The sequence below is a fragment of the Ruditapes philippinarum genome, unplaced genomic scaffold (genome assembly GCF_026571515.1).
Source record: "Ruditapes philippinarum isolate M1 unplaced genomic scaffold, ASM2657151v2 ctg1694_1_1_1_1, whole genome shotgun sequence".
Taxonomy (NCBI): domain Eukaryota; kingdom Metazoa; phylum Mollusca; class Bivalvia; order Venerida; family Veneridae; genus Ruditapes; species Ruditapes philippinarum.
Genome location: NW_026852494.1, coordinates 128973 through 201061, shown reverse-complemented (window position 1 = coordinate 201061; position 72089 = coordinate 128973). Strand labels below are relative to the sequence as shown.

Sequence of the window (72089 nt, the reverse complement as noted above, 5' to 3'; positions counted from 1 at the left end):
CTGTGGCATTCATAAACAAGATGAAATCTCCAAAATTGTAAAAATACCAACGAGATCCTCTGTGGTGGGATTCAATAAGCAGCTGACCTAAATATCTGAAATTTGAAATTGTTCAACAGTTAAATCAGACTGGTCCATCATTATGTAAAAGAATGCCAAAACAGTCCCCCCAATCGTAGTATGCCCCCACAGAGAGGGAGCATATAACGTTGCACTTGTCCGTCCGTCCGTCACGCTGCCCGTCCGTCCGTCTGTCTGTCCGTAAGTCCCGAAATCTTGTTAACGCAACTCCTCCTAAACCGGATGGCAGATTTTGCTTAAACTTTCAGGGATGAACAACCTGAATATGTAGATGGTAGTTAAGGAAGGAATTTTTGCTGCGACCAAATTTAACAGAATTATGGCCCTTTGTTGATTTTTTCACTATATACTATGTAGAAATTTTTTGAACGCAACTCCTCTTTAACCGGATGGCAGATTTTGGTTAAACTTCCAAGGATTAACAACCTTAATGTGTAGATGGCAGTTAAGGAAGGAATTTTTGCTGCGACAAATTTAACAGAATTATTGCCCTTTGTTGATTTTTTCACTATATACCATATAGAAATTTTGTGAACGCAACTCCTCTTAAACTGAATGGCAGATTCTGCCTAAACTTTTAAGGATGAACAACCTTAATGTGTAGATGGCAGTAAAGGAAGGAATTTTTGCTGCAACCAAATTTAACAGAAGTATGGCCCTTTGTTGATTTTTTTCACTATATACCATATATATGTTGTTAGTGGGGGCATCCGTGTCCTTTGGACACAGTTTAGTTTTTACATTAATTTTATTGAGTGTATTAACATATCATTATGATAAATAAATGTAGAATTTGAAAGAGAATTAAAGTGTCAATTACCTTCTAAACTGATTGTTTTGAAATATATACTGCTCAGACTACCTTAATTAGTTGCCGGAAGAAACCAGCGATTATATTGGTAACAGTTTAATATTATACCTATGGTAGGAGAAGCCCTTAAAATCTGAAAATAAAAGCATATCAATTATTGAACAATTGTTTTTCAGTAATCTCAAAAATTCAAACATATGATAACTTTGCTCAGTGAAATGAAATATTCACATATTGACATCTTAAAAAGCAACATAACTATTTTCATAAAATGAATCAATAACGTATCCCTGAGGATCAGTCATTGAATATTAGTGTTACTTTTACTTTTTTCTATGTGTCAAGCGTTGCTATTTTATGATATATAGATAATGAATGATACTTGAAATGGCACTTTTTAATTATTTGGTTGTTTATATTTTATGAGACCTATTATATTTAATTAATTCATCTAATTATAAACAAATGCTCCCTGTTCATGTAAAAACCACGTGACTAACTACATGTTGTACTTATTGTTCCTATTTTTTATTCTTGAACCGTTTAACTAATATTTATGAAAATATTACCATTTTTCTATCCGGCAACTTGATGCTTTAGCATCAAAGTTTCTACTTATAATCACATGGAACAGTCTATCTGCCAGATACCAGAATGCCCCATCAGGAGATTAGTCATGCATAGATAGAGGGAAACACAAGTGTTTATCATTAGTCTTGTCTGATCTTAACCTCTAATAGTGTCTGCAGTATTTATGTATCCTGACTTATAAGAAACTATCAAGCACACAGTGGTTATAATATTTAACACATTAATTCTGTATGTACATTATGGACAATATTGATTATATATGTGTGTATTATACACAATCATAAACTTAATGGAAATAATTAATATATATGTGTTTATTGTACACATAAACTAAGTGGCAGAGTAAAGTGTAAATAATCTATCTACAAATTTCCAAACAAACTTGCTAGTAGATTATGTACTATCTTATATGGCATTTAAACATAAATTAAAGTTTAAAATAGCATTCTTAACTTATTTAACTATTGCTTGCATGCTGCCAAGAAATAAAAAGTCTATAGATACACGCTGCAGGGAAGAATTATTACTCATGCATTTAGATATGTAATCATTTAATTAAATAGCATGCAATTTACATTTTACGTCAGTATCTTTAGTAATGTATATAATCCTCAAATCAAGTTATGTGATATAGAAAATTAAATAATATTTAGCATAAGATTTTAGCTCTTTTGAAAATTAATAATGTCTGGCAAAATCTGTTTAAATAACAGATATAAATAACACTTCGATTATTTCACCAATTATCTTTTATTTGTTGAATTTCCATTCTTGTGTACTGATTTAATGAAGTATTGAGTGAAAACATCCAAACAAAATACTCTAAGTGTAAAATAATTCCACCTCAAATGACTAAGATCGAAATTACGCCCGACAGAAAAATCAAAGTTCTGAATTCCGCCCCAAAAAAGTTATGTTTGAAATTTAATCAAAGATAAAATGTACAAGTACAAAATTCCGCCCGTAATAAAATTCCGCCCGGAATGGTTCTTGTTTTACGCCCAGAAATGTGACAGAAATGTTTTCCGTGTGGGGCGGACTGACACGGAATTTGATTTTCCGTGCTTAGTCCGCCCAGAAAGCAATGATTCCATCAAAATTCCGTGCCATTTACGCCCAGAATCCATGCCAAAATTTTGTACAGGAGGACACTTGCATTATTTGATTGATTAGAGTTACATTACAATTCTAGTTAAAATAAGAACACTTGCATTATTTGATTGGTCAGATAAAGATATCAGTCTTAGTAAGAATAAGGACATTTGCATTATTTGATTGGTAAATTTTTGTGAAATATTAATTCTCGTTAGAATTATTTGATTGGTCAGTTTAGTTAGAATAAGCACACCAGTATAATTTGATGGGTCAGAGTGAGATATCAATTCTAGTTAGAATAAGGAGACCTTTTTTATTTGATTTGTTAGAGTGAGATATCAATTCTACTTAGAATAGGCTCACTTGCATTTTTTGATTGGTGATGTGAAATATTAATTCTAGTAAGAATAAGGACAATTTTATTATTTGATTGGTCAGAGTGAGATATCAATTTTAGTTAGAATAAGGAGACCTTTCTTATTTGATAAGTCATAGTGAGATATCAATTCTAGTTATAATAAGGACACTTGAATTATTTGATTGGAGGGAGTGGGATATCAATTCTAGTTAGAATTAGGAATCTTGCATTATTTGATTGGTCAAAGTGAGATATCAATTCTAGTTTAAATAAGGACACTTGCATTATTTGATTGGTCAGAGTAAGATATCAGTTCTAGTAAGAAGAAGGATACTTGCATTATTTGATTGGTCAGAGTGAGATATCAATTCTAGTTAGATTAAAAAAAAAACACATGAATTATTTGATTGGTCAGAGTGAGATATTGATTCTAGTTAGAATAAGGCCACTTGCATAATTTGATTGGTCTAAGAGTGAGATATCAATTTTAGTTAGAATAAGATCATTTGCATTATTTGATTTGTGAAATTGAGATATCAATTCTAGTTAGAATAAGGACATTTACATTATCTGATTGGTTAAAATGAGATATCAATTTTAGTTAGAATAATGGCAATTGCATTATTTGATTGGTCAAAGTGAGATATCAATTTTAGTTAGAATAAGGACACTTGCATTATTTGATTGGTCTGAGAGGGAGACATCAATTCTAGTAAGAATAAGGTCATTTGCATTATTTGATTGGTCAAAGTGAGATATCAATTCTAGTGAGAATAAGGACACTTGCATTATTTGATTGGTCAGAGTGAAATATCAATTCTAGTTAGAATAATGACACTTGCATTATTTGATTGGTCAGACTGAGATATCAATTCTAGTTAGAATAATGACACTTGCATTATTTGATTTGTCAGAGTGAGATATTAATTCTGTTTAAGATAAGGACACATTTATTATTTGATTGGTCAGAGTGAGATACCAATTCTATTAGGAATAAGGACACTTGCATTATTTGATTGGTGAAAGTGAGATATCAATTCTAGTTAAAGTGAAATATTAATTCTAATTAGAATAAGGACATCTTTATTATTCGATTGGTCAGAGTTAGAGATCAATTCTAGTTAGAATAAGGACACTTGCATCATTTGATTGGTAAGAGTGAGATATCAATTCTAGTTAGAATAATGACACTTGGGTGACCAGGTGGGCTCCAGCCCATATACGTAAATAAAAGTAATGGCCAACCACACTGGCCCCAACCAGCAGTCAGTATAAGGGTCCAATACAACAAAAGGCTGTGATCGAGTATACTATATATATATTTCAAACCCTGTAAATTAACAAATACAACATATAAGTAAATAACAAAATTATAATACATTTATTGATGTATACATGATATAGGAGTTTAATATATTAATTATGGTTATATTATGTTATAAATTCACACTGTGGTCAAGTCAGCCAGCCTGGTCCTTACTTAAAATAATTTATGAACATATTTAAACCTTAAATGAAATTAAACAAAGAATACATATATTTACATACCATTTGTGGATCAGGTTTCATATACTGTATAGGTAATACACCTCTGTTTCTCTCACTGACTCTTACTGTGCTCTATTAACTGTAAATGGTTAAATGACAAGTGATAATACAAGATAGTAAATAGTGATGTACCAATTACCAAATTATTAGAAATATAAGCTGCCATCTTGATTATAATGTACATGTCCAATATACATGTTTACACAAATACTAAATTAATACAAAAAAAAGCATTGCTCATTTGTGACACAAAAAAAGATGAATCAATAGTAATAAATAAGACCAACCAACCTCAACCTTCAATTTCCAAGAAACACCAAAATAGTTATAATAAAATTAATATAAAGTTCAGCATAGCTAGTTCACATTTGACTTCTCAGTACCAAGACTTGTGCAAGAGTGAACACTATATCACATGACCACAATAATTGGTTCAAAAACAGCGGGAATTCAAATGCTTGACTAATCACTCAAATTTACAATGAAAGGGAGATTATAGACAACTCTGTAAAACTAAAATGTGAAAAGTTTAAAATAAACGAAAAGATCAAAAACACGAACTGGTTACACACTTCCCCTCTTTCTAGAATGACGTCCCGTCATTGTCCTATCATAATGTCTGTCGTCAAGTACTATGATGTCACCAATGATGTCATGAAATGTCGTGGTTCAACGTCACTACAATGACGCTGCTACATCTAATGCTATCAACTTTTCTAACTCTACAATACTATCAACTGATAAGCATTTATACCTTTAGTATATTAATCATTTATTGTTTTGTATAATAATTGATATTATATTTATATCTTGTGTAAATAAATCGTTCATTGTGTGATACAACAAGCGATATTCTCTTAAAGTTTTATTTTCAAACGACGCGATTGCAAATCACGCGCGATAAACCTTTACGATAAACTCAATGATAAACAATTATTAGTCCCCTACCGGTTTACCGGAGGGGACTTTAGGTTTACCCTCCGTCCGTCTGTCCGTCTGTCTGTCCGTCAGTCCGTCCGTCTGTCAGTCCGTCCGTCCACAAAACTGGATCTCGCGATAACGCAAAAAGTACTGAAAATATTTCAATGAAACTTGATATATGGATAGATGGCAGTATGGAGATTATGCACGTCTTTTTCTTTTCTTCCTATGTTGAAAATTCTGGTTGCTATGGCAACAAATAGACTGAAAATATAGCAAATTTTACACATAACCTGGATCCCGCAATAAGGCAAAAAGTACTGAAAATATTTTATGAAACTTGATATATGGATAGATGGCAATATGGAGATTATGCACGTCTTTTTTTTTCTTCCTATGTTGGAAATTTCTGGTTGCTATGGCAACAAATAGACTGAAAATATGGCAAATTTTACACATAACCTGGATCCAGTGATAACACAAAAAGTACTGAAAATATGTTTATGAAACTTGACATATGGGTAGATGGCAGTATGGAAATTATGCACATCCTTTTCTTATCTTCCTATGTTGAAAATTCTGGTTGCTATGGCAACAAATAGACTGAATTTCAAGATTTCTGATTCTAGTTTTTAAGTTTTTTCACTATGTTTTCACTAAGTTCTTTATTTCTTAAGGTATTTTCTTCAAACTTTAAATATAAGTTGTTTGTCATCAACCACATCATATGTGACTAGGTTTACAACTCTAGCACAAAATTTATCAGAATTACCTCCCTTAAACTTAAAATTTTCATGAAAAAAACATTGTTTTTTTTAATAACTTCTTTTTCTGAATGTATCTACTTCAAACTTCATATAAATGTTTTTTATTATCACTCAACATTTGTGAGTGTTCAATACTCTAGCAAGACTATTTCCAGAATTATGCCCCTTTTGAACTTAGACTTTTTTTTGTGAAATTGGTAATTTTTACTCCAACTTCTTCAATCATGATAGGATTTTAAAAATGTTATATTTTTATGACAGGGATGTTTAAAAAATAACTTTAGAGTGTCCTTCAGTCCGTCTGTCTGTACATAAAAACTGTTTCCTGTGATCACTTTTAAAGAACTTTTTCAACAAATTTACTTAAAATAGGAACATAAGTGAATGGCCAATGGCCCTTCAGAATGTTGCTTGGGCTCTTACCGGTAGGGGACTTATGGATTGCTTGCAATACTATGATAATTGCTTGTTTGACAATAGTACTTTTATTTATTATGATAAACATAATACATATTAAGCATGTAACATAATACACTCACATATGTGAATACAGACGAACCTGTAATAAAAGACATATGATAATATAGACAAACCTGTAATAAGGGACATATGTAAATACAGATAAACCTGTAAAAATACATATCTATATACAGACACACCTGTAAAGAAAAACACAAAATGAACATTTCATTACTTTTCCTCCCCTCTGTCAAAATAATGCGTCCTCGCTGATGAACCTATATAGTTTAAAATGTATAGCAAAAATCAGGTAAAAAAAATAATAAAATACAATTTAATATCTCAACACTTGACAATACAAAATAACATAAAATGAAGCTACTACTTCAAAATTACATCTATTACTTTCTTTGCAACATCCTCATCAACATTATCAAGGACACCTGAAAATGTAATGGCACGAAGAGCATGAAGTTTCTTATCGAAAGCTCGCCTTTGAATTCCAAACATGACATACTCATTATATTTCTCCGGTGCCTTGCGATGTCTTTCTGAGCGTCTTGTTGGCTCTGTGGGTAATGTTCGTCTTCTCTTTCTTTTCGGTATGACATCTTCTACTGTGTTGTCAATATTCTCTTGTTCTTCTGTAGTGTCTTGTGTAGTTGTTACTGTGTCTTCTTGTGTATCTGTTTCATCTATATGTAGAGGTTCTTGACATACCATACCTGTATTATTAAGATCATCTTCTTCATGATGAACTTCATCACCTTCAGCTCTATCAATATTGGTTTGTGTTATACCAATGTCTGGCTGTTCTTCGATGCTCGATTCTTCTATCTCTACCTGACTTTGAGTCTCTGGCTCTTCTATCTCTACCTGACTCTGAGTCTCTGGATCTTCTATCACTACCTGACTCTGAGTCTCTGGCTCACGGGCGTCCCCGTGTAAAACTGTCTGTGGGACAAGCAAAACACCATCCTCATTGTCAGAACTCTCACTGGTGACGTCACCTTCTCTCACTTCTTTGGATGCATCCATTTCATTTCTGTCTTCTGTAACTTCTATTTCTTCGTTGTCATCTTTCACTTCACCACCTTCTTTTTTCTTCACCTGGTAGTCCACCAGATATAAATGATTGCGGTGCAGCTTTCTGACCTTTCCTGTTTCATTTCCTTCCAATTCAAATACTGGTATGTCTTCTATAGGTTGCCTTATTACTGTAAACAGTTCCTCTTCATATTTGTCTGCTAATTTATGTTTTCCTTCTCCTCTAGATAATATCTTGACTAAAACTTGATCTCCTTTCTCTAGTTTAACTCCTCTAATCTTCTTGTCATAGTAGTATTTCTGTTTCTCTTTAGCTTTTCCTACACAAGACTGTACTATCTCTCTGGTTTTCTTCATCCTTTCTCTAAGTTCTTCAATGTATTCCTGAGTGTTTCTTGTTTCTGGTTCTTCTCCTGCCAATTCAAACATAGCATCTATTGGTAGTTTTGGTTTCCTTAAGAACATCAATTCAAAGGGCGAAATTCCTGTAGATTCATGTGGGGTACAATTATAAGCGAAGACTAATGGATCTATGTATTTTTTCCAGTCAGGTTTCTGTGAGTTCTCCAGTGTTCCCAGCATGCTTAGCAATGTCCGGTTAAACCGCTCTGGACCCGAATTTCCTTGTGGGTGGTAAACTGTTGTGTGTGATTTCTTAATGTTCATGAGTTGACATAATTCTTTTATTAATTCACTTTCAAAATTAGCTCCCTGATCTGAGTGAAGACGAGTTGGAATACCATATTTAACAATAAAGTTGGTAAAGAATGCGTCTGCTGTAGTCTTGGCCGTCTGATTTCTTGTTGGTACTGCTACTGCGAATTTGCTGAAATGATCAGTGATGACAAGAATGTTTGAGTAGCCTCCCTTTGATGTTTCTAATGATAAGAAATCAAAGCATACTAATTCCAAGGGGTATGTTGTATTGATGTTGACTAAAGGTGCACGGATGTTAGTGGCTGACTTTCTTCGTAAGCATCTGTCACATTGTTTAACCCAGTTCTCTATACATGAAGTCATTCCTGGCCAAAAGAAACGCTGACGAATTAGTCTTGTAGTTCGTTCTATACCAGGATGGCCAATGTCTGTGTGCATGCCCTTTAAGATGTCTTGTCTATAACAATCAGGAACTACCAATTGTTCAATCTTTTCCTCATTATCTTCTATTTCCCTAAACAAAATACCTCTTTTCATCCTAAAACTCTTGAAATTCCTCTTCATTATCTGGTCTTCTTTGGTAAATGTCTTTTCAATGACTTGTCCATCTATCACTGCAATTCTCCATTTACTAATAATTGGATCTTCCATCTGTTTACGCCTGATCTCCCTCATCTCAATTTGGGCCATTGGTGTTCCGGGATCTTCTGTTATTTCAACCAAGTTCAGATTCATTGCTGGTAAAGTGTCAATTAATGGCTGCGATGTCATCAGTGCACTACAAATTGTCCTAACCACCTCTGTATCCATCTTGATTCTCTCTTCTTCATCATCATTAACCTTTTGATAGGGATATCGACTTAGAGCATCTGCATCTACATTGCTTGTACCAGGACGGTAAAGAATTTCGAAGTCGAACTCCCCTAAGGCTGCAGCCCATCGCTGTCCTGTAGCGTCTAATTTTGGGGATGTCAGAATGTGTGTCAAAGGGTTGTTATCAGTATAGCATTTGAAATGTTTTCCTGCTAGGTAACATCTGAACTTGTCGGTTATTGCCCATTTTAAAGCTAAGAATTCGACCTTGAATGCAGAATTCTTCCTTTCTATACCATCCTTGTCTCTATACAATCCTTGCTGACAACATGTCCAAGAAAGTTAACTCTTTCCTTGAAAAAGAAACACTTCTCTGGTGCAAGTTTCAGATCACATTCCTTCAATCTAGTCAATATTTGGTCCAATCTTTCAAGGTGTTCCTCAAATGTGTTACTATATATTATCAAATCATCCAGGTAAATTATACAAGTCTTCAAATTCATATCTCCTAAACAATCCTCCATGAGACGTTGATATGTTGCTGGGCTATTAGTAAGACCGAAAGGCATTTTGTTATATTCGTAGAATCCCAATGGTCCAACTGTAAAACTTGCCCGCTCTTTATGTGACTCTTCAACCTCAACTTGATGGTATCCGCTCTTCATGTCAATGGTAGTAAAGTAGCGGGCTCCATGCAGAGAGTCAAGTACTTCCTCAATTCTCGGTAAGGCATAAGAATCCTTGACAGTTCTTTCATTGAGCTTGCGATAATCTACGCAGAGTCTAATCTTTCCATTTTTCTTTCTAACTAAGACTATTGGTGATGCGAAAGGGGATTTGGATGGTCGTATCACTCCGGAAGACAAAAGTTGTTCAAGATGGGCTCTAACCTCATCAACCATAGATGGCGGGATTCTTCTATGCCTCTGTTTAAAGGGAGTTGGGTCTATCAGGTCGATCCTATGTTTAATCCTATTACATTGTCCAATATCTGTGTCACTTGTACTGAAGATGTCTTTATGTCTCATCAATAATTCTCTAAGTTTCTCTTGTTGTAGTTTATCAAGGATGTTGTCCTGATCAATGTTCAATTCTGTGACTATCTTCCTTCTCTTCTTTTCTAATTCTTCTTCTTCAACTCTTTCAATAACATCATCTGCAATTGTAACGGGCTGTAACTCACAAAGTGTTGATTTTGGTGGAATGGTTACTGTATTTGTTGTTAAGTTAGACAGACTTATTGTGACTTCTCTTGAATTTAAATAATTGTAGTTGATGATACTTGGTTCTACATCAATGAAGTCTGGTAAAGCTGTATCACTTGCTTCTTGCATTATAGCTACAGTTGGTTTATAATCAATCTTCTTGTCAATGTATCCCGTAATATTAATTATCTCATTGGGTTTGATGGTAATCTTGTGAGGCATTGCACTCTTCACTATTCCTAATCGGTTCTTGTTCTGTCTAAGTGTCCTATCTCTTATTGTCATTGTCCTGAAACATGCGTACCAAGGATATGTAAGTTTTGCTACTTGTAAATATCTCTGACCGTATTTCTTTTCACAATCTTCTTGTAGTTCGGTGAGAATGTTGGTTCCAATAATGACAGGTGCTGTAGCTGTGAAGTTGGTGTCTGGTGAGATTAAAAAGAGAGCTGGTTGTTTCCTATTATCTGGGATTCCTTCTGTTTCTATTTCTGTTTCAATGTATCCTTCATATGGTAAGATGTTTCCACTGGCACATTCTATGTATAAAATTTCTGAAACTGGTCTAATTTCAATGTCCTTCAAAGTGTCTTCGTAAAATGATTTAGATATAACGCTGACTGTGCTGCCTGTGTCCAAGAGTGCATTGACTGTATTACCATTGATGTTGATTTTGGCAGTGTTAGTCTCTCCAACTAATTTAGAACCTTGATATTTGCCTGTGCTCATGTCTGGTCCTTCGACGAGAGCACTTATTCTTTTAAAATTCTTCTTTTTCTATATTTCCTTAAAGTTGTCGCGAATGATCGCGATTATCTCCTTTTGTTATTATTTGAATAGGGATTAGGATTATAAATGTATTGGATTTTCATTTTATAGTGGTAAATTGTTAAAGGATTTGTATTTATGATCAATGATGTATAACGTTTATAATTATCTAGAAACTGCTAGAAATGATTGATGTATTTGTTCTGTTGAATTCTATAGTAGTTTAGAATATACTAGTAATTTCATCTAGTATAATCTTTGATGGTATATATTGTTAGTATTTTGTCAATGTTCATTCAATCATTGATTCGTTCTAAAAGGTAAAAGTATTCTGAAAAGTATTATAAAAAAGTATTCTTAAAAGTGTGTTAAAAATTGATTATTATAAAGTGTAAAGTTGTTAAAGGTAAAAGAGGATTAAAATTAAAAGTGAAACAAGACAAATGGATTGTTGTGCTTATTAAAAGGATTATAAAAGATAGTGTAAAAAGGGTTATATTCCAGTGTGATGATTTTGAACCAGGATTTATAAAATACACAATTATTGCTCTCCCATAACAGAAACTAAAAGAAACCTATAAAAGATCATCATAAAAGTCTGTCTGGCACTCTCTAGCATAGTGCTCTTTCTCACCACATCTGTAACATAACAATGATGGAGTATTGTATCCCATTGTACAATCTCTGGCAAAATGTCCTCTTCCTCCACATTGATGACAAGCTCCTCTAAAGGTATTGGTGGCTAATGGTCTTGACTGTTCATAAATGCCTCTTCCTCTACCTCTATATCCTCTTGTGCCATATCCTCTACCTCTTCCATATGGTCTGGTAAATTGTTGATGTTGATATGTGTATGAAGGATTCTTCTTATTCAGTTCTAGTTGCTCTATTTTCTGCTGAAGTTGTTTAACAGTGTCTTCAAGTCGGTTAAAATCACTCTTCTCATCTACCTTCTGAGCTACATGGCAAGTCTTTGGTTTGGTATCTGGCAACTTCAATTCAGCTTCTAATTTTCTCAGTTCCATTTTAAATCTGTCGTAGTCGGGGATTGTGTCGAATTTATACTGCGCAATATGTTTCAAGTCCATTCTCAATCCTTGGTACAGCATTTGTTTCAAAATATTTTCATTCTTGACAATAGCTTTTAATTCCACTGCCTGAGCGTAAAGATCTTCTAATTTCACAGCAAATGTACTGACTGAATCATTTCCTTGTGTACATGAATAAAACTTCCTCATCACTGATTCTGAACTTTCAATACTTCCATATGTACTGTTAAGTTTGGTGATGACATCTTCAACTGTAACACCTGTTCCAAGTCTCCTTACAATATCACTGGCAGTACCTTTAAGGGCTCTTCTAATCCCAAGTAAAACTTGTTCATCGATAAAAGTGTGTTCCTCCAACAAAGATTCAACCTCAAACTTGAATGCTTCCCACGATGCTTCACCTTTAATTCCATCTCCTGAAAATATGGAAAGTTTGGGATAATTGTGTAGGCTCCCTGTAGGTATAGGTATTGGTGCTGCTACAGGTGGGGATACACTAGGTACATATGTTGTAGGTTTCTTCGTTGTTATTGTATGTCCGACTGCTGTAGCTCCTTTCCCAAAATCGGATCCTAAGTCCAATAAAGATGGCTTCTTCTCAGCTTCTTTTTCTTCTTGTCTCTTATTAAATGTCTTCAAAAATTTACTTAATTCCTCTGGTCCTCCTGGTCCTGGAGATAATTTGAATTCTCGAAGTGCTTTTATCCAAACAATTTCCTCCTCACATAATTCCTCATATTCCTCATCTCCTTCAACCATTGGTTCCTTTCCCTTCTTCTTATCCATGTTTATCTCCACAAAAGTTAAGTTGAGTTCACACAAAAAGTCTTTAAGTCACAAAATAGTATCCGCAGAATGAAGTGTCACTGTAGTATTCAAGTGTCAAAATATAAGTAAAATTTCTTAAAATATTTCACAAGTGTCCAATAATCACTTTCAAATATTCACAAATGTCTCGAATCTCATGTAGAAATAATCAATCAAATGATAATGGCACAATGTTAATGTTCACTGACTATTAAAATATGTTAAAGTGTCTACACAGGTTTCACTGTATCACAAATCCAGTAAAATATGTCAATTAAATCACGTTATAATTTATATATGTGTATAAGTTCACATATAATCACACGCAACCTGCAAAATATATCTGTAATCCTATAGATTCACTATGTTTCCTGTGAATTTAATCAATGTCAAGGTCGCCTTACTATTTGTCAATACACAAAGGCACGAAAGCAATATATCATACTAAGTCCACAACAGACCTCTATAATGACCAAAGTTTAAATCAACAATAGCAATTAAAACAACAAACAAGTGTCAAAATTTTATTTCAATTCAAGTACCAAAATCGAAGTGTCATTTCAACATATACTTACAAACTGTATGCTTCAAGCGGAAAAAATCAAAGTCGAAATCCCAAAATTTCCCGAACAAAATATACAAAAAAATATACTAAGTCGAAATCATTAAATATTTATCAAAATCAAAAGTTAAATTCTAATAAGCACTATAAATAAAATCTTTTAATTCTTTAATTATAGTAAAATAGTAATTAATTGCTGATAAGCCACTGGCTGGGCAGAACTATGTCACAGCATCACAAGTATTAAATGAAAATATAAATACTCAAACCAATAAAAATTATTTAAAAAAATTTAAATATCCTAAACCAAAAAAATAATTCACTGAATTATTAAATATTTTATCAAGAATACAACTATAATCTTAATAAATGATCATCAAGTTTATTTAACTAATTTATTTATTAATTATGTAGTGTATATCTACTATTAAATTAATTTAAATTTAATATCTATTTTATTTATTTAATTATAAGTAATAATTAAAAATTTTATAAACACGATGCAAAAGTTTTATGTTCAGTTATGGTAAACTTGAAGAAATACTAATACACAATACTAATATGTTACTAATATCACCGTGAAATACCGAGTATCAATTATCTAAGAGAACAGAAAATGTCAATCAAGTCATTTTCATTTCTTTTAGATTCTAAATTTATAATTTAAAATTTTTAAATTAAATTATTTTATATATTTATATTAAATATATTAAGTTTGCTAATGTTTATTATCTGCCAGAACAGAAAATGTCATTTAAGTCATTTTCATTTCTATCAGACACTAATATTTGTGCTTCAAAACATTAAGTTTCAAATAATTTTATAATTGATACAAAATCTTAAATTAAATGCACTTATGCTTTACAATATGTTTATTTAGGTATAAATGTGCTTATCTTCTATCACTAAATACCTACAAATACTCCTAAAGTCTTAATTAATACCAAACTTCACTTAAATTGCAATTCTCAATACCTGTCAACAAACAGGAACCATGTGCTTTTACAGTCAAGGTCAACTGTACATGTCTATGTCATTTCAATGTGTTATCCAATCAAAAGAGTCAACACAGACACACCTTCAAAATCGACCAATGAAAATTCAACAGGTGCTCTTAATTTGCATATGCCGGACAAGGGGATTTCCCAATATAGAAAGGAATGTGTAGTAAACAATATCAGGTCACCGAGTACACAAAAAGGAAAACAAGGATTGTTTACATACACAATGGATGCCAACTGCTAGAAATGATATGTATCACCTGATAATTGAGTAAACTTAAATAATCAAGGAGAAATTAACATAAATACAATTAAACAGATGGAAAATTCTCAAAATGAAAGTGCGCTTCTTAGACTTGCTGCGATCCTTGGACTTGCTGCGCTTCTAAGACTTGCTGCGCTCCTTGGACTTGCTGCGTTCCTTGGCCTTGCTGCGCTTCTTAGACTTGCTGCGCTCCTTGGACTTGCTTCTTTTCTGGGAAGCGGACCGTTCTTAGACTTGCTTCTTTACTGGGAAGCGGACCGTTCTTAGACTTGCTTCTTTACTGGGGAGCGGACCGTTCTTAGACTTGCTTCTTTACTGGGAAGCGGACCGTTGCTAAGGCTCAACTCTTCACTAGAAAGCCGACCGTTTTCTTAACTTGCTGCTTTATTTGGTTCCCTCACTGGACCTGCTCACCAACAAGGAGACTTGCTGAAAATTAAGCTTTCCGACAATATGTATAAAGCTTCTTTCGAAATCAAATTTTTTTTCTTCTTTTTTTTATTTCCAATTTCATTTCATATAAATACACAACGCGCGAACCGGATAGAACGCCACAATTGTGACGTCACGTCAAAACAATAAATAATACAAAATGGCGGACATTTGTGTTTCTTTTCATAAATAAAATGGCTATTTTGACATACTGATCAAATGTTTTTGGGTCACACCTGAGCAATGAGGTAAACATCAAGAATTTTACACCAGACTAAAATTTGACATGTAATCAAGATAGTGGCTTATGTATAATTAGTATGAGATATAGTTGCTCAAGTTAAGGTAAAGACATTTAGTGAAGTATATGACCTAAACCAGGATTTGCAGGGATCTAGTATTAATTATTGCATGCATAGTGATTTACTCTCAGTCAATTTACAATAGCTCACTCAAAAGTTCAAATCTGCATCTATGTAAACAAAATTTACATAACTAAACAATTACATAAAAAGATAGATAGCCAAAAGGAAAAATACAAAAAAAATAAATTTGTTATTTGAGTAGATTTAGTCAAAAATAAATATAGGTGCAGAAATGAAACTTTTCACAAAATATACAATACTCACAAATTTTACATATGTACAAAATAGGCTACTTGACCACTCACTGTCTCTGTACAATACATAATCTCAAAACACAATGTCCATGATCGTTCCTCTAGTCTGAAGTTCCGTCGGTTCCATATGTAACATATCTCGTCCCCCGTTGGGCGCCATCTGTGACCAGGTGAGCTCCAGCCCATATACGTACTTAAAAGTAATGGCCAACCACACTGGCCCCAGCCAGCAGTCAGTATAAGGGTCCAATACAACAAAAGGCTGTGACCGAGTATACTATATATATATTTCAAACCCTGTAAATTAACAAATACAACATATTAGTAAATAACAAAAGCATAATACATTTATTGATGTATACATGATATAGGAGTTTAATATATTAATTATGGTTATATCATGTTATAAATTCACACTGTGGTCAAGTCAGCCAGCCTAGTCCTTACTTAAAATAATTAATGAACATATTTAAACCTTAAATGAAATTAAACAAAGAATACATATATTTACATACCAATTGTGGATCAGGTTTCATATACTGTATAGGATATACACCTCTGTTTCTCTCACTGACTCTTACTGTGCTCTATTAACTGTAAATGGTTAAATGACAAGTGATAATACAAGATAGTAAATAGTGATGTACCAATTACCAAATTATTAGAAATATAAGCTGCCATCTTGATTACAATGTACATGTCCAATATACATGTTTACACAAATACTAAATTAATACAAATAAAGAATTGCTCATTTGTGACTCAAAAAAAGATGAATCAATAGTAATAAATAAGATCAACCAACCTCAACCTTCAATTTTTAAGAAACACCAAAATAGTTATAATTAAATTAATATAAAGTTCAGCAAAGCTAGTTCACATTTGACTTCTCAGTACCAAGACTTGTGCAAGAGTGAACACTATATCACATTACCACAATAATTGGTTCAAAAACAGCGGGAATTCAAATGCTTGACTAATCACTCAAATTTACAATGAAAGGGAGATTATAGACAACTCTGTAAAACTGAAATGTGAAAAGTTTAAAATAAACGAAAAGATCAAAAACACGAACTGGTTACACTTGCATTATTTGATTTGTCAGAGTGAGATATTAATTCTATTTAAGATAAGGACACATTTATTATTTGATTGGTCAGAGTGAGATATCAATTCTAGTAAGAATAAGGACACTTTCATTATTTGATTGGTGAAAGTGAGATATAAATTCTAGTTATAATAAGGACACTTGCATTATTTGATTGGTCAAAGTGAGATATCAATTCTAGTTAGAATAAGAACACTTGTTTTATTTGATTGGTCAAAGTGATATATCAATTCTAGTTAGAATAAGGACACTTATTAGTATTATTAGATTAGTTAGAGTGAGATATTGATTCTAGTAAGAATATGGTCATTTGTTAATTTGGTTGATGAGTATGAGATATATCATCTCCAGTTTGACTTCAATTAGAACAAGGGCACATTGTTATTAAATCAATTGGTTAGAATAGTATTCAATATACATGTAGTTATCTATATTTAATAGATAAATGTAAATAACAGCCATTTCTATGTACTGTATAGGATTTAATCTGGCAAAAGTATCCAAGTGATCTTTAAAGTGTTTCACTGAAATGAATCAGATCTGAAGTGTTTAACTTAAATGAATCAGATCAAATTTTCTGTTCAAGAAACATTATTTAGCTTCTTTGTTTCCTCATTAAATAAATACCCTTTCCTACATATCATTTCTGACACTTATACACAGTTAGAGAAATCACTGTCCTGGCAGCTTGTTTAATATCATATGATTTTCTGATTATGTGATTTATTAAATTATTTTTAAATTTGATTTGATTGTACAGTTCAGTTCTTTTAAGTATGACATTAGTATTGGTCTTTGACTCGGAATAATATTTTTGGAGTCACAAAATTGTGTCCAACGTCCGTAAACTTTTACTTTAAATGACATCTCCTCATAAACCGTTGAGCCAATATCATCCAAACTTCACAGGAATGTTCCTTTGGTGGTCATCTTTAAAATTTGTTCAAAGAATTTAATTCCATGCAGAACTCTGGTTGCCATGGCAACCAATAGAAAAAAACTTAAAATATCCTCTTTTAAAAAACCCAAAGAGGTAGAGCTTAGATATTTGGCATAAAATATATTCTAGTGAGTGTCTATCAAGTTTGTTCAAATAAAAGCCATTGGGTCAAAATTGGCCCCGCTACAGGGGGTCATTGTTTTTCCATATATGCATATAGTAAAAACTTAATAAATCTTCTTTTAAAGAACCAAAAGAGTTAGAGCTAAGATATTACGCATGAAACATCTTCTAATGAGTGTCTACCAAGTTTGTTCAAATTAAAGCCATGGGGTCAAAATTGGCCCCGCCCAGGGGGTCATTGATTTTCCCTATATGCATATAGTAAAAACTTAAAAAGTCTTCTATTAAAGAACCCAAAGAGGTAGAGCTAAGATATTAAGCATGAAACATCTTCTAATGAGTGTCTATCAAGTTTGTTCAAATTAAAGCCCTGGGGTCAAAATTGGCCCAGCCCTGGGGGTCATTGATTTTCCCTATATGCATATAGTTAAAACTTATAAAATATTCTTTTAAAGAACCCAAAGAGCTAGAGCAAAGATATTTAGCATGAAACATCTTCTAATGAGTGTCTATCAAGTTTGTTTAAATAAAAGCCCTGGGGTCAAATTTGTCCCCGCCCCAGGGGGTCATTGATTTTCCCTATATGCATATAGTAAAAACTTATAAAGTCACCTTTTAAAGAACCAAAAGAGCTAGAGCTTAGATAATTAGCATGAACGATGTTCTAATGGGTGTCTACAACACTCGTTCAAATAAAAGCCCTGGGGTCAAATTTGGCCTTGCCCCGGGCGTCATTAATCTTTCCTTATATGTGTATTTAAAAAACTTTGAAAAAAAATCTTCTTTGCAAAAACCCAAATAGCTAAAGTTTAGATACTAAGCATGAAACATTTTCTAGTGAGTGTCTACAAAGTTTGTTTAGATAAAAGCCCTTGGGTCAAAATTGTTAGACCTTAGATGTTTATCATGAAACATCTCCTAATGGGTGTCTACAAAGTTTGTAAAAAAAAGTCCTTGGGTCAAAATTGACCCCGCCCGGGGGGTCATTGGTTTTATTTATGTGTTTAGCAAAAACTTAAAAAATCTTCTTTGAAAAAACCCAAAAAGCTAGTGTTTAGACCCTAACCCTTCCTTGGATAGTTGTGCAATATATTTTGTGATAAATATTGCAAAATCAATCATTAATTGCATGTAACAATTGCAAGTAATTTATTATTTGAATTGTAAATGTTTTTACTTTCTTAAAATTTAAGTACATTTTCATAAGGTTGAAAGAATATATTTTGGCTCATCTGGAAACATGCAGCTTTTAAAATACAAGATTAATGTATTTACAATATTTTAATTTTTTTTTATTTTAGAGCTGCCAACAAATTGGAAAGAGTAAGTTTTCAATATTTATTTATTTTGTACATGTAACAGATATTTGACTTGGAGGTACTGAAAAGTTTTAAGAAAATGTTTCCTTTCTGGGGAAGGAAATGAAAGTGGGTAAATATGAAATAATCAAATACGAATTTCTGTAAAGGAACTCTACTAAGGTTTTTTGACATGACAGGACTGGAAATATTATTTTTAGATTATTACTCCCAATGATGTAGATCTATACAAACAACTTATGTGCAAAATATCAGATCATTAGCTCGCTCCATTTTTCAAGAATAATCATTATAATAGTGAAAAATGTCCCATAATTGAAAAGCATATTTTTACGCTTTTCACTCAAATCGGACTGAGCATAGCACACACATATGATTTTCAATGTATGTCTTGTATATTTCTTGATTATATAATATTTGTATTTCTATTTTAAGCGCTAATGTTTTCTATTTGAAAAATTAAATTTTTATGTTATTAGGCTTATAAAATAGATAAATAAAGAATCCCTAAAGAAAGCCCAACACGGCAAAATTGAAAATGTTGCAGTCTCGGTTTGATTGAGCCTGTTCATGGACGGTACTGGAAAGTGCAAGTTACCGTCCACGCCCCCTAGCACCGGCTTAAGCAGAATTCAACATTTTAACATGAAATAGTAAAATTTTGAATTTAGAAACATCCGCAGATCATACGGCGGTTATCATGGAACCTTCAATGTGACACTTCCGTGCCATTCCATGAAAAGCGGCGTATGGTCCCCAAGTAATAAAAAGCGTGTGCCCTAAACGACAAAACAATTATAAACCTCTGAGGAGTTCCTTTATTATTTTCATTTTGTATATTCATGTTCATTTAGGTCATTGGTTTGGAGACATGGCTTAATCATAGTGTGGATTTTGTTCGCATTTGGAGTGCAATATTTACTCTTTGGGAATTTCGGTAAAACAGACATTCAGCCTGATGGAATAAGAAACATGGAAGGAAGACTTGCAGATTTTGATATGGCTTTGTCAACATTAAAAAAGCAACAAATAAATGATAAAGGCATTTTCCATGATATGGTGGAGAAATTCAAGAATGAAATGACAAAAAAAGATGAAACAAAACTAAAAGAGTTAACCAAAAAAGTAAATTCTGCGGCAAGTGATGTCAGTTCTGCAAAGGAAATATTGAATGTTCTCGAAGAAGCAAGAGATACTTTAGAAGATAGATATAAGGAAATAGAGGAAACCATTATGAATTTGGAATCCACTTTAAATAATAAGATATCTGCCATACTCAAGTTTAATGAAGAGTTTGGACAAACATTTTCAAAATATGAACAAACATTTTCAAACTATGAACAAACATTTTCAAACTATGAAACATCCTTGCAAACATTTGAAATCAAAACTGAACGTAAAATGCATGAGATGACTAAAACATTTGAAGACAAAAGTTCTAGAATAAAAGAGCAAGTAAAGGATTTCTCTAAAGATTTTGACCAAAAACTTGAGGAGTTTAAACAAGCAAAGAGTGATTTGGATGAAATTTTATCAGCTGTCAAGAAGGATGTTGACACTATCAAGCCAAATACTTTCAATAAAGGTATTAATTTCATTTGAATATTGTATAATTTATGCATAAATCATGAGGTAGTTAATTATCCCCCGCCGAAAAGGCGGCGGGGATAAATAAAAGTCTCCGTCCGTCCTTCCGACCTTCCGTTCGTCCGTCCGTCCTTCTGTCCGACATTATTGTCCGTAGCATATCTCAAAAAGTATTTGAGGTATCAACTTGAAATTTCATATGTAAATAGACCTTATTGAGGAGGAGTGCAGTGCACAAGAATGATAACTCTGCATAATTTTTGATGTATTGCCCTTTGTTATTTTTCAAAATTAATTTTTGTCCAGAGCATAACTCAAAAAGCTTTTGAGATATCAACACGAAACTTCATAGATGCATAGATCTCACTCACCTTTAACAATTTTTGAGTTATTGCCCTTTGTTATTTTTCTTACTTAGTTTTTCGCCTGAGTGGAGAATAACTCAAAAGTGTTTGAGATGTCAACATGAAATGTCATAGGTGGATAGATCTTATTGAGGAGGAATGCTGTGCGCAAGAATGATAACTCTTCCCTATATAATTTTTGAGTTACTGCCCTTTGTTCTTTTTCATACCATTTTGTCCGGAGCTTATCTCAAAAAGTATTTGAGGTATCAACTTGAAACTTCATAGGTGGATAGATTTTACTGAGGAGGGTTGCAGCACACAAGAATGATAACCTACCCTGCATTATTTTTCAGTTATTACCCTTTGTTATTTTCAGCCATCAGTATTCACATAGGTTTCAAATCTGTAATCACTTCAATCATTAGTTTTCATTACCAAAAGACCTCTTAAAATTGAGTTATTCTGCTGTACTACATACTTCCAATGAGCAACCATTCGGCGGGGGGGGGATGGCCATGTTGACATGGCTATTGTTTATCTTGCTTTGCATACCTTGCTTGAAATTTTAAAATATTTGCTTTATAGTATTTCAATTTTAACCCCTTTACCTGCAAATGGTCCTGTCAAGCATCTAATTGTAGAACTGTACATTATCAGTTTTAGGTATATCAAGATTAATATTAAAATAATAAAGACATTAACTAACAATATAAAATAGAGTGAAATAAGAGCCCCTAAAGTAGCATTACTTTCAGTTCTTGCATGTTAATATGTTATAGTATTAGAAAGGAAGCAGATAGTGCGTACATGTAGCATGTTATAAAGGTCAGTCTGTTTCATCCAGGTTGTCCCACAGTCTGTACGGACCTCTGGACAGTTTCAAGAGTTTTACTTCATGTATATATATCATACAGGCAAGTTAAAAATATTTCAGACAAATCAAATCAGATTTTGCCAGCCCTGAAGTCATTTCTGTTGCTAACCCTCTAAGATTTCATAAGTCATTTTCATGCTTTGATATGTCTGGAGATAGGGTAGGTATCTCAAAATATGTTTAAGAATTTATTTCAATCAACCTTTATTATTATGCTCCTCGAAGGGAGAGCATATAGTCACCACCTTGTTGTCTTGTCCGGAGCATTCCTTGAAAACCCTTGGAGATAATTTGTTTTAACTTTAAACAGTGGTAGAGGGCGTTGAGGGGGAGTGCAGTGTTAAAGAACCATAACTCTATTTTGCCCCATTTTGAATAATCTCCCCTTTCAGAAAAATCTTGTCCGGGACATAACTCTAAGATTATAAGAGATATCAACATGAACATTGTAGGTAGATAGATCTCATTGAGTAGAAATGTAGTGTAAAAGAACCATAACTCTGCTAAGCCTCATTTTTTAATTATCTCCCCTTTTAGAAAAATCTTGTCCAGGACTTAGCTGTAAAACTATAAAAAGGTATCTACATGAAACTTTGTAGGTAGATTGATCTCAAGGTATAGATATGCAGTGCTCAAGAATCGTAACTCTGCCTTGCCTAGTTTTGGAGTTATTGCCCTTTGTTTATTTTTGATTTTTGAACCTTGTCCGGCACATAATTCTAAGATTATAAGAGATATCAACATGAAACTTTGTTGGTAGATATATATCAATGTCCAAAAGTGCAGTATGAAAAGAACCATAACTCATTTTTGAATTATCTCCCCTTTTTAAAAAAAAATTGTCCGGGAAATAACTCTAAAACTATAAGAGTTATCAACATGAAACTTTGTAGGTAGATAGATCTCAGTGAGTAGATGTGCAATGCACACAAACATGAACTCTGCCTTGCCAAATTTTGTAGTTATTGCCTTTTGTTCCGTTTTACATTTTGAACTTTGTTCGGGACATAACTCGGAAACCATAAGAGGTATCAACAATATACTTTGTAGGTTGCTGGATTGCATCGATTTGGAGTGCAGTGCAAAGAACCGTAACTGTGCCTTGCCTTATTTTGGAATTATTGAACTTTTTCCAGGGACATAACTGAAGAGGTGAACTTTCCTGTGCACAAAACCTATTCGGGGAGCGTCAGCAAGTTCAAACTGGGCTCTTGTTTTATCAGTTATAATTATATTGGTAAACCAATTGCCCCTCACCACTTTGGGTTCGATTCCTGACAAGGACTTTTGATTCTTTCATGTGAGAAAACTATCAAGCGGAACGTTGATGGTTCTACTCAGATGCCTGTTTGTGCCTGAAATGATGCACAGAATTTAGGGCACCTGAGATTTTAGGGCACCTGAGGTCTTCTTCCACCTATAAAGCTGGAACGTCGCCATATGACCTATTCCTATCATGTGTCTGTGTGTGGTAAAACCCAATCAAATATTATATGGGTATTAATAAATTTAGCTGAACAAAAATTATAAAAAAAACTGCTTCATATTCAAATAACTGATACACACAATGTACTGCATGTAGATAATAAATGCAAAACTGAATTGAAAATTCAAGACATTTTGTAGACATTATGATGTCATGACAAACTGACATCTTGTAGGAAAGGGCTTGACAGCATGTGACAGAAATCAGTTTTAAATGAACCAAAACAATTAAATAGAATAAAATAAAAGGTTATCTGTTAGTTGTTGCATAATTTAGATGACATAATGGTTCTTTTGTAAACACCAGTTGCTATAATTCAACTTCTGTCAAAACCACTTGTGACATTGTTGTATCTAATACCATCTGTGGCAGTGCTACTCATGAAAGTATTGCATCTAAATACCACTTAATTGAAACTATGTCACTCATGAATATATTTCATCTTATACCGCTTATGGCTATGCCACTAATTGGCTTAATATGCAACTAATGACAATTGTGCTTATTATGTCACTTGAACACGCCACTCATAAAAAGGTTGCATCTTTAATCACTTGTGGCAATGACAATCATGCAAAAATGCCTTTAATACCACTCATGGCAATGACACTCATGAAAAATGCCTTAAATACCATTTGTGGCAATAACCTTCATGAAATTGTTGCATCACTAAATACCACTTGTATAGTGCCACTCGAGAATATATTTCATCAAATAATACCCGTGTGGCTATACTGCTACTTGGCTATGCAGCTGCTTCTTATACCACTTGTGGATATGCCACTCATGAAAGTATTGCATCTGATACCACTTGTGGCTATGCTCTACAAGGTATTGTTTCTTCTGAGACCACTTGTAGCTGTGTCAATATATTTTATTTTATGCAAGTTTTGGTTATGCAACTCATTAAAAATTGCATCTTATTCCATTTGTAGATAATCCATTCATAAAAATATTGCATTATACCACTTGTAGCTATGCCACCCATGAAAATGTTGTATCTTATTCCATATTTGACCTTGCCTTGCAAAAATATATATGTCATAGATACTACTTGTGGCTATGCCACTCATTAAAATTTTGCATATTATACCACTTGCAGCTACGCTATTCATTAAAATGTGTAATAGCCCATGTAGTTATGCAACTCATAAAAATCTTGTATCTGAATTTTGTATTTGAATGTCTATTTTAGTACCATATTACATTAAAGATAATCCACTATTTCATATTTTTCAATAACATTTTTCACCATGACTTAATATTTCTGATGACAGTACAAAAGTTCCAAAGGTAGAAGAATCTTAAAAGGCCCATTTAGCCTAAAAAATGCTTAGCATTTTACTTTTCAAAAGCTTTTAGTCATGCTGTTATTTTCCATAAGGTTACTCACTGGCCATTTTTTGCTTCGTTTTTGTGTTTTAACAATAATTAAGTTATACTGATTTAGTATTTTGTATGTAAGTCAAAATACCACTTTCTTTACATTTGTCTACTTTAGTCAAATCATTTCACATTCAGTAATATTATCGTCAGGTTATAAGCATGATCTAATTTCATTTAAAGCATTATGAAACACATGTTTAATCTTTCCGCACAAAGAAAAAAATCATTTGTGAGTTTAAATGTGCCTGTAATAAAAAGTGCCTGTAATAAAATAAGTAAAGGTTTCCATACACACTTTCAATACTTAGTAAAATGTTTATGATTCTGCGTTTTTAAAATGGATTTTTTGTAAGGAAATTTATTATTTTTGGAGAAACTAATACAAAGAATACATTATTTTTTTAGAGAGTTTAACCATGGCATTTATTATTGTGGTCCTGTTTGAGTTTATTCTGGCATTATGGATATATCTTGTACAATGTGGACGCTCAACTTATTCAGATTCTTCTGATGGATCCCAAGACATGGTAATGTGGTATCCTAGTTTCTTCTAGTTGCCTCCGCGCAGTCTGATCAGGATCCATGCTGTTCGCTTACAAACCATGTTACAAGTAGAAAAACTGATAGCAAACAGCATGGATCCTGATTAGACTGTGCGGATGCGCAGGCTGGTCTGGATTCATGCTAGTCGCAAACCCACTATGTTGGTTTTATCGTGACTCGGCTCATTTAATATATTTATCTAAGAAGGTTTTGCATTTTATTTGAATTTTAAGCATCTCGAACTAACCAGTACTGGTGTCATTTAAGGGACCATTGTTGTGACCAGAGTAAGGCTTGAACCAACTATCACCGAGTTGTGAGACTCAAACCTTTAACCACTATGATACTGCTCAACTTGCTTATTGAAGCAACAAACTTTAAGATCTATAACTTTATAATTTCTCTTCATCTTGATTTGTTTGTTGTTTAATATATGCCAAAAGTGCACAGAATTGATACAAAGTGTCCAATTAATATAACACTAAGACTTACATGTATTTCATAAACTAGGGACACCTTTGGCTGAGTGGTTATGGTCGCTGACTTCAATTCTAACACTGCTATGGTTTATTATCATATCAGAGACTTTAGATTACTTCATGTATTGAAAATGTGTAGATAGCTTACAGACAGTCTTGTTCCTGAAATAATACATGGCAGGGCACCTGAGGTCTTCCTCCAACAGTGAAGCAATTGAAAGAAATTTGCCACAAGACCTTAATAGTATCAAGTGTTATGGAATACCCAACCAAAATACAAACAGTTATTTTTGTAGTTAATATTATAAGTTTTTCTTTACAGACTGCTAGAGATGTATTAGAAAGAATTCCGCGTCGAGTAGCTTTATCTGATTTTGTCTGCATTGTAAGTTTTGATGAAGCACGACAGACAGAACATGACACCCTGGTCAAGTCTGCGTTAGGTACAATGCAGGATATTCAAATGAAATACTTTGTTGTACGTCGACATGAACACTTGCAAAAATTGCCTAAATGTAAATTCTACATTATGTGTACAGAATTCTCAGAAAGGTATATCTCTTATTAGTGAATTTATATCTCTAATTATTGATTTTATATGTCTAATTAGTGAATTTATATCTTTAATTAGTTGATTTGTACCTCAAGTAAATTTATTTGTTTCTTCCTTAATATATAGAGGATATTGAATGAGTTTAGGTTTAATACTAAATTTATTGAACGAGTTGAATAAAATCATATTATGCGTGTTAACTGTAAGGAAAACAAACATTCCCTTTGTACCTTTATTTGAAAAGTTATTTATTTTTCTCTTTTTATTTAAGACATGTTATTTTAGAAGAACCAGGATTGGGTCTAGGTGATTTGAAGAGGTGTACTTATGAAGTTATTAAGAGATACAGAGGTATTTCTTGTTGAACTTTTACCCCTTAATATGCTGAATGTCTGAATTAGACTTGCCATGTTTCTATTTTTGGAACCACCCTATTATAATTTTCAGGGATATCAGGCTGCAAAATTTAAAGTTTAAAATCCAGCTGTATAGTTAATACATAGAGTGCATGGAAGTGTAAATTTATTTACTGACTAAGCTTAGTACTGGAGGCAAGGGCAGATAACCCCGAAAAAGGTGTTAAAGTTTATTTTAATACACTGAGATTTCACTAAATATTCTGGGCCTGAAAATTCTTGTTTAGTCATAAAGAACACTTATTTCATGGGTTCTTACATTTCTGCACTTTTTTTCCAAGAGGTCAATTTTGAAGGTGATGTCACATTGAAGGTTTGATGCCATCTTAATGTATTATATAACAGGCATGTTGTATGTATAACAAATTTAGCTGATTTTTAAATATCACATTGAAAACAAGTGACTACCCTGTGATCAATATTGCCTTTACATTTTTGTCAATTACTATTTTTTATTTTGTTTGTTTTTTACAGCTGATATGGTTATCTTGTATACACGTGATCCTGGATCCAGGAGTCTTGGAGACGAACTGTATAATCCTAATATTTATTGTGTTGCTAAGCAACCAGAGTTGATGGGTCTTCGTGATAACAGACGATTTATAAGCACATATGACAAGCTTACAGAAGTACAGAAGAGGGTTTTACACGATGACATTGCTAAATGCATGAAGTGATTTGATTAGTGTTGGAGTGTTAATTATTTTTGAAGACTTGGTTATGTGACTTCATGATAATATTACCAGGCAAATGTATGTCTATTCAATGTGACATAATAATATACTTATAGTCATCTTCTAACAAAGTCTAAAATAGTTTTTGCCTCTAACTTAAAAAAAGACTTGCTTAGTAATGCATATTAAAATAGACTTTTTTCTCCAAGATATACATTTTGAAGTGCTTAAATTTGTTCCCAGTTTAATATTTTATACTTAGTTTAGTTTATGATTGTACACGTTTTTATTTGTTAACCAATAGCACCATGACCCCACTTTAATCTTATTCATCTTATTCATGGAAAATGTTCTTCAATCCAGTGTTGTAACTTTGCATACCTATTAGCACCCTCATCATCTCTAACTGCCAGACCAATTTAGAGGTCACAAGAAATAGGTCAAGTTCAGTGCGACCTCAATATATCAAATAGGGCAATAAAAGAGAAGTCCTTTAATCAAAGCCTTCCAATTTCACAGATGACTGCAGATTGATATTCTCTATCCATTAGACCCACATTAAGAGGGTACAGGGTCAAAAGTCAACATGACCACTTAACTTTGGCCGTAAAACAGAATCCCTTTATATGAATTTATGATGATTTATTGCTATTCATAACTTTATAAGATCAGACTAGAAGAACAGAAAGCTGTTCTAAGATAATATGTCATCTTGAAGAAAAATAATTTAACTTGAGAATTATCAGCTTTGTTTTAATAGAGGTGTAAAATCTTCTATGAATGTGCCAAATAAAATATTACAGCGAGAATACATCAACAGATAATGTGAAATGTGTAAGGTTGGGAGACAATATATCCCCTGCTGTAAGGGGTATAATTGTTCCACAACTGATATATTTTTATTTTCGTACCTTCTTATCCTTCCTTGTTGATGTATGTATGGTTGCTTTGTATATAATTTGCTTTTTATGAAGTTTTACCCACGCATATTTCTGGAGTGTATTAAATATAAGAGATTTTGTGTTATACTCATTTCTTTGCTTTGCTTTTTTTTACGTTGTTATAAATTCCAAATTATTATATCAGTTTTATGAGACGGAATTTTGAATTATTATATATGGTATGATGATATATTTTTGGGATATGTATTTAAAACATGAAATTGAACATGTCTGATGTAAAAGCCAGAGCATCTATGGCACATAATCCAAATTCATTCACCACTCACCTCCATATCTGTATAATTGGTCTCAAATCCACCGGGAACAATGATAATAATTGTATTAAAATCTACTAGCAAAATTCACAGTCTGATTTTGTTCATCAACTGTAAAACATCTCTAATAGCAATAAGCCTTACTAATAGTAGATTGCCTGATTGCCGAATACCAATTACAAAAAAAATGATAACAATTTTCATGTTTTGATGTTGATACTTGACCCGCAGAAGGCTTTTGAGAGTGTTAATTGTTTAATTAATTATTTTAATTTATCAATGAATCTCGATGCCCTTGAGTTTAGGCAAGATGCAGAAAGATGAATGGGAATGATACTGATTACACACACCAACATGTTGACCTATCAGTTCAGTTTTCTCATCTAGGTAATATAACATATAGTGTCAGCAGTTGTCAATATTTGGACCACTTTTATTTTGCTGATGATTCTTGTATTTTGACCACAGTCAAAGATACATGTTAAACTGAATATGTACTCGCCATTTAGGCTAAACTGAAGCTGTGCTCGCCACATTGGCCAAATTTAAGCTGCACTCGTTCCTTAGGTCAAGTTTAGCTGTACTAGCCACTTAGGTCAAATTTAAGCTGTACTCGCCTTTATGTCAACTGGAAGCTAAGGTCATATTAAAGCTGTACTATCCATTTAGATCAAATTGAAGCTGTCTCGCCACTAAGGTCAAATTGAAGCTGTTCTAGTCACTTATATCAAATTGAGGCTGTACTAGCCACTTATATCAAATTGAAGAATTACTCGCCACTATGGTCAAATTGAAGCTGTACTAGCCACTTATATCAAATTGAAGCTGTACTAGCCACTTATATCAAATTAAAGCTATCTCGCCAATAGGGTCAAATTTGAGCTGTACTCGCCACTAAAGTCACATTGAAGCTGTACTAGCCACTTATTTCAAATTGTAGCTGTACTAGCCACTTATATCAAATTGAAGCTGTACTCGTAAATAGGGTAAAATTGAAGCTGTACTCGCCCTTAAGGTCAAATTGAAGCTGTTCACGCTACTTAGTTCAAATTGAAGCTGTACTCACCAGGAAGGTTGGTGAAATTGAAGCTGTACTCGCTATTTAGGTCAAATCATATGTACTAGCCACTTATATCAAATTGAAGCTGTACTCGCCACTAAGATCATATTAAAGCTGTACTAGCCATTTAGATCAAATTGAAGCTGTACTCGCCACTAATGTCAAATTGAAGCTGTTCTAGTCACGTATATCAAATTGAGGCTGTACTAGCCACTTATATCAAATTGAAGCTTTACTCGCCACTATGGTCAAATTTGAGCTGTACTCGCCACTAAGGTCACATTGAAGCTGTACTAGCCACTTATATAAAATTGTAGCTGTACTAGCAACTTATATCAAATTGAAGCTGTACTCGCCACTAAGGTCAAATTGAAGCTGTACTAGCCACTTATATCAAATTGATGTTGTACTAGCCATTTATATCAAATTGAAGCTGTACTATCCACCTATATCAAATTGTAGCTGTACTCGCCACTAGGGTCAAATTGAATCTTTACTCGCCACTAAGGTCAAATTGAAGCTGTTATAGCCACTTATATCAAATTGAAGCTGTACTCGCCAAAAGGGTCAAATTGAAGCTGTACTCGCCACTATGGTCAAATTGAAGCTGTATTAGCCACTTATATCAAATTGAAGCTGTACTCGAAACTAAGGTCAAATTGACGCCGCACTAGCCACTTACATCAAATTGAAGCTGTACTCGTCACTTAGGTCAATTGAAGCTGTACAATTCAATGAGTGGATTAAGGCAGAACAGAATCCATCTGTTTGCATCTTAACCATGATAAAGTTATAGATTAAGCATGAATATATCTTGTAGTGGTAATATTTAGTATCAATGTTGTGAATTCCCTAACACTATTTGAAGCAGTTATGGTTTTAATGAAGAAACTTTATACGTTTAAATTATGATGTCAGTTTATACACTTATCTCATCTCATCTTTTGAACAACAAAAAAACGAAACGTTTTCTTGTAGGCAATTGAGCTTGCACGCAAACGGCAGGTGTCACGTGTCGCTTCAAACTAAATTTCTGAAGTAATAGTGTATACCTGTTTAGTTTTTGCAAATAACATTTAGGCCAAATAAATTGTGTTGAAAGGTTTAAGTCCAGAAGATGTTGTTGATATGCTTTTATATGCAATTAATGACAGAAATTATTCATGTTAGATTACCGTAAAAGTTATTACCCTTACCTCATATTTAGGAGTTTAAAAGTAAGAACTCTTTTAACTCTACATAATAGTTATTTAAAATCAGTATTAAATCCATAATAGGTTTATTCTCCTCATAGGCGAATATTACAATTTCCTATTTATAATACCATTTTACCTCCATTAGGAATTAGGAAATAGCAATTGAATAATAAAACTACATGTTTCATTTACATTTGAGCAGTATGTAGTTTCGGTTCATGTATCTCACACTTGCCAACAATATACATAATTATGTAAGTCTTTTGTGGTCTGCTGGGTATCCACAAATTGCCCTTCGGACAGTTGTCCCCCTCGGAAGTTTGCTCCCGTTTTGCAGTGGCGATCATTTGCCTCCCCTTCCCTGTTTTAAAACATATTTTATTGATGAATTGGTTACTACCATAATTCATCGCCTATTGTCGAACTTTCATTATGCACAAAAATCTCGCACAAATTTGTGAAAGTGAAAATAGCATCAATAATTAAATAAAACTAAAATGTTTCCATTAGCATACAAAAAAATCTATACACGAGATGACAAGTGACAAATCACAACGGCAAAAAAGTGGGCAAACGGCCGAGGGGCAACTTTTCGGGAGGAAATGTCCTAGAATCTGCATTGTCTGATACAAAATACTATCAACATAATTATTCATTCTTTAACACACCTTCTTTTACAGATCTATTGACTTTATAATTGACAATTGCACATTAAGCTTTTTTGTTTTTGATTTTAAAGGGGACAGCAAATTTAAATGCAAAATATATATTGTATAAAAGCAGAACGTTTAAAAAGCTTATCTGTATATGCGTAGTGTTAAAAATAATATTTGTACATTTCATCAAATGCTTTGGATCAGCCATTGCTCAAGCCAATATAGTTTTAATGGTGTGTGAGTTGGATATCAGCCTCGTACATCGATCTTTCTGTTAAGGAAAGACCTGATCACGAATTCCTAAACAGAAAGACCTCGTACTCGTTCGATATCCTATACGTAGTAATTGTTAGTCACAGCGTTGACAATTCAAAATAATTGGCCTGAATAATAATAATTAGTAAGCGCTATTTTAGCTCGACATTGTTTGTATGGAAAAAAGAGGTATTGTAACAGACATTGGCTATAACTTTGCTTAACTTCATATTATCACACAACTTCCTTTAGACCAAGACCTACATTTACATAAAACTCAAATTGACCTACTCATGTATGACCTTGACCTTAATAATCAAAATAAGGAATTTTCATTGAGTATTTCTATAATTGGCTGTTACTTGATAAAGATGGATAGTTTTTATACTTGGACAAAACAACCTATAAGACAAGACCTTTTGAACGGTTGAACTGGCATAAAATGAACTTGACTGTCAATGTCCAAGTATTGAATTTTGGTTAAGTATTCATTATTTTGTTTTTCATGTACGATTTGACAAAACCACACATATGACCAAACAGACATGTGCAATAATTTAAATTCGACCTTGATCCTTTAAGTGACTGACCGTTAAATGATTGAATTTTGGTTATATTTTCTGAACTCATTTATTTATGGAAAGGATTCATACTAGGTCAAAGCAACAGGTTGGACTAGATAGACCCTTAAAATAAAAATTAATTTTCTTTCTAAAGATTTGTTTAAACCGATAATTTGTTTGCTTTTAGAAAAAGTAAAAAAGTGGAGCGTTTCCCCCACTCGGTGGTGGCTCTTGGTTAGTATTGTCTTTGCAAAAACTTAAAATTGTAATCTGATATTATTCAATCCATATATATAGAAATCCCAAACGCTGACAATTCTGTATTTTTTTTTACAATTCATATTTTAGTGCGTAGTTAACTGTCCTTGAAATATTTTTTTCTGTTATAACATTCATTGAGTGACTGCCATAATTTACTGGTGCACCCGCTCATACAACAATATTTTACAATTATTATTTGGACATAAATTATTGTCGAAAAACTTAAAATAGATAATAAAAAATAATTGAAAAATTCTCGGATCTGTTCTTACTAAACAATGATTGTAGAATTACTTTACTTTAATTACCATGTGAAATTACGTACATGAAAACACTGACGAGGGTTTGTACTCACGCGGCGAGCAATCTTTTCTAGTCCGACAAATTAACCACTCGACCGGGCCGCCACGTGACGATGTTACTTACTTCGATTAAGTGATAAACATTGTTGAAATGCAAATAAATAAATGATTAAAAATATCCAATAGAGTATAACGTTTTAGAAGGGCGAAATTGACCAGTGTCGGTGACTAAACTTTTATATTATACCTTACATAAATATCTCCTTCTTTGTATATGCAGATTGTGGTGTTGGTAGTTTTCATCCGGATCATGGCAGTAAGCTACATTGAATCTATCGATGCACATTTTAGCTACTGCATCGTTCCTGGGAAGGCTGTTAAGCAGTTTACTAGTACTAATTGCCTTCATTATGGCAAGGAACTGATAACTTAAGTACATGCCAGAGCAGATGTACAGTGCGAATGACAGTAGAAATGATTTTATAATCAATTACAATGAAAGTGTCCTGCATCGTCCGGGAATCAAATCCAGGTCGCCCGATTCACTGTCAACTCTCTACCTATTGAGCTAACCGCACGCCAATTTCTTTATCTTTGTATTTTTTCAAAGAGTAATAAGGGTCCGTCCATCCGCTCTTTAAGAACAACTCGCTTTGAATTGCTTTTGGGCTTCCTAGGTTCAAGGTCGCTGTTACAAAAAAAAAATTAGTTTTTACAAGAGTTAGGAATGAGAAGTTATAGACAAAACATTGCGTAACAAGCTCACGTTTAGTCTTCGCTTCGAATACGCAATTGTAACACATTAGAAGTAACAAGGTCGATTTCGGTGTGCGCTTCAGGCCACTAATTGTAACGCATCTAAGGCATTTTTGCTCTCATTTCCTATAAAAAATTCAGATTATAACTCTTTAATCTGGCAATGTATTGTTAAGAGGTAAAACATCATGGAAAACATTTCGAGTTTTTATTTGGCACCAGTCCATTTGTGTATATATTATGCCCCCTTCATTTTTCGAAATTTATTTTAATAAAAATATTGTTTCGTAGTATAATATTTGATAATATTTGGTTCCTTCATGCAACATCATAGGAAGTTATTTGTACTATTATATTATCAGACATCACTCGTGCCTACGCCACTCACGATATATTTATTTTCATATCACGTGATGAAAATAAATCCTGTATTTATAGAAAAAACTTAAATATCCTCTATAAACATCTTGTTTATAACAACATATTTTTTTGTGCGTAAGAATAAAGTTGTTTTATTAAAAACATGTGTAGTCGGGGTTCATTTTGTAACATAAAAACTGATGTGTATCTAAATTTATTCAACAAAGAATGAAACCTGTAATAAAATAAAACAGCAAAAGATTTCACATTACATTAGAAGTATCTTACAAGACATATTTTTTTTGTTTTGCGTTTTACGTCACATCGACACAGTATAGGTCATACCGCGACGTTCTCGCGGAAGACCTCAGGTGCCCTTCCGTGCATTATTTCAAGCACGAATGGGCACCTGAGTGAAACCACCGAAGTTCCGTAAGCTAGCTGGATAGCTTCCTCACATGAAAGAATCCTAAATCCCTGTCGGGATTCGAACCCACAGCGGTGAGGGGCAAGTGATTTGAAGTCAGCGACATTAACCACTCGGCCACGGACGCCCCTACAAGACATATACCTAATACAACATAACACACAATAATTCAAAATACATCAAAACAATTTCCCAAATATTTTATTTAATACAAGGCTTTGTAATAGAAGGGGTGCCCGTGGTCGAGTGGTTAAGGTCGATGAATTCAAACCACTTGCCCCTCACCGCTGTGGGTTTGAATGGACTTTGGATTCTTTCAAGTGAGGAAGCTATCCAGCTAGCGTACGAAGCGTCGGTGGTTCTACTCAGGTGCCCGTTCGTGCCTGAAATAATCCACAGAAGGGCACCCGAGGTCTTCCTACACGAGTAAGCTGGGACGTCGCCAAATGACCTATACTGTGTCGGTGTGACGTAAAAATCAAACAAACTAAAACAACAACAAAAAAAAACAACAAAAACTTGTAATAGAAAATGATTTAATTACTAATAAAGTAGCAATTTAGTGCATACGTACTCTTCATTTCCGCTTTACAGCGATTACAACACATATAATATGATATAGAGTATATAAACGATTTGCATTTGACAAATGTGCATTTGTATATAATTAAACAGACATTATTAAGTACAAGTAAATTCTTGTAAATGTATAAGCGTCTATATGATTTAATTAAATATATGATTTAATTTAATAACATTGTATCAGAGATTATCTGAGAGCAATAAGTATTGATGTATATAACAACAAAAACACATTTATATACAAGTTTCATTTTCATAAAAAAAATTGAGCTATCATTGTAATTATATATGGTTAAAGTGCCTAGGTATTTAACCTAATATCACACATCTTACCGAAACGAAACATAAGCCAATACTGCTTAAATATTATCTGTCATTGAATTTCTTATTTACACAAAACGATATGTTATGACAAACTTAACAATCGTATGAATTCTTTGTCTGGCGGTTTGTATGAGGTGACCTTGGAGACGTTCATTTATCATGCCATATATATATATAAAACACGACGATTTAAGTTAGTTCTTAAAAAGGTCACGGTGTCACATCCTTTCACAATGTTACTGAGTTCACGACTGTATGGTCATTCAACACTATTATAAAAAGTTGTTCGACTCTTAATAAAAAACAATTTGCAATTATATCGAGATTTAAGTCACTTGTTTGAGAGACATATTTCTTGCATGCTGAATCATCACTTTGCTTTGCCTCAATGAAAAATTTTAGCATAACAAAATAATGCATATTTTTTTTTAATTTAGAATGTAGGAATCCCCCCATAATATCGCTAGGCTTATATCGGTATTTTAATCCTGGGAGTGTACGAAATCCTCATTGCTGTCCAAGCTGTGTAAAATATTTGCGTATAACGTTAAAACATGTTCGCTTCGAATGATTTCTGTTTGTAAGTAGGATTCAATAATATGGAATAAACATATACATACTTATATCTTTCAATGTACACGAAGGGCTAAATGAAGATTAAATTTTCTTAGAATTCTACAGACCACAGGACTGGTATTTTTCCATTTGTCTACTAAACCGTCTGTTTGCATATAGGTGTAATCTGATTTTTTTCTTTTATTCAGGCCAATCGAATCGCTGACACGATTTTCGATGTCATGAGAAGGAAATATGTCGCTTAAATCAAATTCTAATAATTTTGTTTCAAGATAACATGAGTACGTTTGAAGATCATAGTCTGTACATTTATTTCACACTATATGGTCGGGTTTCGAGAAGATATACTCCATAATAGATACGTGTAACACAGTAAATTTCAGTTGATGAACCAGAAACTAATCAACATTTGTCATCTATAATGTGCTGTATAGTATAAATTTACTTTGTAATCAGCACAAAAAGAACCGTTCCCAATGGTGAATAAACATCGTATAGAATGTAAATTGTGTGAGAATTCTTCGTATTTTTTGTATATGCTTAAGATATATATTGGTGGCGAATTTTCACAATAAAGTTGAATACCAATGATTCTATGATTTTGTGTTTAATGTTGATTTCGTACGTACTTATAAAGGATGCTCACACCTACTTCGCTGAATGTTTCAAAACGGTCATCACATACTATGAATATGGAGGTAATTGATGTGATGTGTACATGTATACATATGTATACATGCATTTATCAAATACATAGCTTATGCTCTCAGCTAAAGGCATATATTTTCGTATCTATATATTTTCTATGTAAATTTATTTTCTTTAAGGTATGCGATAATGCCATCTCAATTTGAACAGGAAACTATACCTTCAACATAAAACGCCTTCTGTTGCAGAGTGGACCCGATATGCAATTGATATGCACAACTATGGATATAGAACTACAGAACACTCCTGTAAAGTGATGTCAAAGCCTGACAAGATTTTTTTTATCTTTAACTCTGGCGGCCAATTTATGCAGCAAAGCAGAACGTGCCGATGATATGCACAACTAAGGATGGCACTGATCACTCGTGTGACGTTTTATTAAAATCGCACCAGCAGTTTAACCGGCAAATAGTTTTCTATAAATTGTCCGATGACCGAAGTGAAACCTGCCGGCGATATGCACAAATAGGAATGGTACTGATCGCGGAAATTCAACCAACAGTTAAACCTGTGAAAGCTGGACAAAATTTTTCTATTTATAGCTCTGACGGCCATTTTGTGCAACGAAGCGATACATGCCGGCAAAAAGGTACCATGCAACAAAAGGTATGGTAAAATCACTCTTGTGAAGTTCGAGCAATTTGACCTCAGAAAACTGGACAAGATTTTGTCTATTTAAAGTGGTCATTTTGGTCGACGATATGCACAAAAAGGGATGTTACTGATCAGTGAAGATTTATCAAAATCCCGCCAGCATTTTAACTCGTGAAAGCCGTTCAAGATTTTTAATGTTAAGCCCCGGTGTCCATTTTATGCAGCAAAGCTGAATTAGTAGGCATTTTGTGCAGCGAAACATGCCTTCAAAAAAGGGTGGTGCTGATTAATCCTGTTACCTCTCATTCAAAATCCGCAAGCAGTTTGACCTGTGAATTCTGTATTTACAGCTTTGGTTTCCATTTTGTGCAGCGAAGCGAAACATGCCGGCTATGCATAACTAGGTATCGTACTGATCAATCTAATGAATTTCATTGAAATCCCGCCAGTTGTTGGACCGGCGAAAGTCGGACAATCTGAATGCGAACGCACGGACAAACGGCGACGGTAAAATTGATATTTCTCCCAAACTTTTGAGGAGACATAAAAACGTAAACGTGTATCGGAACTTCTCAATTTAAATCAGTTTACACTGCTTTTAGAATTTCATAGACTCTATTTAATGAATAATTTATTCAACATAAAAGAATTATTGAGTTAGAATTGATACTCATTAAATTTCGTACAAAATATCGAAACTAACAATAACATTCTCAATTAAATTTAACATCGCGAGGCTACAGCTAAGTTCTTTCATAGCTTTGATAAGGTGGTGGTCTTGGTAGTCAAAATTTGAAACTGATTACTTTATATCATTATAAAAGTCATTTTCAACCAGGTTTTCCGAAAGAAAAATCGGGTCATTAGATTGGGGGTATGTCGGCGGGCGGACGGACGGACAAGCAGACAGAGGCAGGCGTGAACAATTTCTTCAGTGCGCAACCCTTCCTACATTTGTCAAGGGACTTTGACCAAAAACTTTCTGAGACGCTTTGTCATTATTTTGTGGCACATTATTGTCTGATATACAATTTTCTTGTCAACTCAGGCGCTTTAACAAAAGCCCTACAGCACTTTGTCGGTTTTTTGCAAACTTTTTTTGTAGTATTTTGGTCCTTTGGTAAACATATAATAAATGCTTTGTTAAACATATAATAAATGCATATAGAGAAATACTCATCTGTGTACAACTCTTCTTTGATTTTAAAAACAACTTTATTTATTATATTAGATTGACATTTTTTATAAATATCTTTGTTAGACATCATATAAATTCACTGATTAACATTCTGACATATATTTGCATTTTTCAGCCAAGAATTATGGTAGAGAACGTTGTATATGAGAAAATCACTATCACTGCTTTGATTAAGGCTAATATGCTTTTATCATTCAATATGTCAAAAAAGCATATACATTAAGTATATACATTTTTATTAAATACCCTACTACCATTGTTTCGAGGTATTATTAAAATATATGTGGTGCACATACATAACTGTGTCATAAACATGCAAAAACGTAACGTTTATTTCTGTTTGTATTTAATAATTCCTAAAACAGTTAGCAACTGCACTTTTCACTCAAATTTCTCCTTCCCATTCGCCCAATTAATTATGTATATTCACCCTCATACTTCCCAGCGCTTTACATATCTCGACCTAAATTTAACATTAAATTAGACGGGTATTTACCACATTTATATAATTTCAAAAGCATATTTTGTAAAGGATAACCATGACACGGTAACGTGATAATACCAACAAGCCTTCAACATATATTTAAACACTGTAGGTTAACTTGTTATACAAAGTTACAATATGGATTCTACTTTTGAGCAATTACAAATTGAAATTATTATTCAGACATATTTATTATTTAAAGCGGCATGGCTCCAGATTCATAATAATTTCGTGAAAGTTTTAATGTATTGAAAAGTAGGTTATTGTGAAGTGCACAAAACAGTAACGTACATATTGCAAACGGCACTTGAAAGCCCACACAATTACCAAAAATGGACACACGAGGCAGATAGGCCCCCTATATAGACATTATATCATTTTAGTCATGCAGTATTGATAAAAACTGTAATCCCAGCCCTTATACTCGCTAATAACATTATTTAAAACTTGAATCTTTTGTTTATTTTCTATTTTTCAATATTTAGTCTTGCTTTTCTTGAAACTGTTTGACTCATCTGGAGACAAATAGCTTTAAACATGGTTGTAATATCATATCACAATTAAATAATTTGAATTTCATTAGCTATACCTAGACAAAGTACATGAATTAATTTTCAGCCTGGTTTTGTATTAATTTTCTTTAAAATAAGTAACATATATACCATGCAGACAGCTGGCTTAACAACCTTACAGTAATGTTATATTTAAACATTGTATATATATGTATATAATGTTCTAATCCCATCCAAAGCCACATATATAAAATATCATTATAGCAACGATTATGATAATACTTTGATATATAATACATACTTAAATATAAATAAGTTAGCGTTTAAACTTTATAATTTTCAACAAAAATATACATAGATATTAACGTACGAAAGCATCTATTATTAATATATTAAGTATGTAAATAGAAAGAATAAAATGAAATTATAGAATATCTTAAATGTATTAAGTTCAATACATTATGTATTACTTTAACAGCAGTTTTGTTAACAATACTTTCAATTTTAATCTAGATTACAGGCTTACCTGTTCCCTATACGGACCAGTCTGGGACAATGAACAAAACCGCAAGAAATCTTCATTAACAGACAATTTATGATATAACACATGTTCCATATTACTATTGCTATTATTAATCCAAGAGAAAACAAAATTAAAGGATGGTATTAAGTGATTCAGGTGCATCATGTCTGATTAATATATGAAGGCTTTGTTTTTACAAACTACAGTCACAAGAAGGTTATAAGTAATTTACATAATACTATGTGACAATTTTTCCTTTGAAGTCATATACCAGTACACTTTATATGTAACACGAAACCTGACAAACAATTGTAACTGTTTGTTACAAATGATAAACCATGTGGCCAAGAGCATATCATAGTGCTTAATTACTTTTCACTTGTAATATACAAAAAATGACAACGTCTGACGAAGTTAGCAGAAGATATCTTGACTTATCCGCTTAAACACTGGTCATCAGTAGTTTGTATAGAACTGCACTTACCACTACAAACACAACAGCGGTGACAAACAAAGCTGGCGTTATATTAAACTGCATATTTTGTAAGAAAAAACGCTTGATCTGGTTCGTTAATCTAAACATGTACAGTTCAAAAATCTTCATGGGACCGACGACAGGTTCCATCGTGTCTGTCTGCTGCTGGGCTCCAGGTTGAACCATTCGTTTAAGAAACTTAAGAGCTTTATTCTCTATGTCTCCGTCTTTGCCTTGAATGCTGTCAGTATAACTTGTCCAACGAATGCGGTTAGCTTCCAATGCTCCAATAATATTAAACTCACCAGCGAGTTCGATTTCCTTTTTGACGAATTCTTCAATCGTCGTACTGTCGTTGTCACTTCCGGTTGAGATTTGAACAGAGGGGTCACTTCCCGTTGAAAAATGAACAGAGGGGTCACGAACTAAGTCGAACTTTGATATCAGTAGAAACACTTCTGCAGTGTCTGTAGTAAATCATATTTCATGTGATTATTTTAATGTTTCTATGAATTAATAATATAACATTGCTTGCATTTAAATTTCTATTATAAGCTTCATAACATTGTTGGAGTAAAATTCTGAATAAAAAATAAAAGTTTTCATATAAAAAATATGATTATATCAAATAGTAAGCCATGTGTTGAAAAGTAGAATATTTACAACAAATTGATTATGAACACAGTATTTATATAAGTATCTTTAATCAACATATTGCACGTACGAGCAATATCACCCTTTTTTCAATCAGTATTTTTAAATTGCACTGCTGTCATTACCAATGAAATCTTTTTATTGTTGCACCATGCATTTCCCAAGTGTCTACATTGGTCAGATTTCCAGATTTTCCATTCCCAGTGCCAAACATGCTTATTTTTTATCAGTCGTTAAAAAATTCCCAATCAAACTGAAACTCTCGATATAAAAATTGACAAAGTTGCTGGATTTATTTCGAATATGGTATCACACAGATGTTTCCTAACATTTCATTGTCAAATTTTAATTTATGCTATGAATGATTTTTACATTGGCTTGAATAATCGAGTTTGTACAATTCAAAAATCTATGTCAAAGGTGTATGAAAGAGGTTTTAAAAGGTTCCAAATATTTTTTCCATCAGAGCAATTTTACGACGCAAAATGTCATAAAACTTGGCAAAATACCTTCTCCAAAAATGGTTACGAAAATGCCTTGGTATAATGTGAATTAATGTTTGATAGTCAGTGGGAGTAAAAATAGTATCAGTTAAGTTAACTCACATTTTCTTTTCAAGGTTGCAGGGTCTGTTATTGAGAGGACTTCGTTCAAACATTTTATCAAGTTTTTTGGTATGGCGTTTCCACAGCTTTGTATAAATACAATCTTTGTCACCCTGTTAGCAGGGTCCGGTTTTGGAAATAGTTTCTTTAGACAACCCACACCGAATTCGTCCTGTTTGATCTGCAACGCTTCAATGTTTGTATCTTTTGGTATGAAACCTATCAAATAGTCGTGAAAATTACATCAGTAAAAACCTAATTATAAATCATGTATCATTTGTATGAACATACTTTAAGAACCGCGAATTTGTTTTTAGAAGAATTGATACATCTATGGTATACTGAATAGATAGGCCCTACCCTACATCCAGACTTTGCGTTAAGAGAACATCGGAGTGTCACAGGTATACCGTATAAAAACGAGTACAATAGATGGGTAATAAGTACGGTACTTGTGCAAGAAATTCATGACTTGTGCCGCTGATAGAGAGAAAGCGTCAACAGTACAGTAAAAATACATAGAATACAGAGAAAAAACACCTAGAGTACAAAACAATTGCCTTGAAAACAGTAGAAGTGCCTAGAGTAAGGTTTAAACGTCAAGAACACAATAGAAGCACCTAGAGATCAGTACAGAGGAAACCGTAGAAACGTCTTGAGAAGAAGGTCTTTCAAAGGTCAAGGTCATATCCACATTATTCCACATATCTGTTTAGTGGCAAGTATTGTTTTGTCCACACATAAATCAAATCCGTATATAGATTACAACATAACATAAATTCAATATATTAACATTCATTGTTAGGTTCATTTCAAACTCAATGTCAAGTTCAGTTGAACTTTTTAAAATTTCTTGTCCCAAGAAGGTTTTTTTTTGTCCAAGTATGAAATAAATTCCATTGGTTAATTACCAAGTTGCAATCAATTATAAAGATAATCTGGTAATATAAAAAAATAAACCTTCAATGTCAAGGTCATACATGAGTCAAGATAAATTTGAGTTTGTTATACAAGACTGTTTTGACGTAAATATGTGGTGTCTTAATATGAAGTTATCCAATAAACAAAGTATTAGCCAGTTATAGAAAAAACAAGAGAATTTCATTAATTTGACCTCGGCAGTCAGTCAATTTAAGGTCAAGGTCACATATACTTTATTCAATATGTTTTTTGGAGCAATTCTTGATGTTTGTTTTTGTGTTAATAAATAACAAAAATATGACAAACCAAAGTTCAATAATTTGACCTTGACATACAATGTTATTCCATGTTTGTTAAACCTTTTATAGGGTCTTGCTAAGAATGTTGCTTTGTTAAAACATGAACACGATTCATTTATTAATTAACAAGTTATATTCCATTATAGAAAAAATCATTGAACATTCAATAATTTAACATTCAAAGTCATTTGCATATAAGAACCAACGTCACTTCGAGAGAGTTAAGGTTTCAAATATTACGTCAATCCATTCAAAAGTAACAAAGTTATAGCCAGTAACAACAAAAAACAATCAATAACTATGAGTGAAGATTAAGGTCTTTTATTTACTTTGAAGGCCTATTCTAAAATATCATAACGTTCAGGTTTGAAGACAATCTATTTTATGACAAAGTAAGAGCAACCAATGAACAAAACAAACAAACAAAACCAACACTAAAACATTAACAAAAATAAAACAAAGCTAAAAAAACATGCAACACTTAGACATTTCACATTGAAAGTCAATGTCATTTGTGAATGAAGTCAAGTATGTCTTGTCTTCTTAAAAGTCTTTCCCAAGGATTATTATGAAAGTATGACGACAATAAACCGAGAGCTTAAAAAGTTATGATCAACGTACAAGTTTGCGATCGACAAAAGCAACACCGACATGACTGTTGCAATAACCCTTGTTATGTTTCAAAAAGTTAGTAGAAACTGCCTGAGTTAAGTAGAAATGCATTAAGTACAGAATAAGCACCCTTTAGTACAGTAGAAACGTCTAGAGTCCAGCTAAATTGCCAGGCGTAGAGTACAATAGAAGCGCCTTAAGTACAGAAGGAGCGCATAGAGTACTCTTTATGGACCCTGAGTTTATTGTATGCCTTTGATACGTTAATATATACTAAAAAGATGGTTAAACCAACATTTTGTTAAGTCGTTTAATGAGAACAAAGAAAATTTTAAAAAAAAAACAGTTATAAGAGATCTTTGTTAGGCGTTTTGTGAGCCAAAGTAGACAAAAAATATTTTTCATGAAAATAAATCTACAGGTACCTCCTATTAGAAGTTCTAATATTTCACGTATTTCTAGTGTGTCACAATCTCCCATGCCAGCACAATCAACTATATGTGGCAGTTTGTGTACAACATCAGCAATCATTTCTCTCCTTGATTCATCTCGAATAGTCTTTAGGTCAACACCACAGTTATTATATCTATATACATTAAAGATTTTCAATTTAAAACTTTAAATGCCTTTTAAGGTATGATCCACCTAATGCATTACCTCCACTCTGAAGAGTATTCAGGCTAGAACTACTGTCAACTGTATTGTAACTGAGGGGCGTAGGTTCAAGCCCCAGAAGAAGCAACTCTTTTTCTTTCTTTTTTATCTCTGAACATTATTTGCCCTCTAAGTAGAAAAGGGCTAGAACAACTACTTAAAATGGGAGGGGTAGGGTAATATTTATATACACGTTTTAAACATTTTGAGTAGAAACAATAATTTTGCTTGGTCAATTGTTACCTGAATGCTATTTTTTTGTTTCTAAAATATGTTCTATAGAAAACATTTAGTCATAGTGATTATAAAAAAGAATATTTAGAGTTTCTTATTGCTGAAAAAGAGCCCTTCTAATAGCCAAGTTTTACTTAAGAAAAATCTCTACAAAATATCTCTATAACTCGTAAACCATTCGGAAAGAATCTCTGTAACTCGTAAGCCACAGGGTAAATTTTGTTTAAATTTTGCATTTTTGTGTCTTTTTAGGTATATAAGTGACCTATGTTGTCAATTTTAAAGTTCCTTATAGTGCACATTAGAGGACTCATACCTTAATAATTAGGATTAATTAAATGTAATGTTCACCGCAAATGTTTTAACACACCCATGAGAGGATCGAAAGATCTTAACGGGGGTTTGAACCCACAGGGGTAAGGGGCAAGTTGTTTGAACTCAACGCCAATTACTACACAGCCACGACCGCCGTTTTGTCTACCCAAATATTAAGTCATTTAATGTTAATCAAACTTAAATTTATCTTCTTTGAATATAAATATCTTAAAATCAATTATCTTTAATAGGTATGTTTCACAAACCTTCCAAGGTCAAGGGTCACAGACTGCACATGACCTGCTCCTTGTTTTGCCAATGTGAAATTTTCTCCAGTTAACACTCTGTGGATGGTATTGAGCATCGCACTTTTACCAGCCCCGCTTTGCCCAATTAGCATGATCACCTCGGCATCTCGGCCCATATTCAACAGCCTAACGATTTCGTCCAACAAAGACGCATTTTCAAGGCCCGGTGAATCTGATAAAAAGGAAATTTATGTAGCTATAAATTGACTTAGTATTTTGTGTTTGGTAGTCGTTCTCAGTTGCAACGTGAATTTTATACGATCAGTTTCGAATGCAGCGATCTGATTGATTGAAAACATGTGCAAATGTTGTTTATGTTCGTTTTATTCATATTCCTTTTATTGATTTGTGAGTAATGATGATATAATTTGACTATAAGCAGGAAACTTTTCAACGTTATCATATAGACTGATCGTTTAATGAATGTATAGAGGGCGCTATGCTAGTTACATTTACCTTCCATGCAAAGGTCAACAAAACTGAACATATTGACATGCATGCTCTATTGTTTAATCTATATTATAAAATATGAAAAAAGAAAACAACTTTTATCTAATAATTTCTTGACAGTTTACATAGTAGTTAATTTCACTGAACTACTTTGACTCTCATAGTAATAATGTCAACATCAGTGCGCAATATTAATTCACATTAACATATCAAAGATTATAGTTTTGTAAATAAACAATATGAAGACAAATATTATTTAAAACAGTATATTACCTGAAGCTGAAGCCATGGTGAATCAAAGATTACTGCACTTATTTTACCGTGATGCGTTTATTTGTACTCCGATGTTAAAGATACATCTGCATTAAAATGATTCGCGCAGTAATTTTCACACAAAATTTAGCCTACTGTAAATTGATCTCTTTCTAGCTGTTAGTAAACTGTAAATGGTTTACATGTTGCGTTTAATAAATTTAAGAGGGTAACAATTATGAGTATGAGTTATAATATAGATAATAATGAGTCTCGCTGCTTTTCCAGAAAGCCGGGACAAGAAAAAGAGCAGGTCTTATGCGCGTGACCAAAGTTTTAAAGGTCAAGGGAAACGAAAGTTGATCATGTATTTGAAAGCACATACTGACAGACAATTCACGGTGGAGAGTACCGATGAAGAAAGTAGTGAAGGCCATCTCTTCAGGGAGTATTACGTTATCGTTTTTACTATATATTCTATGTAAAGCCGCCATCTTGGAATGAGGGAAAAATCAGACTCAACCGGGTGTGACCTTATCGACTATCATGTTGATATTCATTGTATTAAAATCCTCTGCTTTAAGTTGTGGGCCATTGAACAGGAATGTAAATAAACACATGATTACGCTCACGGTCCCTCAAAGTGCATAATCAACTGTTTAGCGTTTTAATGTTGTGATTTGTAATATCGTTACCGGCGCAGGGATTATATCTAGTGCAGTCGTATGTGAGATATGGGCTTCAAAATAAAACACAGACAACAAAAACAGTATAGGTTTAAGAAACTATTCTTTATTTCATGTTAAATCTATAATTGTTTTAAACTGTCATATTTCAAGTAGCAAAGAATTTAAAGTACGTACAACATAAAATATCATTTAAACAGCATTGAAATAACAGTCAATCAAAACAATATAATTATTGTGATAAAATGTACATTGTCTTAAATAAACATATAAGATTGTAGTGTAAACTGTACAGCATCATGATAAGTATTTGATAACTTCTGGTGTACTTTAGGAAGACCTGAAGTCTAATATCCATACGAGTATGTTAGATACGTTTTGTCTGAAATAGCACGCTTGTCAAAGACAAACCTATAGTCCTTTCTTTCGCACTTAGTCTTTTTTTGTGCAGTATCTCTTACTCTTGAGATTTTGTGGGCATCTACCACCGTTGCCCTGGCATTTCGGCGTTTTGTTACAATGTTTGTAAGAACGTCAAAATTTACATTCAATCTATTTTTACAGTTAAGAGTAATGCCTCTAATTTTGCAAGTCGTACAGTTTCCGTCCATGTCTGGATTTTGTAATATGTAGGCGTACGTTAAAGGCCCCCCCCCCCCCTGTCACAAACGTCAATATTTTATTGTTTGGAACTTCATCTGTCAAGTCTCCTAAAAAGTCACCCAAAAGGGGCTTCGGTTTGTGTGGTGTTGAAGATTATTGAGTCTGTATCAGCATACATTGCTCTAGAAACTTACAATTCATGATATGAATACAACTTTAGTCTTGCTTGCGCGGTGGTATATGCAGCAATGACCACATTGATTTTGCTGTTACAATCCAAAAAGTCCTGTTCCATTTTCCATCGCATTTCAACAAATTCTTCTGTTTTTAACGCAAGTCACTTCTTCACGGTCAGATGTCAGCTTTTCAAAGTAAACTGGCGTGGCGGGTCGTCCACCAGATCAACCTGTGGCATGTTTGACCTTTGCCCAAATTTACACCAGAAGGATTTCAGCATTAGCTTAGCTAACGCCCCTAATCCCGGATTCTTTTTTATTTTATCATATTCTAAATGTATACCCTCTTTTGCGTAATAAAGGTTATTGTATTTTTTCTTATCTTCTTCCGCGACACACCATTCAGGCCACCCAGACGCCTCTTGTTTTAGCTTCAAGGAAGTATTTACGTGTTCTGTGAATAAACCACCAGTCCCACTATGTGGATCATACTTAGAAATTTGATTAAAAATGCCACACCTCATATATTGTTTCGATTCGATAACCTTTTTGTACAGCTTTTTTCGCCTCATTTGTTACCCAGGTCCCATTGATATTCAATTCTTATTCATTCATTCAAGTAAATGAATGTAAATGTGATCACATATCCAGTTAAAATAAGATCTCGTTCTCTTATTAAGAAGATAATCATTTGTCAAAAGTTTTTTTTTAGATTTATAATTGGAGTTTAGTATGCAAAAAAAATCACATCGGCAAACGCTTAAATAACGTACTCGCGACAGATAACCGCGGACTGTAATAGACAGGTATGGTTCATAAAGCAGACAATACATGATTAGACTGTTTTGCACAAACATGACCTATTTTAAGAGTATGGTTCAATTTGAAGTTGATTTATTTACGTGACTTTTTAAAGCTTGAGCCCCGATACGGTTTAAACTGTTTTATACTCTGAATAATAAAATTAATATTACCTGGAATGAGAATAAAAATACATCATATATATCTGTCTGTTATTATATCATATTGTAGAGGAAAACATATTCAAACAAGGTCAGATATATCGGATAATAATACATTTGATGTGATTATGATAAAAGTGAGCGATAAGGTCAAGCCTTGTTGATTCTGATTTTTCCCTGATTTCATTTCAAGATGGTGGCTTTACATCTATTAGAATATATAGTAAAAACGATGACGTAACACTCCCTGAAGAGATGGCATTCACTACTGAAGAAGATGCAGTGAAAGTAAATTGTAAGTTATATATTTGCATTGTAATCATTTAATATTTAACGTTATCCTTCTTAGACATCAAATTTTGAGATTTAAGGGGAGTAACTTAAATTACTCATCGCATTAAGCTATTACTGCCTTAACCGCCCCTGAAATGATTTATTTAAGAGTACTGTTATAATTTTAGCCGACCAGTCTGTATATACGGTAATGTTTCGTAAGTGAAATTTTAACATTTCATTTATCAGTAGGAATCTTTTTCCATTATTATCTAAATACAGAATACAATGCTTGTTTCTGATATTTCAAAATTTATCAGGAAAGGCTTTTTTTCATGCCGAGCCTGATAGATGTTAAAATATCAGACATTTGAATGTACAGATGAAGCGCTATCATATAAATCATGTTTTCAATGTTCATATGCATTTCTTTTTTAGATTTCAGTCGAAATAAAAAATGTGCTAAGAACGTCTCGAGTTCATGCCGCACACAGTTATATGCCAAAAGAAATATATTCAGAAATAGTTCTAAATGTTTAAGTCAAATGTAACAGAGACTTTAATATTAAAAGAAATCGATTCCAAGTTCACGACGTATGCTCCATGGTCCGCTAAATTTTCCGCTTGCGAGCGAATAAAGCGCAAAAAATAAATTAGTTTAAAAAGATGATCATTCATTGAGGAATTGTAATTTTTATAACTAGGAAAAAATTAATTCTGGTCAAAGACCTCCGGTAAAACTTATATTGTCCAACAAAGTCCCAATTCTTCAAAAATGTCTCAATTGTTGACTTCGAACACCGATTTAAGGCTTAACATAAAAAATACGGACACTTCCTCATGTCACTTATAATAATCAGATTCAAGAAAATCCAAAAGTATCAGGTGCAAATGGGTAAGTAAAAAGAGAGAAAAAACATCGAAAATGGTTGTTAACTAACTGTAAGGTTTCTTCGTAAATTAACAAAACCCAAGTAGGGTTTCTCGACGTCCAACTATTTTTCAGTTTGACTTCCTGTAAAATTTACAGGAAAGAACTGAATATAAGAAAAGTTTTCAGTTGTCATTATAAAATTACAATATGAAATCAGGGAATCTCATTGGCCATTCTAAAATAGAATGCTAAGAATAGTTCTTATCATTCTAAAATAGTTATAAGTAACTTATAACTAAGGTGCAAAGGGTAGGTCTTGTTTTTAATTTATTGACATTTATTTGTTTTCCTTTTTGTTTATGAACTAAAAATCTAAAATCACATGTAAACGGTGTTTGATATGTCATTCGTTAGTTCACTTGTTCATTTATGTGTTCATTCTTTCGTTCAATTGTTCAATCGTTTATGAATTTGTTCATTTATTTTTTTTGACAGCATTATAAATTCTTATTGATTGATACATTGATTGATTTATTTATTCATTGAATCCAAATAGATGACTTAGGTTTTATGTAACGGTAATATAGGGGACGCCACTTGCTGCGCATGCATGGTGGCTATTTTTTATTAAAGTTTGAATGCCATTAGGTAATTTATTGTCTGTTTTGTTTCATTGTATATACGAAGATACTACGTAGTCAAGTAGTGTGAAATATGATTAATATCATTATATGCGTTCTATAACATACGGAATTAGAAACGACAGGACAAAGGTGTAGTGTTAGTCAGATTTGTAAATGGGTATTATAACAATGGGAAAGGGAGATATTATTAAGGAAAGTTCAAGTCTTTTCTTAGTTTTATCATTTGTTGAATAGACTCTCTTATACGTATGTCGTGTTAATGTCTTTACCGTCTGGAGGATTTGTTATTGACTAGGGTCCTCCTGCAATACGTTATTGTCAATAAAAAAACTCGGCATAATTCTTTCTTAATTTATTTCTCAGGTATGGAAACTTGTCCCTAGCGCCATGCATAAGCTTCGTTAAAAAGAGTAGTTTTTACCCGTGTAATTGTTTAACCTTTCTTTAAATTGTTCTATACGAGACTGGCTAAATTGTTTCATAAATCTTCTATCCCATATGTGGTGGCTTCTATGTTTTTCCTCTTGCTTTTCTTTTTGTCGCTTACCAGTAGGCCCAATAAAGAAAGATTTTCTCTTTACGCTCATATTGTTACTCTCTAAGTCCTGATCATCATTAAACTGATGTCAGTCATCATCATAATCATCATTATCATTATCATTATCATCATCATTATCATCAGCATAAGACTCATCAGTATTTGACGAGTAAGCGCTACCAGGAACTGGTTCTTCAGAATTTTATCCATTTTCTTTTATTATCTTTGCATAACTTCTTGACTGTTAACCTTAAGATAACACTACATAAACTCTATTCTTTTAAAGTGCTCCATTTCTACCACCAAATAACCTTATGGTCTATACATGTACAGAGCGCATTTTTTATGTCCATACATACGTTAATCTCATATTTTGATAAAAGCGTTGTCTGATGACCTTGAAGGTAGAGCTTGCACCCGACAGGCAAGTATCATGACATTTTTGTGTCGCGTCAAATTGAAGGTTTCCAACGGAATTTCGGAAGTTTTAGGGTATTCCCTTTTCGCAACTAATTTTTAGGCCAAATGAATTGCAATAATAGCTTAAAATCCTAAGTATTGTGTTGATATTCTTTTATTTGTAATTAATGATAGAATTATTGATGATTAATTACCTTAAAATTTCTTACCTTAACCTCATATTTAGGGGTTGTAAAGTAAAAACGTTTACAATATCATGAAATCCTTACACGCTGACGTGTATCGGTTCTTTACAATTTAAATTTTACTGTGTAGCAAACTGACTTCGTGACCACGTATTTTTTCTGTTACAACATTTATTGATCGAATGCCATAATCCAATGGCGTTCTAGCTGATACACCAGTATTACAATAATTAATTGCACAGATTGTCAAAAATGTTAAAATTTAAAGATAAATTATGAAGAAAAAATTGAGCATAGGAGGAAAGTAAGTTTAGACGATTGTGTCGGAAATTTCATGAAACACTCTTGGATCAGTTCGCGTACAATTTCTTGCTCATGAAAATCCAATAACTATTAGGTTATTTTATTTCCTTTTCTTTTCAAATGTGTCAATATCTTGCTTTCATGTTTACTTGCGTGTACATATTCCGATAAAAAAGCGTGTTGGATAAAACTAATTGCAATAGAAATTCTTTTTTGTTTCATCTCATTTTCATTTCCATGTGAGAGCAATGATATTGTTAACCTTATCATATAATGTCCCAAAATAAATTATATGCAGAAAATCCGAAGAGCTGGACAAACAATAACAGCAAGTACATACAATGTAACATAAATTTATAATAAATATAGTTGGTTTGAAATAGTTAATTCAAACTCTTTTTTTTATAGTCGTGTGTGTTCTATTTAAAGGCCATTATGTCCCAGAAATGCTTTTGTTTTTATTTCTCAAAAGCTTTTATGTTTGATGTGCTGCTATATACTTCAATGACCAATTACCTGGACCATCTTTTGCTTCTGTTTTCAATTACCATAATTTAAGCGATGAAATATATTGTATTGAATTTGAAAAGTACTTTGTTTTCATTTCATTTTATTTTCATTTCATTATCTTTATGACAAAATAGTTCTCATTCAGCGTTATTTGTTCATGTGACAGACATATAAAATGCATTAAAACTATCAAACATATCAAATTTTCATAAAGTTTTTCCTTTCGTTCTAGATCATTGAATATCTATTTATTATTAAGGCATAATGCGCCTTTAAAGCTATGCCAAACTTCAGTTAATAAGGATTTTTAATATCGATAAATATCTAGGTATCCTCAAATGCAAAGAATGTTATTGTTAAATTCCCCATAATATATGTTTCTTTATTAAGATATAGCAATAACTCGGTACTAATTATGATTAAACGCAATGTTTTGTAATATAGATAGATATTCCGTCTTGACTTTCACATAATAAGGTGTTTTTGTTTTTGCAAATTTAAATTTTGGATTTTTATTTATCAGATATCAACACAGAATTAGGCATATATGTCAGTTATAGAAAATACATATTATAAATCTGTCAAGTGTTTTGTCTTTTTTCTTCAAGATTGGCGTTATTTTTAGAATTTTGTTGGTCACTAAATGAAACAAAACTGCTATCACCATAACAACAATCGTCAGAAATATAAATGCATGATGAAAATTTACTAAAAGACTGCGACATTTTTGCTTGAGATATAGGAATTTGAGATGAAGTCTAGTTTGCAGTCCGGGAGAATTGTCATCATTTATCTCCTGCCTTGTGATATGCTGAACATGTTTTTGTAAGAATATCAATGTATCTTTATCCACCTGGTCATCTTCATATCCATTTTCCTGTTAACACTTTGTATATTGTATTGATTAGAGAACATTTTCCAGTCCCACTTCTTCAAAATATAAGTATATTTTCGGGCAGCTCATCATTCGCAAACTACTGAGTGTTAATTTTCATAGAAGAACAAAAGTCGATACTGTATAAAATTCTGTTCATAGTCGCCTTCTATTTTTCATAGTGCTTCATAGAATCGCGTTTGTTAAAATAGTTTTTTGCAAAAATTTGCACATGCGCTTTCGTGGTCCGCTTTTGAATATTAACTTAGTTAAATGACGTCAGAAGGTCAATCGACATTATTTTTGCATTATTGATAAAGGATATACATGCAGTTCAGATTTAAATCGACTTCTTTGCGAAAAAGATACTGATTGTGTTAAAATAAAACCCAATACAAAATGTCAATTAATATTTCTGTATTTCGAATGTAACTTAGAGGAAAGTCACGTGTGCCTATTCACTTTTTTCGGTAGACAGAAAGTGAAAGTATATATTATGTTTTTTTTCTGAAAATATATGACGTGACCTCGTGTTAACATTTAGTGGATACAAGTATAAATCATATAAGATATTAGCTACTTTGATATAAATCATTTAAGGTCACAATTATCCAACTCATCAAAAATGTTTTCCGAAAACAAAAAATTCAATAACGAGCAATCAGCCATATGCCGTCCTTCATATTTTCCAACTGAACACAAGGGGTACATGCGTCTTCGCGCGCAAAGTGACGTAAATCATGCAGATTTATAAGGTCAAATTTTAACCCACCATTCAGGTAATTGATTAATAAAGTGGACTGGTAGTGACGTAATAAAGTAGATATTAGTGAAGCCAAATAAAGTTTGACACTATAATTATGTAAGTATTCGTCCGTAGCTGTTCTACAGGAATTAGAAACATTCTCCGGTCGCTATCTCCCCCGTTTCGAAGTTTCGTATTTCTATAGAACAGCACGTATGAACACTAACATATACTTAATGTCCCGGGCTTTGACTGTAAACTTATCAAGGGAAGAAATGTGTAAGTGGACAGCTTAGTCGTAATAGCCACGGTATGGTATTTCTAGCTTCCCGGGTTACAGTTACGGTCAGGCTGCACAGTTTCTAATCCTTTGACATTTATATCCTCTTTAATTATGATCGTTTTACTCAGAACATGGCTCCAATGCAAGTTATGTTCAGGGTTCGTATCTTCTTCTTTTATCAAATTTATAATCAGGATGATTATTTTTGGCAGTATTATATAAAAGGTTTATAAATCAACGTTCAGTACCAGAGACAATATATACTTGACAAACAAATAAGCACAAAGACACAAATTTATCACAGGTTTATTTCAGAAAAGAAGCAAATAGAAAACAAAATTGTATTCATTGCTTTAAAACAGGCCGATGCAAGTTAAAAACATGTTTGTTAAGTTATCGTTCTATAACTATTCAATAAAAAACAATATTTTAATTTTTTTATTTTTTCCCAATAATTTAGTTTATTTTTCATGCTAACATAAATGTACATCATCTTGTTGAAAAACAACGAATACACATATATATAATAAATATAAAGCTCATAATAAAAAGGTACACATTTTCTATGAGGACAAACTACAATTGAGGTTTTAGATGATATTTTTAGTTTCAAAGTTGCCTTTACATATTTTTTTACACTGATTAAAATATATCTATTACGAATACAAAGTAATTCAATTCTTAAAAATGGTCTATTACAATTATCACTTTTGAAAATATAAATAAAAACGATGATACTCATTCTCTAAAGTGTTACAGCACTGACAATATCCCTCTTCACGAGGAATATTATGGTTGTTGTTAAAAGGTACATACTGTATGCATAAAATGAATTATCCTAACGCTTTATTACACATTATTAATGTAAATGCGGCATTCATTTTTTAAATTATTTGTTGGAAGATCAAATCTTTGTTGTTTTAAACTGATCATTAATACGCAAATGTTTGTATAGTTTTTAACAAAAGATAAAAAATGAATGTTAAATGTGACAAACATTCCTGTTTTATTTTAAAAGGACTTTTTCACATTTGACAACCATTTTTACAATCTTTTACAATTAGTTACACTATCAATACACTGTATTTATATTGAAATCAACTGAATTTTTCAACTGGCAACAGAATTTTATGATTCTGACACAACGAGACTGACTTGTAAAACGGATATCTTTCTTATTCGTTATACAGCAGCGAAACAAGTATTCTTTATTACATATAATAAGTTTTCAAAATTTTTAATTCCTTAGACTTTGTATAACCTCAAACTTCAGATCCATATAATACAGCCATTAAAAGACCAAATGAATGTTATAATATTATGGTTTTTAATGAAAGAAAACCATAATGTTTTAAAGAAAAATTAGGAGCTTTTAAGGCTTTCTTTTCTAATGCTCCTGATCAAGTGTGAAGTTACTGTAAAGTAACAAAAGCATACATCAATAAATTAAAATCGTTTACAACATCTAAGATTTAGCCATCGCAACGAAGAAGTCCTCCACGTACGGATTATTTTAGTTTTAGGAGTCCCAAAGTATTACAAAATTAGGTTATTTTGAAATTCTAATGGTGGCTTGCCTACGATCGCAACATCATCAGCAAAAAGTAATGCAATTATAATAACGCTATCAAAGGTAAAAGACGAAAATAAAGATCAACAAAGCAAAGGCAACGTTCAAAATGACGCCGTCCCCCCCCCAAAAAAAAAAAAAAAAAAAAAAACCAAACAAACAACACACATTCAAGCTACCACAGCAGGATAACTAGAAAGACCCAGGAGTGACATAAGGGCGGTGAAAGGAGACGAACACGTGATGCGTGAAATAAAAGAAACTAAAATGGATCCATATGGGAATTACGAGGGTAAGGGTTATAAAGATGAAAAGGGGGTCAAAAATGGGGTGGACAAAACATGCAAACATTCAAAAAGTAACAATACAGATGCATGAAACATGTGAAAGAACACAAGGGGTACCGCCTTAGATCGGTCAGTTGTTGATATACCACTAGGGAGTTTATACATGCTTTAGGCGCGCCAAATATCATTTCTAGCCCCATAATATTCCTATATGACACAACAGTGAAAATAAAATAAATCCCCGCCAAGTGCATTTCTAACATTGGTCATAGAATAAATGAGAAATGTGGGCGGGACGTGAAAGGGGACAACAAACGATGAACGCAGAACAATCCATTGGATGAAAATATAACAACATTGATTGTATGTACGGGGCGGGTTACAAGACAACTTTGAAGCCCTAAAACTTGTTTCAGGATTTTCATGTAACAAATTTTTAACAAATAAATAGAATAAAAATGGGACAGGTTATCTCTCCATGACGAGGGCACATGTCAGAATTAAAAGCATCTGAATAACTAGAACATAACTAAATACACTATTGACATGTTGGCTCACATGTGTACAAATTCTTAACTTTGTACTTTGAATACAATTCTACCAATTAATACACTAATCAACACAAAACAACATAATTATAATTGTATATTTTGATTACTATCTTTTGGAATTAAAGACTGGAGAATAAAACTGGCATACACCCTTTTTGGAAAGCAAATTAAGTATCATACGTGATAATATATCTTTTATAAAAACGTTTCTATTCTATTATCAATCACTGTGATATATATAATCATAAAATAACTACTTCTGTACCACTATAATTGTTATCTATTTCCAATAGTTTAACAGCTTTTGGAATTTCATTTAAAGTCATCGCTGTTTTTATATCATGAAGTCAATAAAAATAGGGAGAACTATAGAATAGGGAGTACCTCCGCAGCAAAATTTTTACCCATTTCCCTCTAGACTTAACCCTAACCTCAAAGTAATTTAAGTGATTTTGTAGAGAAACATAAATATTAAAGAAATAATATTTGATAAAATGCTTTAAAAAAGCTGCAGACATATTCTTAAAAAGTGATCCCTCGGAAGCATTAATGGCAACAAAATTACACCGGAATAAAGAATTTAGCATACAATAACAAAGAGTAATCACTCGAACATTAAGATGGATAGAGTTATACACTGCTGTGCATTATGTACAGTTCTCCTTAATGTGTTATATATAAATCTATGAAGGTTCAAGATTATATCTACTCTCAAAATGAATAATAATAATAATAATAACAATAATAATAATAATGATAATAATAATAATAAAAAATAATAATACAATACTAATTAACATTGAAACTATCAAAGGGCAATAGCTAAAAAGTGAAAGGTATAATTCATTCTTGCGAACTGCAATCCTGAACTTTTTCAATCTACCCAACTGTTACAAAAATGGGACGGCAGGACTGATGGATGGAGGGAGACTTCTACAAAATAAAAAAATCATGCAAACGTACAGATACATTCGTGTTTTGAACTGTTAAATATAATAAACTCAAAACGTTTACTGTCTTATCCTTTTTATAGAGACTGACTTTTATAGGAAAAATCCTATTGTTTAATAGCGTAATTATGGTGTATTAAAGCAACATACCTAAAGATTCATGCTTATTCTAATAAAACTGTTGAAAGTGTACATGTATTTTAAAGTAATATTTTGTGAAGTGAACACAGAAAAAAATGCAAATAGCAGTCATATATTCCACGTAAATTACAAAAAAAAAAATTGGTAACAACACGCAAAAATAGTCCCTACTGTGCCACGAGGAAAATACTGCAAACCAGTCGTAAATAAAAGATATACAATATTACTTGAATCTTACAAGAATCTTATATTTTCTTAAAATCTAAGTACGTTTCTTCAAATTTTGTTTTCTCAAAATATTTTGGCTCATCTAGAGTCATACAGCATTATAAGTTGGATTTGATTTTCTGATTAATACCACATACAAATTGATTTTAAACAATCATGTAGAATAGGACTACGATGAAGAGGTGTTAGTTTGATAGAAACAACAATGTACATGTATATCAACAATGCATGAATTTTGAAAGTTTGCGACATTCATATCATAATGTTTATGTTTGTTTGTTTCTTTGATTATGTTTAAGTCACACCGACACAGAATAGGGCATTTGGCGATGTTCAAGCTCTACTGGCGCATGCCCTTCCGGCCATTATTTCAGGCACGAACGAGCACCTGAGGAGAACCACCGACGTTCCGTAAGCAAGCTAGATAGCTTCCTCACATTAAAGAATCGAATCCAAAGTCCCTGTCGGGATTCGAACCCACAGCGGTGAGAGGCTTGAAGTCAACGACCTTAACGAATCGGCCACGGACGCCCCTTTATTTGTTCATACAATCCTACTAAGAATAATATATTACACGTAACAGAAATTTCTTAATTGACAAACAATGAACAATGTAACAAAGAATTCATAATGATTGGTAAGAAAAAAAAATATAACCATGCATGTTTCTTTTTTTTCTAATGTCAATTGTCAAAAGTGATGTTTAAATATCTGTGAACATATACCAGTATATAAAAAGACCGTTTAATTCATGGGAACGTGTTTCTTACCTACTTACTTTTCATAATAGGCATACTTTGCCTCAGGAATTGATAGATATTTATTTCGTTAGAAAAGGAAACCAGGAATTTTATAATGATTAATTAATAGTTTTAGATAATTTTATATGCATATTACCTGAACAAAAGTAACACTGTATGTCATAAAGGTAGCAAAATTTAAACTACTTTGACTTGCATACAAAACAATTCATCATTTAAACTGTACAAACTGCCAAAATGCAACACAAGCCAAATATGGTTCAGGTAATCAGCCAATGAGTAACTTTGGACAATATAGCAGAACACTAAACATATAAAGCTTTTAACATCTGAAAGGAAGATAAAAGTCCTGTTGTGACATGGAAATGGGCCTTTGAAGTAAAGGTGCCCAAAAAGTAAAAATGTAAGTGTGCTTCAGTCAATGCTTGTTGTGCATGAATATTAACACAACTGTCAGTAATTAAGAAAATGGAGAACACACAGTATATTATGTAAGAGAATAAACAAATCTCACAGAGCCTCGATCAGTCCATTTCCTCACACTTACTACTTAACATAGAAACACGTTTTGTTAAATCTTAAATTTGACTAGGTTATTTTTTTGTTCATTTAAAGTTACCTTTCGAGTTTTAAGACCGTAATGTTGTTCATTAAAAACATAGACAAGGACAAGGGGTATATAATTAATTCATTCTAAAATTTGTCTGCTGGTATGTGCTTCAGTTCATTAACAGATAATAGTTCGTTATAAGCGGTTGAAATTGTATATCTGATCGTGCTTAGCAGATCATTCAATTTAGATCTGATTTTAATTATTTACATCAAATTGTTTATGTCCTTCTCAGCATCATTGATGACTTTCTCAATCCTAAATTGCCATCAAATCCGTTATGCAAATGTCCACATCGGTTGGGTTCTGCACCTTCGATGTTGCATAGTGTACCTGGTGTCACATAACGTCCGTTGAGATTAACGTAACCACAGTTCTTGAACCACCAGCCCCCGTACCGGGCTTTAGCACAATTACGACTTCCGGTTGTATCAAGGTCACGGTCAAAAGTTGAAAATTGCCCATTTTTGTGATAATTTAAGCTGTATTCTTGGTCCATATCTGCAATAGATAATAAGTTTTTTTACAACAGATATTCTAGAACCCGGGTATTAATATTGATAATGACATATCTCCTTATATCCTGAATAGATTTTATCTTTATATTATTACCCTTCAATTTTTGTGTAATGCTAATTCCCTATAGGTCGCTGGGAGTTATTTATACTATAAATGCAAGTGTACCACGTGACTAAGAAATTGTACTGTTATAGTGTAACAGAAGTTCTATCAGTATAAAATCTAGTCACGCGGCATAGTTTCTGAATAAAATGAAATAAAATGGCCACCCTTCTTTCTCGATTCAGCCTCATTTTGACTTAGTTAACAATTTCCGATCAGCCTCACTTTGACTTAGTTTACAATTTCCGATCATTACATATATTTTTCGGAGTAATAAAATTAATAGCATATTATGGGTTTGTGAGTAATAGTCATCCCTTGTAAAAAACATTTAGGATGATATTTTACTATTACCCACAAACCCATGTGTTATTTATATACTGTTACCACACCCCTTGCGTGATATTGCTGAATTCTTTAAAGATGTAAATTACAAATACAATTACTTCAAGAACAAAATAATAAAGCAATTATTTAAATTCATAAATTCGTTTTTTAATGTGTCTTTCATACTGCTGAGGTGATCAAATTTATTATTTCACTTTCATTCTTTTTTACCTGGAAATGCGTTACGTGACCCAATATTGAGGGTATATTTTGTTCCATCCGTTAACTTAAAGTCTTGATAAGTCTCACTTCCTCTTTCATTTTTCGCATTTGTCATGTCAAGACAAAGTTCTGAAGTACCTTGTTCGGCTAATTCTTGAATATACTTCAGACCTGCGTAAACACAACCAGCAAAACTTATTAATTATGATCAAGAGATATCTCCGAACACAGAGGAAAAAGACATCTCTTAACAGAGTCTATGATTAAAGCATTTGATATAACAAAGCGATATTTAGCAAATAGCAAACCAAACATTTACAATCGGGAATGACTTTCAGATAATTTTATATTTTGAATTTTCCCTGACATAGAATGAACAACTAAAAACTATATATTTTTGACTTTCGCTAAAACCATTCATTACCCAATATAACCTTAGATAATGTATGGAAGGGCACCTTAGGGTTCCTTTCTTCAATAACGCTAGGATATGGCCATATGATTGATTGATTGAATGAATGAATGAATGAATGAATGAATGAATGAATGAATGAATGAATGAATGAATGAATGAATGAATAAATGAATGAATGAACAAATGAAAACCTTCAAATGTATTCCTGAAATTATTATATTGTAATGTAAACATAATCCACAATCGGGTGTAAGAGTGGTGAAAGAGCATAATATATTATGGTAATGGTGTTTTTATTTATAAATATTAGCAAATACAATATAGTTTAATAAAGTGATATGTGAAAAGTCTTATTAAAGTTTATCGATATGTTGGTTGCTAATTTCCTTTAGAAACATATCATACTGATATGAAAGCATTTACAAACAAGAGCTAATGGCAAAGTTTGAACCCCCAGAGTGACCTTAACTTTAGTCAAAGAAACCCAGGTCTTGTTCGCGACGCACCATACATCTATATCAATTTCATATGTGAAAGAAAAATCCTTTCATGCATACTGAAGTTTTCAGAGTGGACACGACCACTACTGTCTACATATATAAAGTCGGGCTGACTGACGGACGGACAGACATGCCAACATTTGGGGTTTATGTGCTTTTTCTTTGATCTTTATGTGGCATTTTCTCACATAAACCAGTAAAATGCACCGCATAAACCGGTCGGTTTAAGGGATTTCCTCCTTTCTTAACTAAAATTATGAACGGAATGAAGCTGATAGACCATTGGATGTTAGCCCGGGCTGACAGACAGACAGACAGACGGTTGGTTCGATATTAATATGCCACCCTTCGGGGGCATAAAAGATTTCAAAGAAACAATGCACTTAAGTTGACTTTTAACACCAAGCATATCCAGTAACGCAGGAATGTGCAAATAACGTAAAAGTAACGCCGAATCTGCGGAACGCTATTGCCAAAACGAAGAGCATAGTAAGTAAACGAACCATAATAATTGATTCTCAATTAAGATAAAAGAAATGAATTAGCTCATACGTCTGCTTCAACATTATACCTTAACCAGCATTACATTGCTTTTCTGGAATTTATTAACTTTTTAAATCATTCTTGAGCAAGACAATCTGATAACCGTTTTGAAGGTGACTTTTGTATTTCGTCAAATAAATATGTACATTTAACACATTTAAAACATTTCTTTTTTATATTCTGTATACCTAAGACATTTGTCAAACTAGGTATTCTTCTAACAGTAAAGCTTGAAAGTCGCCAAAATTGGTTTCCTGTTAAAATCTTCGACAAAGTAGTCAATGGCTTTACAGCTGGACTATCTTTTTTTTTTAAACTTACTACAGTCATGACAATGCAAGCCAAAATATCACTTATGATTCCTTAATTTAAGTTTTTCTCACATCCAGCGCTAATAACTATTAATGATTAGTATCTAACTTGCTTTAAATCTGTGTCAAAGAACATTTCTTTTTACACATATTTGACTTTGTAATGAACAAAAGTAATTATTTATTTCTAGGGCATAATGCGTCTTTACAAAAACACTGGACAACGCCATAAATTTATGACAAGGCTTTTATCAAAAATTTCATGAATTATCATTCTGTGTTTGGTGACACAAGCCTCTATATTTATCGTCAAAGAAACAATGGCAAAGTAAGAAAGTGATTTACTAGCGTGACATGTAAATTTCATTAGTTTTTATTTTCTAACAAAATTTTACCCTCAAATATTTTACGGTAGTTATAGTGTAATTAAATTTTGTAGTATTTGACATACCGAGCCATAGTTCTCCTTCAGCATTCCCAAACCCATTTTCATAAGCTATAAAGTTACGATAAAAATCAACAGATCCATCCATACGTCTATGAAATACCTGCAAATAGTTCAATAAAATATTGCATTATGCTGGCAATATCAAAATAGCTTTAAAACAAGTTATGAGGTTTAAGATATAATGTTATGTTTAAACCATTTTACTTCAAATACAATAAGCAAAATTTAATTTTATAAATTAAAACCATGCTCACAAATATTTTGATAAAATTCGGGAGGCAAGATATCAATTACAATACGAAGACTTTCAAAGACAACAACTTGTTTTACTGTAATAACCATTTCTTTGAGCCGTCATTTAGTTACTTTGTTGTCGAGTCATTCGGGTGTAATAAAGCACCTTATTATTCTCGAGAAAATGTACATTAGTGCTATTCTGCACAAAACTATTCTGTAAAAATACGTTTTGTAAATTTAAAATTGATAACTATTTCACGCTGGATATTTATTACTATTTCACTCTATACACTAATAACTATTTCACTCTTGACACTCATTATTTTTTTACTATAGACGCAAATAACTATATCATTCTAAAAACTAATAACAATTTCACCCTGTACATTAATTACCTTTCCAGTCTAGACACTAATTATTATTTCAATGAAATACTTATTACTTTTCCAATCCTGCACATCATTACTTATTACATTTTGATTGGAAACAAAATTGTTACGATTCATATTGATATATATAAACTTGTCGTCATAGTTACCGTCCAGCCACCATCTGCAGTTTCCATGTCACAGTTTACAGTCAAAATCTGTCCTGATTTCCACAGTTCTATCTCATACAGCCCATTCCTTGCTGTAGGGTACTTATCGAGAATTTCTTTGCAGTCACTTACTAAGAAATTCAAAATAAACTTCTTATTATATACATTGTACATCATTGCATGAAGAGGCGAACTTATATACATCAACATCAATAATTTCGCGTCATAGCCTATTTCACGGTTAAAATTGATCAGAATTGTCAATTTATTTCAATTACCTTGATCACAATTTTTTTTTTTTGGAGGGTGGTGGGGGGGGCAAAATATTTTTAAATTTCCAGAATTTTTACGTAAAACAAAACAAAATTTTACGAATTTGTGCAAAAAGCAACAAGGGCCGATAAAATCTGTACAAACGTCTGCAATCATTTTCTAACTGTTATTGTTTGTTGTAAAAAATATGTTTTTAGTTACAAAGTTAAGATAATTTTAATTTTTTAAAGGGACTTCATTGAGGTTTTTTGACATGATAGGACTGAACATATTATTTCCTGATCAATGAACCATTTGATGTAGGTTTAGACCACTAATCTATGTTCAAAATTTCAGATCATTCGTGCACTTCGTTTTTCCAAAATAATTATTCAAGTTGTGAAAATATGACCCAAAATAAAAAGCGTTTAAACGCTTTTCACTCAAATAGGGCTAAGAAAAACATAAATACGATTTTCAATTTATTTCAAAGTATATTTCTCATCTATCTTTGCATATATTTCTGTTTAAAGTGCCCCGGCTCATTTATGTAAGAAATTCTAATGTTATGTTTTTAGGCTTTTAAACCTTAGTGGAGTCCCTTTAAAGTTGAGAGAAATTTTAACTCAAACATGAAAAATATTATTGTACAACCATTTATCGCGATGTAAATGATTACATAACGTTTTCAAAATGGCCGACATATGGTCTATGTCTGGCCTATTAAATCTAGCTTTGACTGAATATATTGCTTCCTCGTGTCATACAGCAGAAATTCCAAATTTGTTACAGCTTTTGACAATTTTGGTACCTTAAATTTCATTTTCCATTTTCTCACTTGCTTCAAAGCAATTAGTACCGTGAACTAAGAGGAGCACAGTACAAATCTTTTCAATAAACAGTCATATTTAAACCAACGTATTTCTGTTTATTTCTATAAAAATATTTCGGCTTAGCAATTTCTCTAGAGGTAAAAGAGTGAAGTCAAAATTCATACCGTCCTACTATGTAGAAGTTTATGCACAATTAAGCTTTTCTTGACAATATCACAGACCTCTATTTAAAAAGTCGTTGACAATATCTGATTAAGCATAACTGACAGAAAATATGTCGTCTAAGAATTCCAATTTATATTAAGGCAATCATTTAGAGCTATATGCTCTGACAGACCAAACTTTTTACTTACAAACCTCTTCTCAAATTTCGTTGTTTCCTTGAACAAGAAATGTTACACTCACTTATTACATCAGAACGCACTATAACTTGTAGTTACTATCATTATATGTCATTCATATAAACAATAAAAAATGCGGAAATCATATTTTGGAAGGCGACATCATATATCGCCAGTTCCAGTTACACAGTCCCAAGTCATAAAGGACTTTACATCCAACTACTCAAAATCAATTGTTAGAAGTTTTGTGGGAATTTTCAGCAATACAGGTGTTCAAAGCAAGAACCAATTCTGTGTCTATCGACTCGGAGAAAAAAAAGACTGCCACCTCCCCTGATGGTATAATGGTGTAGCAGAAAAAAGTTATCGTGCGGGATTTGATCAAGACACTGTCTTGAATGAAATCATTCGGACCTCTTAAAACAATAAAACAAATCTATGAACTTGTTTTTATATATAATTCTAAAATCACCTTCCATTAGTACTTAACTTAAGATATGATATACTCAAGAAAACAAAATAAATAAGTTACATCTTTCCATTTCCGTACACGTTGCAGCCTGCCATTCACCCGAAGCTTTACATTTCACCTCATGTTGACTTGCAATATATCCATTGTCACACTGAAACATTGCTTTATCAAGGAACTTGTTTTCGTCCGGCGCATTAGTCAGTATTTTACCATTTTCAATTTGCTGATCAATATTACAAGCTGGAAAAAGAAAAAAACATATTTTAACTTAACAATTTCTAATTCTTAATATTCACTGTCTCAGATGTAACAGTTATGTGAACTTCTAGACAAAGTGTGGCATTAAATGTATTTTTTGTCCACATCGGAGCAAATATTGCAAAGTATTACCAAACAAACAATAGTGTGGTATTTTATTTTGAAAAAAAAAAGACAAACGATGAAATTAAACAGCAGATTTGTACATAAACAAGATGCTATATGATTAATACGTATATGTATTTGTGTATGAGTGTGTGTGCATCATTATCACCTCTATGTGCATTATCACCCCAACGTTAGCTCTTTTACAATTTATGTGATGTGTTTAAATGAGAACTCTGTGCACTTTAGTTGTAGTTTTTTGTTTTGGTCGAGGGCTCTACCAAAGGAGGTTCGAGGACTCTCATCTTAACAGATCACCAAAAGGTGAACTGTGAAAGCGTTTTGTAGGGGTGATATTTTACGGCAAGATAAAAATAAACCAGCAAGACATACAAACTTATAACCACATACCCCTTGCTTTTGCGACTAACACCGGTATTGCACGGCCGTGCATATATTCTGAATTGACGTCATTTGCGTTATACAACATAGCGTAAAGACGCATTAACATTAGCGTTCCATTTACAAAAAAGGATAATTTTCTCAGTAAGCAGTTCTTATGATGGTTATTTGACAAAAAGAATATTATATGCGTGTAAATTCATTACTGAATTTATTGAACTCGTTGAATAAGATAATATTATGCTGGCCATATTGAATTTACACTCATTTAATATCCTCTATAAATTACTACATAAACAAGTAGGAACAAGTTAACATACTTAATAAACTTATATCTTCACACACGTATGAACTTTTACCCGATTGATGGCACATTTTGTGCGCTTGGCACGGCCTTGAACTACAACTTCCAACCATTCCCTGTAAAGAAAAGGAAATTTCAACAACATATGTCAAACCTTATTAATATCTCAGTTTAGTTACAAAACATATTTGAATACTAATCTAAGCTATATGATTTTGAAACCTATTTTCGGCACTTCGCTAAACAAACATTACTGCAATAGTAATTTGACTAAAACCATTTGAATAATGCACTTAACAGCAAATGTTACTTTAAAAACATACATTTGAACGCATCTTTAGAAAGCTTCTAATTCAACAAAATTAGAGATTGTGTTACAAATTTATAGCCTTTTTATTTGTTTTCATATTTTTATAATCATCGTGATACATTAACTATGATATAGTGCCGGTTTATTAATAGTGGTTCAAGTTGAATCGAGCCCAACACTCAGTGGTGCTCTTGAAAATTGCCAAATTATTATACGGACAATACGTGATCATATAGATATCTTAAAACGGCACTTTACCCAGGTTCTCTGAACTCTAATTGCCAACCAGTGGCTAGGATGGTGGTGTTTTGACGCTACTTTCAAGTTACTTTTATATAAGAAAATACAACTTTAGACTTTATAAATTTAACACTATGAGATTTATTTAAATGATAACCATAAAATTTATTTATCAAAAGTATAAATAAGATTATATTTTAAACCAGAATCTACCAATAACGACTTATTTATTCAAAAAGAACTTCCAAGTTTTTCCAATGTTATTTGTGCCGTGTGGCGGCTGTAAAAAATCTATTTATATTTTCGATCCTCGGAGATCGTTCGGCACAACATTATTGTTGTGTGTGCATGTTATGTGGTACTTTTAGTTTCTTCTATTTGGCCATTTTCAACTTGAATGGTTCCAGTTTTCCTACTTGAATACTGTATAATTAACCTTAGGATAAGTTGCCTGCTTTATAAATTTGTCTTCTGACTTCTTATCTGTGATATGCAGGCTTCATAACCTCAGATCCCCTTTCAAAATTCCATTTTTAAAAGTTCCTCCCATTGTTTTCTCGTTTAGGGCAAAAGCATTCTTTTACTTGAGGACCATACGCCGCTTTTCATGGAATGGCACTACTGTGTCACATTGAAGGCTCCATGATAACCGCCGTATGAACACATCTGCGGATGTTTCAAAATTCAAAATTTCACCTTTTTTGCGTTAAATGTTGAATTCTGCTTAAGCCTGTGCTAGGGGCGTGGACGGTAGTTTGCACTTTCCAGTACCGTCCATGAACAGGCTAAATCAAACCGAGCCTGCAACATTTTCAATTTTGTTGTGTCGGACTTTCTTTAGTGATTCTGTTTTTCTCTATTTTATTATTAAGTATAGCCTAAATTCATAAATCATTCAAATTTAAATAAGTCAACAATAAACAATAAAATATGAAAAACAAGACCAACAAGGAAAGGCGGGTTCAAAGAGCGCAACCCCGATAAGACCCAGCCACAAGAACCAGTGGCAAGGAGCCCAGACGGACCCCAAACAAAAAAGGGAAGTTTTGAAAAAGAGTCAAAGCCCTAAAGCTTTTGAGTGAACTGACCTGTGGGTCATTTCATAAGACAAGAAATATAGAAATTCACCCGGTATTTATATACACTTTTGTTAGTCATGACAATGCTAACTATAAGATTGATTGATCAAAATAACTCATATCAATCAAGTGGAACAATAAAAATGTAAATCTAAATCGAAAGAGCCAATCAAGAAGAATTTAACAGATTTACGTTAGGTAGAGAAGCAAAAATGGACGACAAATGAATGGTATGAGTTTTACAACTAAATATTTCATCAAAATACAGTCCTATTACATTCCTTCTTCCTTAAATTAAAAGACTTGTGGGTTCAAACAAAAGGAATATCCACAAAAATTTAAAGGCGGAATTTAATTATTATCGTAGCTTACTATTAATTAGAAAGAAGGTTACATTACTCCAAAAGTATCTACCTATTAAATCAAAATTACAACAATGTACAGGAAGAGGTAAACAACAAAAATTTATTTCAAGCAATCTAAGTTCTATTAAAGAAGATTTAATTTGTTCAGAATTGTAATCAGAAAAATTATTAACGAACAAAATAAGTGTGAGCCTGAAATGTATGATTATCAATAAATCTATTTTATCAAACAAAATAACAAGGATTATACATCGAATCCTTTAATTCACAACCAAAAATAGTTACAAATGTAAAATAAACAATATCACATAATTATATAAAGTATGACTGAGGCAAAGCATATTATGACTGTCAATCGTCTTGCAGGTCAGGATATACAAACTTCCTGGCATTGTCTGGATCTTGATACGTCGGGTTGACCGCCCTCCTCTCCAGGCAAACGCGAGATTTCCCGGTTGAGGAATTGTGTCTCTTAGCATCGTATTTCCTTAGTGATACCTTTCTACATGTAACACAGACAAAGACAGTCCTCATGAAGACATGCCTGTTTGACCAATGTTTTGAAAACTCATTATATTTGGTGAAGAAGGTATCTGTCCCACAGCTTGGCACTGGACAGCATGCCCCCTGGCGTGGCCATACAGGTCTATCAGCCATATCTTTGATATCAGTAATATCAAAGTATTGTAGAAATTGGTTTCAAATTGAAATATTGAAAAAACAAAATATACGATCATTATACAGTACAAAAATAATAACGATCAATCAATACTTTATGTAATTATTCGTAATCATAGGAAATATTCCTATTTGAACTAACACTAAGCATTGAAATAGAGAATATAAGTATCCCTAAAGAAAGCACACCACGGCAAAATTGAAAATGTTGCAGACTCGGTTTGATTGAGCCTGTTCATGGACGGTACTGTCAAGTGCAAAGTACCGTCCATGCCCCCCCTAGCACCGGCTTAAGCAGAATTCAACATATAACATGAACGGGTACAATTTTGAAACAACCGCAGATGTGCTCATATGGCAGTTATCATGGAACCTTCAATGTGACACGGTAGTGCCATTCCACGAAAAGCGGCATATGGTCCCAAGGTAAAAAAAAGCGTGCGCCTGAAACGAAAAATCAATGGGCGGAACTCAATAAAATAGAATTTTGAAAGGGGATCAGAGGTTATGGAGCCTGCATATCACAGATAAAATAGAGAAAGTAAGAATCCCTAAAAAAAAGCCCAACATGTCATAATTGAAAATGTTGCAGGCTCGGTTTGATTGAGCCTGATCATGGACGGTACTGGAAAGTGCAAACTACTGTCCATGCCTCAAGTAGCACCAGCTTAAGCAGAAATTCAAAATTTAAACAGGAAATGGTAAAATTTTGAATAAAGAAACATCCGCATATGTGTTCTTACGGCGGTTTTTTTCATGGAACCTTCAATGTGACACAGTAGTGCCATTCCATGAAAAGCGGCGTATGTTCCCCAAGTAATAAAAAGCGTGTGCCCTCAAGGAGGAAACAATGGGCGGAACTAAACAAAAGGGGATCAGAGGTTATGAAGCCTGCATATCACAGATAAGACGTCAAAAGATAAAGTTAAAAAACAGGCAACATATCCTAAGGGTGATTCAACATTATTCAAGTAAAAATATTGGAACCACCCAACTAGAAAATGCCAAATATTTAAAACTAAAAATACCACACACACAACAATAATGTCGTGCTGAACAATCTTTAAGGATCGGAAAAATAACATCTCTGATTGTATGTACAGGTCGACTTTTTACAGCCTCCACACGGCACAAACAACGCTGATGTGGCGATAAAATAAAGAAAGTAAGAATACCTAAATAAAGCACAACACGTCATAATTTAAAATGTTGCAGGCTCGGTTTGATTGTGCCTGTTCATGGACGGTAATGTCAAGAGCAAACTACCTTCCACGCCCCCTAGCACCGGCTTAAGCAGAATTCAACATATAACATGAACGGGTACAGTTTTGAATTTTGAAACATCCGCAGATGTGCTCATATGGCGGTTATCATGGAACCTTCAATGTGACACAGTAGTGCCATTCCATGAAAAGCGGCGTATGTTCCCCAAGTAATAAAAAGCGTGTGCCCTCAAGGAGGAAACAATGGGCGGAACTAAACAAAAGGGGATCAGAGGTTATGAAGCCTGCATATCACAGATAAGACGTCAAAAGATAAAGTTAAAAAACAGGCAACATATCCTAAGGGTGATTCAACATTATTCAAGTAAAAATATTGGAACCACCCAACTAGTAAATGCCAAATATTTAAAACTAAAAATACCACAAACACAACAATAATGTCGTGCTGAACAATCTTTAAGGATCGGAAAAATAACATCTCTGATTGTATGTACAGGTCGACTTTTTACAGCCTCAACACGGCACAAACAACGCTGATGTGGCGATAAAATAAAGAAAGTAAGAATACCTAAATAAAGCACAACACGTCATAATTGCAAATGTTGCAGGCTCGGTTTGATTGTGCCTTTTCATGGACGGTACTGTCAAGAGCAAACTACCTTCCACGCCCCCTAGCACCGGCTTAAGCAGAATTCAACATATAACATGAACGGGTACAGTTTTGAATTTTGAAACATCCGCAGATGTGCTCATATGGCGGTTATCATGGAACCTTCAATGTGACACTTAGGGCTACCGATATTATAAATTACGTAAATATTTTACAAAATTTTACAATCGTAACTTTGATTTAATTTCAAAATTCAATAGTGATCTTAAAACACTTCTGCGACAAGGGATTAGCCAGCCTGATTTTTACGGGGATGTTGTTTACAAACTTCGTAAGATCTTGGGTCATTGTAATTTTTCTGTTGTGTTTACTAAATTAATTAAACGTTATATTAAAAGGGGTTATGACCCTACTATTTTAAGACATACCGCATGCTTAGTGTTCAAATTATTTACAGTTGGACGCTACGCTTTCCTCTTTTGATTACATCTGACGGACCAAGTAGGAGACTCTATGATGGACAGTTCTTAAAGCCCTTTGGGGCTGAATTGCCTTAATGTTCGTCTTCTGTCTTGCTTCGTCAGGCCCTTGTAGGTGGTTTTCTTGTTGCTCAGTCTTCCTTTAAGACATCGAGTACTTTTGTTATGGTCATTGGGTTTACTTTTATATGTTTCTACATGATCATTTTAGTGTTTTACTTATTTAACCTTTTGTAACCATAGCAACTGTTAGAATTTCACTTGGCGGGGATTCATTTTATTATCCCCCGCCGATGGAAGCGGGAGGGGGATGTAGTTTTGGCGTTGTCCGTCCGTCCATCCGTCCGTCCGGATTTCGTTTCCGGAGTAGTTCTCTGCAACTACTGGCTGGAATTCAACGAAACTTTATGGGAATCATCAATATCAAGAGGAAATGCGCATATCGTCAGCTTATTCCGGTCAGACCCTTTAACTCAGAGTTATGGCCCTTGATAAGTTATGTACAATGCATATAGCGTACAATTTTGTTTCCGGGGTAGTTCTCTGCAACTACTGGCTGGAATTCAACCAGAAACTTTATGGGAATCATCAATATCAAGAAGAGATGCGCATATCGTCGGCTTGTTCCGGTCAGACCCTTTAACTCAGAGTTATGGCCCTTTATTAGTTATGTAGTATGAATATAGAGTAGAAATCGTTTCCGCACTACTTCTCTGCAACTACTGGCTGGAATTCAACGCAACTTTATGGGAACCTTCAATACCAAGAGGAGATGCGCA

General features: G+C 33.0%; 3 protein-coding genes and 1 long non-coding RNA gene across 4 annotated transcripts; 1 reads left to right on the top strand and 3 right to left on the bottom strand.

Annotated features, from left to right (window-relative positions):
- Nucleotides 1–4134: 4134 nt before the first annotated feature.
- LOC132714968 (uncharacterized) lies at nucleotides 4135–5416 on the bottom strand. The gene is made up of 3 exons (XR_009623634.1): nucleotides 4776–5416; nucleotides 4485–4563; nucleotides 4135–4266 (listed from the first exon to the last, which is right to left on the bottom strand). It is a non-coding gene; the product is annotated as an uncharacterized LOC132714968 (long non-coding RNA).
- A 13821-nt stretch (nucleotides 5417–19237) lies between these two features.
- On the top strand, nucleotides 19238–28995 carry LOC132714952 (uncharacterized). Its single transcript, XM_060697891.1, has 6 exons — nucleotides 19238–19350; nucleotides 20201–20931; nucleotides 25432–25553; nucleotides 26371–26600; nucleotides 26873–26952; nucleotides 27492–28995. The coding sequence occupies exons 2-6, from the start codon at nucleotides 20319–20321 to the stop codon at nucleotides 27692–27694; spliced, it is 1248 nt and encodes a 415-aa protein (XP_060553874.1). The 5' UTR covers nucleotides 19238–19350; nucleotides 20201–20318; the 3' UTR covers nucleotides 27695–28995.
- Nucleotides 28996–35583: 6588 nt separating this feature from the next.
- Nucleotides 35584–46407, bottom strand: LOC132714942 (uncharacterized). The gene is made up of 5 exons (XM_060697880.1): nucleotides 46045–46407; nucleotides 45280–45493; nucleotides 44236–44396; nucleotides 41979–42197; nucleotides 35584–41186 (listed from the first exon to the last, which is right to left on the bottom strand). Exons 1-5 carry the CDS (start codon nucleotides 46058–46060, stop codon nucleotides 40687–40689), a joined length of 1110 nt encoding a protein of 369 aa, XP_060553863.1. The 5' UTR covers nucleotides 46061–46407; the 3' UTR covers nucleotides 35584–40686.
- Nucleotides 46408–63323: 16916 nt separating this feature from the next.
- Nucleotides 63324–66470, bottom strand: LOC132714975 (uncharacterized). The gene is made up of 3 exons (XM_060697923.1): nucleotides 66343–66470; nucleotides 65318–65497; nucleotides 63324–63490 (listed from the first exon to the last, which is right to left on the bottom strand). The coding sequence occupies exons 1-3, from the start codon at nucleotides 66437–66439 to the stop codon at nucleotides 63324–63326; spliced, it is 444 nt and encodes a 147-aa protein (XP_060553906.1). The 5' UTR covers nucleotides 66440–66470.
- Between the last annotated feature and the right edge of the window lie 5619 nt (nucleotides 66471–72089).

Coding starts and splice junctions, on each gene's coding strand:
- LOC132714952 (XM_060697891.1), top strand. CDS start 20,319: ATGGAAGGAAGACTTGCAGATTTTGATATGGCTTTGTCAACATTAAAA. Junction 26,601..26,872: donor TGTACAGAATTCTCAGAAAG/GTATATCTCTTA, acceptor TTTTTATTTAAG/ACATGTTATTTTAGAAGAAC. Junction 26,953..27,491: donor AGTTATTAAGAGATACAGAG/GTATTTCTTGTT, acceptor TGTTTTTTACAG/CTGATATGGTTATCTTGTAT.
- LOC132714942 (XM_060697880.1), bottom strand. Junction 42,198..44,235: donor ATTAGAACTTCTAATAGGAG/GTACCTGTAGAT, acceptor ACTATTTGATAG/GTTTCATACCAAAAGATACA. Junction 41,187..41,978: donor TGCAACCTTGAAAAGAAAAT/GTGAGTTAACTT, acceptor GATTTACTACAG/ACACTGCAGAAGTGTTTCTA.
- LOC132714975 (XM_060697923.1), bottom strand. CDS start 66,439: ATGGTTGGAAGTTGTAGTTCAAGGCCGTGCCAAGCGCACAAAATGTGC. Junction 65,498..66,342: donor TGAAGATATAAGTTTATTAA/GTATGTTAACTT, acceptor TTCTTTTTCCAG/CTTGTAATATTGATCAGCAA. Junction 63,491..65,317: donor GTGTACGGAAATGGAAAGAT/GTAACTTATTTA, acceptor TGAATTTCTTAG/TAAGTGACTGCAAAGAAATT.